At 36.7% G+C, this 72,089-nt stretch overlaps 4 protein-coding genes across 4 annotated transcripts; all 4 read right to left on the bottom strand.

The window, feature by feature from the left end:
* Window positions 1–5,253: 5,253 nt before the first annotated feature.
* On the bottom strand, window positions 5,254–6,201 carry LOC103662053 (olfactory receptor 5K1-like). The gene has a single exon (XM_008689703.2). The coding sequence runs from the start codon at window positions 6,199–6,201 to the stop codon at window positions 5,254–5,256; it is 948 nt and encodes a 315-aa protein (XP_008687925.2).
* Window positions 6,202–23,753: 17,552 nt separating this feature from the next.
* LOC103662052 (olfactory receptor 5K1-like) lies at window positions 23,754–32,983 on the bottom strand. The gene is made up of 2 exons (XM_040621705.1): window positions 32,063–32,983; window positions 23,754–23,768 (listed from the first exon to the last, which is right to left on the bottom strand). The coding sequence occupies exons 1-2, from the start codon at window positions 32,981–32,983 to the stop codon at window positions 23,754–23,756; spliced, it is 936 nt and encodes a 311-aa protein (XP_040477639.1).
* Window positions 32,984–42,143: 9,160 nt separating this feature from the next.
* On the bottom strand, window positions 42,144–42,755 carry LOC103662051 (olfactory receptor Olfr180-like; the record flags this gene model as incomplete). Its single annotated transcript, XM_008689701.1, is given in 1 exon segment — window positions 42,144–42,755. A coding segment is annotated over 1 exon segment (612 nt), but the record flags the coding sequence as incomplete, so codon positions are not given.
* A 3,483-nt stretch (window positions 42,756–46,238) lies between these two features.
* LOC103662050 (olfactory receptor 5K1-like) lies at window positions 46,239–47,186 on the bottom strand. Its single transcript, XM_008689700.2, has one exon. The coding sequence runs from the start codon at window positions 47,184–47,186 to the stop codon at window positions 46,239–46,241; it is 948 nt and encodes a 315-aa protein (XP_008687922.1).
* Between the last annotated feature and the right edge of the window lie 24,903 nt (window positions 47,187–72,089).

The following is a 72,089-nucleotide window of genomic DNA, read 5'->3' as shown; positions in this document are numbered from 1 at the left end:
TGCTCTATAAGTTCTCAGTAGTTTGGGGGTGGAGTCTGGGTTTTCCATATAGAGTATCATGTCACTGCGAAGAAAGATAGTTTGACTTCTTCTTTGTTGATATGGATACATTTTATCCCTTTTTTTGTCTGACTGCTGTTGCAAGGACTTCTAATACTATGTTGAATAATAATGGCGAGTGGCATCCTTGTCGTGTTCCTTGATCTTAAGGGAAAAGCGCCAGCTTTTCCCATTGAGAATATATTTGCTGTAGGCTTTTCATAGATGGTTTTTATGAAGTTGAGGAATGTACCCTCATCCCTGCACTCTGGAAGGTTTTAATCAGGAATGAATGCTGTATTTTGTCAAATGCTTTTCTGCATCAATTGAGAGGATCATATGGTTCTTGAGTCTTTTCTTGTTGATATGATCTATCACACTGATCGATTTGCGAATGTTGAACCACCCTTGCATCCAATTTGGAATGTTGAACACCCTTGACTCCCACTTGGTCATGATGGATAATCCTTTTTGATGTACTGTTGGATCCTATTAGCTAGGATCTTGTTGAGAATTTTGGCATCCATATTCATCAGGGATATTGTCTGTAAATTCTCCTTTTTGATGGGGTCTTGCTCTGTGGATAAAGGTAATACTGGCCTCATAGAAAGAGTTTGGTAGTTTTCCTTCTGTTTCTATTTTTGAAAGAGCTTCAGGAGAATAGGTATTATTTCTTCTTTGAATGTTTGGTAGAATTACCCGGGAGATCCATCAGCCTGGACTCTTGTTTTTGGGAGGTTTGATAACTGTTTCAATCTCTTCATAATTAATCGGTCTGTTTAAATAATCCATTTCTTCCTTTTCAGTCTTGGTAGTTTATGGTTTCCAGGAAGGCATCCATTTCTTCCAGGTTGTTAATGTATTGGCATAAAGCTGTTGATAAAAGTTTCTAATAATTCTTCCTTTCTATTGGTGTTCGATCCTCTCCCTTTTCATTCATAATTTTATTAATTTGGGTCCTTTCTCTATTCTTTTGAATAAGTCTTGCCAGTGGCTTATCAATCTTATTTATTCTCTCAAAGAACCAGCTTCTAGTTCTGTTTATCTGCTCTACTGTGCTCCAGGTTTCTATTCATTGATTCTGCTCTAATCTTGATCAACTGCTCGTGCGTGAGTTAGGCCTATTCCCTGTCTCAGCTCCAGCTTCTTGGATGAGAACATAAAAACTGCATTTTAGATTTTTCTATTCTTTTGCACTCAAAGATGGCTATGTATTTCCCTTAGGACTGCCTTTTGCAGTGTCCTTGGTTTTGACCATTGTGTTTTCATTCTCCCATAAATTGTTTAAATTGATTTTTAATCTCCTGGTTTACCCAATCATTCTTGAGCAGGATGGTTCTTAGTTTCCAAGTGTTTGATTTTCTTCCAAATTTTTCCTTGTGATTGAGTTCCAAGTTCAGAGCGCTGTGGTCTGAGAATATGCAGGGAATAATTTCAGTCTTTTGGTATCAGTTGAGACTCCGTTTTGTGCCCCAGTACGTGGTCTATTCTGGAGAGAGTTCCATGTGCATTCAAAAGAATGAGTATTCTGTTGTTCTGGGGTGTACTGTTCTATATATATCTATGAGGTCCATCTGGTCTAGTATGGCATTCAAAGCTCTTGTTTCTTTTGTTGATTTTCGCTTAGGTGATCTGTCTATTGCTGATAGTGGAGTGTTGAGGTCCCCTAGTATTACCGTATTTTTATCTATTATGCTCTCTTTATTTGGTTAGAGTTGGCTTGTGTATCTTGCTGCTCCCCTGTTGGGTGTGTAGATATTTATAATTGTCATATCCACTTGTTGATACATCCTCTTAAGAATAATATATTATCCTTCTGTATCTCCTAACTATATCTTTAAAATCCAATCTGTCTGATATGAGAATTGCTACCCCAGCTTTCTTTGTTAGGTCCATTGACGATGAAAATGGTTTTCCATCCCTTCACTTTCAGTCTGGATGTATCTTTTAGGTTCAAGTATGAGTCTCTTGTAGACAGGAAATGGATGGCGTCATGTCTTTTTATCAAATCTGCAACCCTGTGGCATTTATGGGAGCATTTAAGCCATTCACATTGAGAGTGATTATTGAGAGATATAATTTTAATGATGTCATGTTGCCTGTAAAGTGCTTGTTTCTATATATTGTAATTTTCTGTTCTGTATCACTCTTGGGGCCTTTTTACTTTTATAGAAACACCTTAAAATCTCCCGTAGCCTGGTTTTACGTGTTACGAGAAATTGGTCAGTGACTGGCGATCTTGGAATATCCTTATTCTCCAATTCTGAATGACAGTCTTGCTGGATAAAGGATCCTTTGGCCTGCATGTTTTTCTCAGATGAAGTTTTTTAAAATGCCCTGCCAACCCTTCTCTCTCATTCCATTCTGTGTATACAGGTCTGATTAAATTCTGATACCTTTGCCTTTGTACGTGAGAAATTTCTTTGCCCTGGCCGCTCAGTACTGTATCCTTGGATCTAATATTTGCGCAATGTACTATGGCGTGACGTGGTGTAGGTTTGTGCGTGGTTGAACTTGGGAGGGGTCCTCTGCCTCTTGGACATGAATGCTTCCTTTCCTAGATTAGGGAAGTTTCAGCTACAATTTGTTCAAATATTCTCTAGACCTCTCTTTCTCCACTCCTTCGGAATGCCAATAATTCTGACATTGGAATGTTTCATTGAGTCGTAATCTCCGTAACCTACATTCTTGAGATTGGATTTTGAGCCAAGTTCTGTTTTAACTTCTCTTCTACCATCCCATCCTCCAATTCACTAATTAGTTCTTTCTGCCTCATTTACCCTGGCCATCAGAGCATCTAGTTCTGCTGCATTTGATTCATAGCAGTAGGCTTCATTGTTGCTAAGGGTTGGAAGTGGGTGGTGCATAAATACATAAATGGAATTTGTGGTACCCCCGGAAAAGGGAAAGGGATCAGTGCATGTGAATCTGACAACTAAAAATATCCCCTAAAATAGAGAGTGGTACAAAGAACAGCATTCATCGAATCCGGTATTTGGATTCCTTTACACTCTTAAAAAAAGTGTTTAGGACCCTGTAGAGCTTTGTGTATGTGGGTGATACCTAACAGTATTTGCAATATTAGAAATTAAACCAAGAAATTAAAAATATTTGTTGACTTGTTTAAAAATAACAAACCTTTATTAATTAAGTTAAATAATTACATAAAATCGAATCTGGGAAACAAACTGAAGGTTTCAGAGGGGAGTGATGTGGGGGCTGTGCTAGGCCGGTGAAGGGTATTAAGGAGGGCACGTATTGCATGGAGCACTGGGTCTTATACGCAAACAATGAATCATGGAATAGTACGTCAAAAACTAATGATGTACTGTACGGTGACTAACATAACAAAATAGAAAATTAAAAGAAATAATTACATAAAATATATTAAAGGAAATGGCTAGTGAATGGTCAAATGTGTCAGATACATTTTTCAGTATTTATCAAGTACAAATTTTTAAGTATTAGTGATAGGAAATCAGTTATAACTAGGTTGTTATTCACAGGAAGATGATATGCCTTCATTTTATTGTCCAGTAGTTAAAGTTTACTATTTTTTCTTTAAAATATTGCTTATCTCTGTGCACTGCTCTCCTTTTATCCTCTAGTTTCAGCTCTCATCATCTAATATATGAATTCTTGTGTTGGCCTCATTGCTTCTAGCTTCATTCCAATCAGTTGCCAGGTTAGTTTTCTGAAAAATACAATCATATTACCTGGTTCTCGGAAGAATTCAGTTTTGATATAAATTCAGATTCCTTAGGGTGACATTTAAGATTCTCAGTAACCTGATCCCTTTCCACCCTTATTTCCCATATTTGGCAACAGTTCTTAACAACAGTTTTGTCAGCTTTCTGACAGTCCATGGTTCACCTCCTTCATCCCATTCCCAGTGTCTCACTTATTTCCATACACATCGACTGTGATCATACTCACTCCTTCTTTCCTCCAAACATCATTTTTTAAAAAATTATTTTTAAAGCACATCTTACTTCTGATGCTATGGGAGGACTACATACCCCTGGTGACGAGGATCTCCATTTCTAGCTCAATCTGAATCACCTCAATGAACTTGAGCAAGCTATTCAATGTTTCAAAGTATGAGGTTTGTACTGAGAAAAAAGCATGAAAATTCATGTCTAACTAGGTGGTAGGTAATATATATGAAAGATCTAGATTTGTGCCTGACAGATAACATGTTCTCAGTAAATTATTTTTTCTTTCATATTTGCATATGTAAGTGATCAATAAAGACTTTTCTTTAGGTATTTAGGATTTTCACTATTTTGTGCCTCATTTATTATGCTTTACAGTATCTCCAACTTTTTGTTAACACTGTAAATATATCAGTAATTTACATTGGAATCACTACAGGTGGGTGGTATTCCTAGTAACAAAGGAGATAAGTAGTATGAGAGAGAAAAACCCCTTCAATTAGTTTAATGTATTCAGGATTACACTGCATTTTTGATGGACACCCTAATCAAACTATATGAAAATACCCAAATCCATATGGATATCCAATCCACAAATACCATCTATTTCAACTACTGATTGATAAATCACCAGTATACAGATACCGTATTTCAGAGAACTTGAGAGTAAAATTAACTAACAGTAAAGATGAAAATGGTCTTTTTTATTATACATTATTAGTATTCTTTTTCTTGTTCTTAATATTTTTTAATTGTGGTAAAAGGTATATACCAAATTTTCCCCTTTTAAGGGTGAAAATATTCTTGATTTGAGAATATTCTGTGTGAATTAATATTCAAATACCTTCTCATGAATAAACTCAAAGTTAATTAAGAATCAAATATATTCAGTTTACTTCTGACAGATGGTGTTGTTTAAGAAGGGATTAATTTTTGAGAACCTGGAATGTGCCAGAGTTTGTAAGATTATGCTTTAGAATTCCAGAAATTTGTCAACAATATTAAATGGAGGTGATCTGTATATATACTGACTTCTATTCCTAGTATTTGTTATATTTGCTGAAAATTATAATTCATTATCTTTTGAAACAATTAGTTAATAGTTTAGCTAATTTCTTTGTGACCTCAAGAAAACTTATATAGCTCATTATTGCTGGGAGCTATTAGCTTAGATTTTGGAATACATTGTAGCAGAATCTCTGCTTGCTGAACTTATTTATTTGATTCCTATACGATCATGATCAGTAATTGAATATTTTATGTACAAAGTGGTCATTTTCTACTTTCTCAATTTTCTATACTTCTGAAGAACATTAATTTTTTTCATAGCATTTATTACTTTCTTATTTCTTAGACTATAAATAAAAGGGTTTAATAAAGGGATTACTAGAGAATAAAAAATAGCAACAGGTAAGTCTTTATCCTCTTCTTTATCTGAATGTGGTCGAACGTACACAAAGAGAAGAGAACCATAGAATATTGAAACAGAGAGAAAATGGGATGCACAAGTAGATAAGGCTTTGCCTCTTCCCTCTTTGGATTTCATTTTGAAAATAGTAAAGAGAATGTAGAAGTAAGATATTAAGACACTGCTTATGGTGAAGGCTTGAATTGAGCCTGAAATGATAAATAATAACAATTCATTGACATAAGGGTCAACACAGGAGAGTCTGTATAATGGAAGAATATCACAAAAAAAGTGATTAATTTGATTTGACCCGCAGAAAGTTAACCTAAAGAGAAACCCTATATGAATCATGGAATGTAGGTTTCCAGCTGTGAAGACCCCTGTGGTCATCTGAATGCAGAGTTTCTTTGACATCATGGTGTGGTACTGCAGTGGGCTGCATATGGCCAGATAGCGATCATAGGCCATTGCTGCCAAAAGAAAGCAGTCTGCAGTTTCAGCAAGGCAGAAAAAATAAAATTGTGCCATGCATTCATAAAGGGAAATGCTTCTGTCCTTAGAAAAGAAGTTCTCTAACATCTTTGGTGTAATGGCACAGGAACAACAGGAATCCATCAAAGCCAGGTTGCCCAGAAAGATGTACATTGGTGTGTGAAGATGACGCTCCATAAAAATCAGTGCCACCAGACCAAGATTCCCCACCATGGTGATCACATAGATAGTAAGAAACACCACAAACAGAAGGCTCTTCAACTCTGGGTGATCTGTAAATCCTATGAGGATAAATTCAGTTGTCAAGGAGTAGTTACCCACAGTCATATCCACTTTCTCTTTTGATATAGGAATTCTGGAGATATAAGAGTCTAATTTAGAGTGTGTATAATTTTTCCTTCCAAATTTTTGTTTTTACAACAAAGAGAAGAGCTTCTTCAAACTTCCCTTACTATCTCTGGATACAGGCACAGAAACCACTAGGTGATATTCATTCCCCTAAAATGTCACCTTTATAACCTCAGCTCTGAAAATCAGCATTCCCATGAATATTTTTACAATTCCAACAAGAATGCTTACAGTTGAAAATGTTTGTCTTTATGAATTCTGCAAAATAGTGTACAAATCTAGCATAGCCATATTTGGTTCATTTTTGACAAAAAATTGAAGTGTCAGTTTTTGTATTAAAGATCCTTAAAATAAATTTACAATCAATTTTCGTATATACACATTTTTTTAACTGAGTAAAATGTTTTCATATACTGTCCCAGTGGAGTGAATGCTTGAAAACAGCATAGAACAGATATATTAAATTTATATCATAGGAAATTGTTTGAAGATCGTGATGGATAAGAATAGGACTTTGATGTTTAAAGAAAATTAGTTTGGCTATCCAAGGAAATAAATATCTATATATAATCACCTCTCTCATTCCTTTTCCTGGTATTAGATCCATTTCCATAAAAACTGACTCTGTCCATGCCATCATTCCTGTTGATTTTTGCCCAGATTTCTAAATCCTCTCCTTCTTTATGTAAAGGAGAGTACATATAATGCTACTTAAGAAAGTTTTAACTAAATGCCCCAGACCACAGTGATTTTCACTTCCTTCATCCTCAAGTATATCCTATATACCCAACACACTCTAGAGTTGCTTCTGTATAATCTATATGGCTTTTTTTTCATATACGCATGTACAGTTTCTTGATTAGAATTGTAGACATTTGAGTTTAGCTATGACTTATACTTCTTATTAGATTTGTTTAATGCTACAGAGAAAAAAACCGTATTGATTCCAGTCCTAGGTTCAAAGACCTGAGATAGGTCATCTTGTTGTCAGTATACTACCACTGATCCATAGTGACCTCTTTGGTTTCTGCAAGCTGAGACTGCTAATTTTGAAGACCAGCCTACAAAGGAAATTCTTCAAAATTTATCATTAAAAAAATTACGTATCATTCTCTTATCTCAGGTGACCCATCTACTATTATCCTGTTTTCTAAGGAAATTATATAAGATTTTCTGAAGTATATCACAGTATTTTAAAAGCTAATAAAAGTAAGGTTGCCTGTATATTTTAGTTTGATAACACTTAGGAAAAAAAAGAGAGAAACCTTAAATCTTAGTATGATTTTTGAGATGGGGCACCAGCATGGCTCATATGGTTAAGCATTTCCCTTTGGCTGAGGTCATGATCTCCAGGTCCTGGGATTGAGCCCCATGTCTGGCTACCAGCTCAATGGGGAGTCTGCTGCTTCTCCCTCTGCCTCCTGGTGCTCTCTCTGTCTGTCTCTCTCTCTCTCAAATAAATAAATTTTAAAAAATCTTAAAAAAATATGATTTTCGAGAACGAATTTTGTTTTCCCTCAAAGGCTATCTTCTATCACTACTTAGTGATCCATTAGGAGGATATAGTGAGCAGTGTTCTAATTATGTAAATTCTATGGTCAAAATATCCATAATCAAGACATCAAGATAAAGGCACAGGCTGAACCTTTTATTTTCTTGTTTTAAAATATTAAATATAAGCCATTTGATTATTTGGCTATGTTACAAGTAACTTTCAGTGTACTTGCCTGAATTATTTAACAGAATTAAGCTGCATTCTTCACTGTATATTTTGAAAATTTACCTTATAATCAGAAAAGGTCAGCATGAAATGAGTTTAAATCTAATGCTGATTTGTCGTAGCCTTCAGTTGTGAGAAGAGCTAGAAAGGTGAGAAGTTGAAATCTGAGAACAATGCAAAATAATTCAGATAAATATTTATGGATGCTCATAATAAAAGTAAAAATAAATTTGAATACTTTACCTGAACATTCTTTGAGAAGAGGTTTATAACATCACATTGCTTTTTTATTATGGTGTTAAGACTCGTATAATTTCAGGGTATAAATTTAGGTCTCAAAAGCATTTGGGATTAAAAGAATGAAAATCTGGGAGACTACTAATAGGTCAGTGTCAGTGTTCCTTACAATGCAAAGTTACACTTTTCCATCAAATGCTTATGGGACTTCCCTACAATGTTGTCAGTGTATTTCTATGGGGAGAGTCAGTTCCCAAAACATATTAACTATGTGACATAATTAAAGGTGGCCTGTGAGACGATGAGGTTAAAGTAAATGACCTTCACTAAAGTCACTTGCTGATTCTTATGTAACTGACATCATGTTTACAATTCTGTTCATTATCCTGTGCATAAAGTGTAAAATGAGCAGAAGAGAGTCTCAGGTTGGTTTGGACAGTTACTGGAAAGATTAATATGGTTTATGAAAGATGATTAGCATTTAGAGAAGAGACCAAAAGGCGTGGTAGGTTTAGCTAGGCTCATCAACTCCTTCACTCTGAGTTGAATTTGTTCCCATGTATTGCAAAACCCTCATGGAAACTTTGTTGTTACCATTGAGCCCCACTTATGATTTACTGAGCTGTTCTCTGTTCTTTTCAGTTCACCCTAATTCCTTCATCTTTCTTACCCTGTTTTCCCCCTTCACTCCACTAATCATATGAATATACTGTATATTTAATAAAATTCAATTTAACAAAAATACTATACATAGAGTATTTATATAATCAGTCACTTGATGCCCACCGGTACCATTAGCTATAGACATAAGAGGGAAGGTATTTTTCAGTCAAGTTCATTCCTTCATTTCTAATGCCTTGAACAGTGGTACTTTGTAGTGTTTAACAGATATTGTTGAATGATTAAAAAAAAACATACTCCACTACCTAGGAATTTGTAATGGTCTCTTAGTTTTCAAACTAAATTCATTTTCCTTATTTTCATATTCCAGATGCTCCACAGTGAGCCTGTGTCTTATCTATCACTTTGCCCTCTTCCTCTTGCCTCAGGGCACTTGGCCAAGTGCATCCCTTCACTGCCTCTCTGTGCAGTTGCTTCAGCTAATTCGCTTATAATGTTTCCTTCACCTAAAATTCCTTCTCTCTTTCCTTCCATCTCCATACTACTCATCCTTGAGCTCAAATCACATCTCCTCCATGAGGACTTTCCTAGGTCCTTTAAATAGAATTGGTTTTTCCTTTTCCTGATTTACATGATACTTAACTGCTTTTATAATGCATTCACCACTGTATCAAGTGTGACTCATATGTGTCTTAATTGTGAAAGTTGACAAAATATTAAGTCACCAGTCATGTCATACATCTTTTGAGCACCTGACAACAAACTGAGCTAGATCCTCAATACGTGCTGCATTAATTGCTGAAATTTCCATTCTGTTTAACTTTTATCAAGTACTTTAAATATGAATGGCATTGGAAAAGGCAATGGAGAGTGTGTGCACAGGATGTGAAAATGGTGGGGATAAGTTCTTAGTTTTTATATATGGCTCCTGACAAGACGCTCATTGTCTTTGGGAGAAAGGAAGGCACTTACATTACTAACTACTATAAAAATTAGGGTTGTAATATAAAAAAGTATAAACATGTATATAAAAATGTAGTGAGGGAAGTGAATGGTGACCTGGAGGAGGAAAGAAAGGTTTCCCAGTGGAAGTATGATTTCCGATAACTTTACAGGATAAGCAGGATAATAACTGGTGAAGAACATGAGGAAGAGCAGTAGACTGAGGAAACCATGTGTAAAAGCCTGAACTCCTAAAAGAGCCAGACCTAATTTTAAAAAAAGGACAATAGACTACAGTGGCTGAAGCTCACTCATACATGATACAAGGAGACACACCAGGTAATATAAAAAGAATGGAACCATAGATTGGAAATTGTCCTATTTGATTCTTTCCTTTCCATTTTCTCTGCTCTGCCTATTCACTAAAACCCTGTGTCTCCAAGGCCACAACCAACTTTCAATACCTACCCCAAAGGATATTTAATTATTTTCCTAACCACCTGTAGTTTTTGATACTACTGAAGTCTTCTCTGGCTTCTTATGGTAACCCTCCCTGCTTCTGGCGTCTTGGTTGTTCCATCTCAATCTTAATGCTGGTTCGTGTTTCTCTCTTTGCTCTTAATGGTGCTTCTTTCTGATGGTGTCCTTGACATCCCTCTCCTTTCATTCTAGAGTTTTCCCCATATTATCTCATCTACTCTTGTGTTTTCAACTATCTCTCATCTGCTGATGGTTTCACTAGAGGATATATTTCAAACCATTTTGGTGTACATTCATATTAAAAAGATCATTTGTAGTATGTCATATATATACATGTATATGTATATAGTATATATATATACATATATATGTGTGTATATATATATATATATATATATATATATACACACACACACACATTGTATCCCATGTATATATATTTTTTTCTTCTCTACAAATTAGGTAGATATACTACTATACTAAAATATTATGTATTATAAAACAAGAAAAGAGAAATTAAAAAGAATTAGACTACAGAAATGGGATTAAAATTTTTAACTTTATGTACTAATACTATTTAAACATTTAGTCCTCACTAACACTATTATTAATTAAATAATAATCCTGTTCAAAAAATGTGATATATGGCTTATTATTTAAATTGTAGCTTAGCACTATGATACAGCAATTCAAGCACTTCCTTGAATTTATTTCCAAACATCTCTTTATACCCTACAAAGTTGAAAAAAACTACACACAGATAGACCAGCTCAAATGGGAGAAGAATGCATGTTTTGAGTGTGCCTCAGAACAAGAAAGGGTTCTTCAGCAGGTCCATGCTGACTCAGCAGGCCAATAGTATTAGAAATTACCGAGTTAGAGTTTATGGAAATAAATTGGCTATAGAATATCCAATATTAGAACTTATGGAAAACTCTGATAGGAGAATCATATCCTATAACTTTCTGTTTCAGAGCAAGACTTAATTCTCTGCAGGAGAGAATTATAAACTATTCAAAAAATAACTTCCTGCTCTGCTGTAAACCCTGTTAGAGGAAGAGCTCCTAACCTTGGGATATCACATGACCAAGAGGCCAGAATTGTCTTCATGAGCTAGAATTTGTCAGAGTAACAAGACTGAGCAGGCCCAGGAGTGATTCACTAGAAGATGAAAGGTGCACATGCAAGGATCTGGCTGAGCAGAGTCTGAGAGTACAATAGGACCGAGACCTCTGTGTCATCCTCCACCATTGCACTGACGTCTTGTCCCCATCTCACATGTCTGGCCTCAAAGGCCAGGTTGGTTCTCAGATAATCAGCTTGGTATGTTGAGGCAAGCCAAGATGTATTGCTGCTGAAGTCTAGCTCCACCCAGGGTGACCTTAAAAGGCAGCAATAAGAGGAAATCCTCCCTTAGAGTTGTGGACTGTTTACCTATATCCATTGTACAGAAAGAGAAGTCTAAGGTGAGAATATATAGATTCATGGTAGAAGTGAGCAGCTTGGATTTTGGTCAACAGTCTAGAGAGAGATTAAAAGGTCAGTGACTAGAAAATCTGAGGAAGAGGCATATGAATAGATCTACTGAAATGGATAGGAAGTGTGGAGTTCTTTGCTGCTATGAACCTCTTCCTTTCTGAAAGGGACAATAATTCAGGAGTTTTTTGAAGATCCAGGCTGGAGGTTAGTACTTGGCCGGTCATTGCAATACAGTCATGAAGAGTCTTTTCTGTCGGAAGAGGGAGAAGAGTAGCTGGGGTCAAGGATGGCACCTGGTGATGGTGACATTTGGAAGTAAAAGTAGGAGGATTTCATAGGAAATTAATCTGCTAGCAGACAGGTATTGAACATGGTGAGAGTTAGCAGAGGTTCTACAGAATGAGGAACATCTGTAGTCAACAGGGAGCACAAGACTAATTCTTCTACACTCTCCAGCAGGCTAGCCATTGCTGCTATGGCTCTTACATTGGGTGGCAGTCCTTTGGCCACAGAGTCTAACTGCTGACCATAACATCCTAAGGTCCTCTCTACCTTTGAGTTAAAACGTCTAAGGCATTGCCTTCATGTTCATAAAGAAAACGAAAGGTAATTTAACAATTTGGATGTCCCAGTGCTGGAGGGTCAAGTAAACTGTGTTTCTTCAAATCCCTTTTGGTTTAGTTTAGTCTCCTGAAGTGGCTCAGATTGATTAGCTTTCAGAAGGGTATATAAGGGTTGAGCAATAGGAGAGAAATTAGGGATGCCATTTCAGTAAAATCCGAGTAACTGTTGTTTTGTTTGGGGAATGGGGAAGGAACAAATTCTTTTTTTTGTTTTGTTTTGTTTTGTTTTCGGGATCTAGGAAAAGGTTTTGGTTACTAATGACATGTCCCAAATATTTGACTTGTGACATCTGAAATTGTAGTTTTTTCTTGGGTGACTTGTGTCTATTTGTAGCCAATTGCATTAGTAAATGAATACTGTTGGTTTCTCAAGCTTCTTCTGAGGGAAATAAAAAAGTAAGTCACCCGGATGTTGTAACAAAGTAGAGCCTTTGGGAACAATTATATAAGGTATGTCAGCTTTTAAAATCTGAGAAAAACAAATAGAGCTTCCAATGTAGCCCCGTGGCATGACTGTCCAAGTATATTATTTTTCCAAGTGAAAGCCAATGAAAATTGGCTTTCTTGGATCCATTGGTATATTGCAAAACGTACTACAGAGATCCCATATGGTTATTATTGAGAAGAATAGCAGAGCGTAAAGTCTGAGGATTTGGGACAACTGGATGCTAAGGTATAACCATTATTTATTGCTCTTCTGTCCTGCAGGAATCTCTGTCTTCTTCCTTGAGGTTTTTGTATGTGATGAATTTGGATGTTACAAGGGCTAGTGCATGGGTTAATTAAACCCTTATTTAATATTCCTGATTGTGAGTTTAATCCCTTTAATGGCTGTAGCATTCAATGGGTATTGCTTAATATTGGGAAGGGGCTTGGAAGAGTCAATCTGAATGGTTATCGAAGGAGCAGTGTGTGTGTATCCAATGTCAGTAGAACATTTAGACCAAAGGATTTCAGGGACAGTGTCAAGAAGTAGATGCTGTGTAATTTGAATTATGGGAAAGACAGGTATTGGTATTGACCCATTTGTTGTAGATTCTTTTATGCTTTGTTGATCTTTTATTTGTAGAGCTATTTCTTGATTTTGAGAGAAAGAAATTTGCTCCTGCCTGATAAGTCTCGAGAGGATCACATCCCAGTGAATGAACAGGAGCTGTGGGAATGAGTAGAATGAGTGAATGCCCATCAATGGTACCAATAAAAAGGGAATGAACTAGGATTTAAAAAGAATCAGAGGGTATTGGAAACTCCCACCACTTGAAATGTACTCTGAGGAAGGGGGAAAGAGAGGCTGGTGGGGATAAAAACTGATAGTGTTTCTCCTATGTCTATAAGAGCTCATGGTACCTCATTCCCAGTGGTAAGATCAATTTCTCCTAAGGTGCTGGCCACTAGTAGTGGGGAAATTTCCTTTATCTTTGAAGCCTCCCTATTCTGTCATGTGAGCAAAAGGTGGATTTTTTTTCTTGTTTTCTAATTTTCTGAAAGAGACAATTGTCTTAGTTGCTTTGGTCTTTATATGCTCTTTGAGTTTTAGGCAATCTTTGCTTCAAAGCCCAGGGTTTTGCATAATGATAAACTCCTTTAATAAGGATTGGACCTTGATTTCTTTGTTGCCTTCTAGGCAGTTAATTGGTGTAATTGAAAATTCATGATCTGTGCTGCCTGTACCTATAAATCCATGACTTGCAGGGTTTTCTGTTTTTCTGTCTGCTATATAGTGCGGGATAACTGAATGCAGGTAAGGAATCATTAATGCCATCTTAATGTTTTCTGGCTGTTTTGTAGTCCTTTTGTTCCATTTTTTCTCTCTTGCTGGGAATTGATGATTTTCTGTAGTAGTATGTTTTGATTCCCTTCTCTTTATAGTTAGTGTACCTATTATAGTTTTTTGCTTTGTGATTACCATGAGGCATTATGTACCATTTTAAATTCATTCCCTCTTGTTGGATATCTTGCTTAATTCTATTTCCACCTATCATGAACAGGCTACTAAGTAATACCTATTTAAATAAATCCTTGTTTTCTGATCCATTAAAAGTAAAATGTCTGGATCAAAGTGTGTGAATATTTCAGAGGTTTTAAATCTTTTTTGCTAATTTGCCATCCAGAAAGATAGTATCAATCTGGGAAATGTCCTGTTCCATGATACTCCCAACAATTTGGCCATCATCATCTCTTTTAATTTTTGCCAAACTGATAGCTCTTCTTTCCCCTCACCCTCAAGGGTAAAATAAATAAAACCTCAATGATGTTTTAATTTCCTTCATTTATTTTTTAATTTTTTAAAAGATTTTATTTTTAAGTAGTCTCTACACCCAGCTAGGGGCTTGAACTTATAACCCTGAGATCAAAAGTCCCATATTCTACCAATTGAGACATCCAGGTGCCCCTTAATTTCCTTAATTTAAATATTTATTTATTTATTTATTTATTTATTTATTTTGGAAATGGCAGATCACATTTGAATTTATTGAAACAATCTGATTAATAACACATCACATCCACATACCATAGCCACACTGACCATATTCACTATCAGTAAAACTAATGGGGATATTGTGTATAGAGAGGATAGTGATAAACCCAATGGAAAGGAGTAGAAATCACTGACAAGTTGGTTTCTTGTTGGGAAAATTCTGATTTTTACCTTCCTAAAGAAAGGAAGAACAGCAAGCATTAGATCATTAGTTCATAAACTAGATAACATTTGGTATAAAAAAAAAAACTCTCTTGAGAATAGGCATATATGATTGGTTGTGAATAAACCTAGAAATAAATCATAGTAAAGTCTGTACGTTTCTCCAGATCTTACCCAAACTTGGTATATAAGTTAGACTGGAAACTCCCCAGGATATTATTTCTTGGGGTGTTTCCAATATGTCCCATTTTTAGCCAAGATTAAAAAAAAAATCACAATGAAAGTATTCATGGCATTTTGTGTAAAACTGGTAAAATGTAGAAGTTGTTTTTTTCCCCAATGAATATTTTTTTAATATTTTTTATTATGTTAGTCACCATACAGTACATCCCTAGTTTTTGATGTAAAGTTCCATGATTCATTACTTGCGTATAACACCCAGTGCACCATGCAATACATGCCCTCCTTAATATCCATCACTGGCCTATCCCAGTCCTCCACCCCCCTCCCCTCTGAAGCCCTCAGTTTGTTTCCCAGAGTCCACAGTCTCTCATGGTTCATTCCCCCTTCTGTTTACCCCCCTTCTTCTTCCCTTTCTTCTCCTACCGATCTCCCTAATTCTTATGTTCCATAAATGAGTGAAATCATATGATAATTGTCTTTCTCTGCTTGACTTATTTCGCTTAGCATTACCTCCTCCAGTCCCATCCATGTTAATTTAAATTTAAATAAATTAAACATAGTTTCTTAAATTTATTGGCTATTTGTATTTCTTCTCTTTTTTTTGTATGTCCATTGGTGCTTCTTTCTATTTAGATGTTTGCTTTGTCATATCAATTGTAAGAGCTTCTTATATATTGAAGGTGTTAATCTTTTTCTTTCTCTTGTTAATGTTTTAAATATTTTTCTTGTATCATTATTTGGCTGTTAACTCTGTTTTTTTCTTAATTATATAGAAGTTTTAAAGTTTTACATAGTCATTGTAGGATGGTCCACCCAGGAGAACTATGTTCTTGCCAACTTGTTAGAAGAAAAAAAAAAAATTCATAAAGAGTTCCAAAGAGGTGCAAAAGCAACAAGTCAAACATGAAGTAATAAGGCAACTCAGGGATTACTAATAGTGGGAAGTTCCTATGCGGAGGAGTGGTATTAACAGAATCCATGATTCTGGTGACATGCAGAGTTTTCCTTTAGGATCTGGAACTGATAAGAAGGTGTAGCTTGTGCTGGAGACACTGCCTATAATGCAGAAAGAGGGAAGAAATATTGTGGTTTCTTTCTTCAGACTCTTGAATTTCTTATTAGTACCTCTCATTGTCCAAATCTAGCTTGAAGTTACTTGAAAAGGAATCTGGGAAACAGAGTTTGCGGAAGCCATTTGATTGTGAAACAAAACACAGGAGAAATTGGGAAATGGATTGAAGGCAAATAGGCAAATGATCAGAAGAATCTCATGCTTCAATTATTCTGTTTATGATTTCTAGATTTGGTGTTTTGGTAATAAAGTTCTATCTCAAGATTTCTTCTTGTACTACTTGTATTTAGTTTTGGTTCTTACTTATTTTGTTCATACATATTTTGATATAAGATGTGAATAGAAATCCAACCTTATTTCTAAATGACAGGCTTGTTTTCCTATCACCATCATTTCTCCATTGATTTAAAATTACACCTTGAACATGTTCTGAAATTTTTAAAGCAAATGGGTTTCTTTCTGTACTTTTATTTAGTGTCCTATATCTCCTTGTATATTTTGACAGTCTACCCTATTGCCTTGTGTTCTAAAAGTTGGTGGCAAGCATATATTCTTCCAGACGATTCTTAGGATAATTTTGTATAATTAGGAGAGAATATGAGAATTAGAAGAATTGGAAATGCTTCAGGTATACATATTAAGTACCTGACAGTTTTATTCCTGCTTATGCTTTTTGAATTGACCACAGAAAAGCATATGAAAGTTTAAAGACCTATATAGCAAAACCACCATGTTGCTACCCCTCATTTAGGTTTCATGGTCACCGATCACAGTCCTAGTGAACCACTAGTACAGACTGGGGAAGAGAGGCAGGGGTCCTGGGTGAAACATTCAGAAGGAAAACCTGGAATTGATAGTTTGAAATCTAGAAAATATTGCTTCTGAATTAGTGATAAAAAATATTCAAAGAAAGGAAACCAAGGGAATTATTAACCCTAAAGAAAGGACACTTTTGTGGAAGAAAGGAAACATCATCATAGTACCCCATGTGTTTTTCCTGTGAACCAAATTTATATAGTCATAATGTTAACACTGAATATTGATAAACTTATAATTCTAATATAGCTGTATTGAAAGAGTGAGGGGATGTGAAGCATTAAGCGTGGAAATTCTCATATTTCAATGTATGAATTTAATAATTTTTTAAACTAAAAAATCAACAAATAGTGAGGTGCCTGGGTGGCTCAGTTGGTTTGGTGTCTGCCTTCTGCTCAGGTCATGATCTCAAGGTCCTAGGATTGAGCCCCACATAGAGTCCTCTGCTCAGCAGAGAGTCTGTTTCTCCCTCTCCCTCTTCCCCTCACCCTTACTTATGTGTGCTCTCTCTCTGACAAATAAATAAATAAAATCTTTTAAAAAATCAACAAATAGCAACATAAGCATATGATTTAAAAATACAGACATGTATAACAAAAAGACAGATAAAGATTTGAAAGTGGTGTGGGAATTGATATTTCTTCATTAAAAACTTTGAAGTTTTAGGGAGATAAAGTGATCTTGAATAAGTACATGAAATACTTAATGAATACTTATAATTAAGAGCAAGGATTGGCTTGCCAAATATGCCACAGGTAATAAGTGACAGACATGGATTGAGACAAAGGGAAAGGTTGAGAGAATTAGAGCAGAGTAAAAACCAGTCAGTAACCTGGGCTAGAAGGGGAACTTCTTCATCTTAGGGAAGAACATTTCTGAAAAAGCTATAGCTAAGGTCCACTTCAGAATGGCAGCATGAGAAGTTCCATGGCCCAGTTCCCCAAAGAACAGCATAAATGGTGAACATTATATGTTAAAAAACATGATTTAAAAATCTCTGGGAAATGGGGGCAGCTGTGTTAGTGCTCTGGCAGGGTCAAGACACGGAGGTGGTGCTGCCACTCTACCACATGGCAGGGGCGACTGGGCCACAGGGTGGTGAGTAGGAAGGGCTCGGGGTCCCCCAGGGGCCAAGGGCTCCTCTGGATGAGCTGGTGGGCATGTACCCCAAGTCCAACAGGAAGGAGGAAGAGTGCAGCTACTACAGCTGCAAGTGCCTTGGCGTGCTCATGAACGTGTTTGCAGCTAGTGCAGAGGGCATGCTCACCTCTGGCTTTTTATGTGGGCCCCCTGCAAATGCAGCTGAGCCAGCACTGTGATAAGACCTACCTCGAGGTGAAGTATGACAGCATGGGGTTGCCTGACATGGACAGCGAGATGCTGATGGGGACCAATAAGGCGCCCATCACTGCTTTGCTCTACACACCTGCGCTCATCAGTGGCCATGAAAGGCTTGTGGTTTGGGCTCTGTGCCCATATTAAGCTGTGAAAACTGAGGTGTATGAGCACAGGGCTCACTTGAGACCACCAGCAGGTCCATGTCTGTGCTCTCTGTTAGGGTCCTGACTCCAAGGTCAGGGATTGCTGTCCACCTCACACCTCCTCATGAGCTGGGACCTAGAGTTGTGGCCACTCTGGTTTTCAGGCCATAGCAGTCTGGGTAGGTTCATGGTGCCAGCATCCCTCCCACTGCTCACAGGTGTTTTGGACCAAGTGGATGATGTTCCTGGCTGTGGGCATTTATGCCCTCTAAAAAAAAAAAAAAGAAAGAAAGAAAGAAAAAAGAAAAAAAAATATCTCTGGAAACTCTGCTAAGGGCATGTAGCAAATGAAGCATTCATTCAAGAAAGTATATAAAAAGTTGGTAATAACAGTGAGAATCTACATTTGAATCATAACCTACTCTCTGCCTGTGTCTTCCCAGCTCAGTGTGACTAAAGGTCCACTTTACTCAGGTGCAGCCAAGAACATAAAACTCCCTCCCCACATCCCCTCTACCTTCTAGTAGTTGACTGTGTTACCTCCCAGGAAGGCTAGAACTACAGCTTTTCTCACCTCCTTCCAGCTGTGTATTGTGGAAGTTAAATTCTGGGTGAGTGTGGTCAAGAATTTGGGGATCCTTTTTACCCAGGCCACACTCATAAGGTAGACTCTACCTTAGGCATAACACAACAAAAATACCAGGACCTGATCACTCTTGTGCCCAGCTCATTTGTAAGGCAGTTGTTCCAGACTGGGAGGAGTAAGCTGAGATCAGAGGCTTCTTGCTGTACCTACCCAGTAACCCTCTTGTATAGCAGGGTAATTCATGGAGAGAAGTGGGTCACTATCCCTCTTCTTCTGTCTGAGAATTGAATCTTAGAGATTTTACCCAAAAGGAAAGAAAGGCCTTAAGAACAGAGTCCAAAGGTATCCCTTAAAGAAAGTGACTTTACTGGCAAAAGATGATTAGGAGGAGATTGGTGGAATATCCAGCTGGTTTGCCTAGAAAAATGCAGGATGGGAGAAATTGAGGAGAACCTTGTCTTGCGTTAGAAAAAGCCTCAAACATTATCCTCAAAAACCATGCTTCAAAGGGGCCCAAATTTAATTGCTTATAAATGTGGAACAACTTATTCACTAAGGCTTTAAAAAGAGAGAGAGAGAGAGCTCATGCTATTGCTGGGAGTTCATGGGGCCTAACAGCTGGATATGATCAAAGAAAGAGATAAGAGGACCTCTGATAAAACCATGGTCATCCCAAGTGATTGTATACATGCTATATCCTCTGTACAGCAACATCAGAGGCTTTACACTGCAGTGGAAATGGACTTCACACACACACACACACACACACACACACACTATCCACCCAGTCACCAAAAAAAACAAGCAAGGATATAACAAGAACCAAGGATGAATGAGTATCCAGAGTTCTACAACATATTATCATAAATGCCCAGTTCTCAACAACAACAACAAAGTCATGAGATAGGCAAAAAGTGTAATTCATACACCATAAAATTAGCAGATGACACAAACTGCCTGTGAGAGCAATCATATGTTGGATTTAATAGAAAAAAATTAAAAATAATCATTATAAATATGTTCACAGAGCTAAAGGAAACCAGGATTAAATAAGTAAAGGAAGGTCTGAATACAATGTTATGTGACATAGAGACTATCAATAAAGCGAATGTATAAACAATTAAATGGAAATTCTGTAATTAAAAAGTACAACTGAAAAAAAAATGACTGCAGAAGCTCAACTGTAGATTTAAACTTACAGAAGGAAGAATCAGTGAATTTGACATTATATCAACAGAGAGTATGCAATCCAAAGGATGAAGGGAAAAAAGGAATGAGGAGAAATGCACAGATCCTCAGAGAAATAAAGACAGCACTAAGTGCATCAGCATGTGCATATGGGAGTACCAGGAAAACATCTTTTGGACAAAAGACTTGTATAAAAAGATCCAAGTTGTTTGTTGATTTAAAAAATGAACAAAAAGCACAGAAATAATCAAATAAAAATGGGCAAAATGTCTGAACAACCATTTTACCAAAGAAGAAATACAGATGGTAAATAGGCATATGAAAAGCTGCTCTACATTATTTGCCACAGGGAATTGCAAATTAAAACAATAATGGCATACATAGAAGAATGGCTACAATTTAAAAAAAAATACCAGTTGCTGGCAAGAATATGGAAAGACAGGAACACACACACACACACACACACACACACACACACACACCCTCACTCTATCAGCTGTCAGGGCCTAGAAGCAATAACATTGCAGAAACAATCAGCATACCTATGGCCCAGATCTTGGTTCTTTTTTTTGTTGTTGTTAATTTTTTTATTATGTTAGTCACCATACAGTACATCCCTGGTTTCCAATGTAAAGCTCGATGGTTCAATAGTTGCGTATAACACACAGTGCACCATGCAACACATATGCCCTTCTCACTACCCATCACCAGTCCATCCCATTCCCCCACCCCCCTCCCCTCTGAGGCCCTCAGTTTGTTTCTCATAGTCCATAGTCTCTCATGCTTCATTCCCCCTTCTGATTACCCCCCTTTCTTTATCCCTTTCTTCCCCTACCGATCTTCCTAGTTCTTATGTTCCATAGATGAGAGAAATCATATGATATTTGTCTTTCTCTGCTTGACTTATTTCACTTAGCATTATCTCCTCCAGTGCCGTCCATGTTGCAGCAAATGTTGAGAACTCGTTCTTTCTGATAGCTGAGTAATATTCCATTGTATATATGGACCACATCTTCTTAATCCAGTCATCTGTTGAAGGGCATCTCGGCTCCTTCCACGATTTGGCTATTGTGAACAATGCTGCTATGAACATTGGGGTGCATATGGCCCTTCTCTTCACTATGTCTGTATCTTTGGGGTAAATACCCAGTAGCGCAATGGCTGGGTCATATGGTAGCTCAATTTTTAACTTTTTAAGGGACCTCCACACTGTTTTCCAGAGTGGCTGTACCAACTTGCATTCCCACCAACAATGTAAGAGGAACCCCCTTTCTCCACATCCTCTCCAGCAATTGTTGCTTCTTGCCTTGTCAATTTTTGCCATTCTAACTGTTGTACAGTGGTATCTTAGTGTGGTTTTGATTTGAATTTCCCTGATGGCTAATGATTTTGAACATTTTTTCATGTGCCTGTTAGCCATTTGTATGTCATCATTGGAAAAGTGTCTGTTCATATCTTCTGCCCATTTTTTGATTTGTTTACTTGTTTCTCGTGTATTGAGTTTGAGAAGTTCTTTGTAGATCTTGGATACCAATCTTTTATCTGTAGCATCATTTGCAAATATATTCTCCCATTCCGTGGGCTGCCTCTTAGTTTTTTTTGACTGTTTCCTTGGCTGTGCAGAAGCTTTTTATCTTGATGTAGTCCCACAAGCTCATTTTATCTTTTGTTTCTCTTGCCTTTGGAGATGTGTCATGAAAAAGGTTGCTTTGACCGATGTCGTAGAGATTGCTGCCTATGTTCTCCTCTAGGATTTTGATGGATTCCTGTCTCACATCGAGGTCTTTCATCCATTTGGAGTTTATCTTTGTGTATGGTGTGAGAGAGTGGTCAAGTTTCATTCTTTTGCATGTAGCTGTCCAATTTTCCCAGCACCATTTATTGAAGAGACTGTCTTTTTTCCACCGGATGTTTTTTCCTGCTTTATCAAAGATTAGTTGCCCAAAGAGCCGAGGGTCCATTTCTGGGTTCTCTATTCTGTTCCATTGGCCTATGTGTCTGTTTTTGTGCCAGTACCATGCTGTCTTTGTGATCACAGCTTTGTAGTACAGCTCGAAATCCGGCATTGTGATGCCCCCAGCTTTGTTTTTCCTTTTCAACAGTTCCTTGGTGATTTGGGGCCTTTTCTGTTTCCATACAAATTTAAGGACTATTTGTTCCAGCTCTTTGAAAAATGTCATCGGTATTTTGATCGGGATAGCATTGAAAGTGTAGATTGCTCTGGGTAGCATGGACATTTTAACTATGTTAATTGTTCCGATCCATGAGCATGGGATATTTTTCCATCTTTTTGTGTCTTCTTCAATGTCTTTCAAGAGTGATTTGTAGTTTCTAGAATATAGGTCCTTTACATCTCTGGTTAAGTTAATTCCAAGGTAACGTATGGTTTTTGGTGCTATTGTAAATGGGATGGATTCCCTAATTTCTCTTTCTTCAATCTCATTATTCGTGTATAGAAATGCAACTGATTTCTGAGCATTGATTTTGTATCCCGCCACATTACTGAATTGCTCTATAACTTCTAATAGTTTGGGAGTGAATTCTTTTGGGTTTTCCATATAGAGTATCATGTCATCTGTGAAGAGAGACATTTTGACTTCTTCCTTGCCGATTTGGATACCTTTTATCCCTTTTTGTAGTCTAATTGCTGTTGCAAGGACTTCTAGTACTATGTTGAATAATAGTGGCGAGAGTGGGCATCCTTGTCATGTTCCTGATCTTAAGGGAAAGGCTTCCAGCTTTTCCCCATTGAGAATAATATTTGCAGTAGGCTTTTCATAGATGGCTTTTATGAGATTGAGAAAAGTACCCTCTATCCCTATACTCTGAAGGGTTTTAATCAGGAAAGGATGCTGTATTTTGTCAAATGCTTTTTCTGCATCAATTGAGAGGATCATATGGTTCCTGAGTCTTTTCTTGTTTATATGATATATCACGCTGATCGATTTGCGAATGTTGAACCACGCTTGCATCCCAGGGATGAATCCCACTTGGTCATGATGGATAATCCTTTTAATGTGCTGTTGGATTCTATTAGCAAGTATCTTGTTGAGGATTTTGGCGTCCATATTCATTAGGGAAATCGGTCTGTAATTCTCCTTTTTGATGGGGTCTTTGCCTGGTTTGGGGATCAAGGTAATATTGGCCTCATAGAATGAGTTTGGTAGCTTTCCTTCTGTTTCTATTTTTTGAAATAGCTTTAGGAGAATAGGTATTATTTCTGCTTTGAATGTTTGGTAGAATTCCCGAGGAAAACCATCCGGGCCTGGAGTTTCGTTTTTTGGAAGGTTGTTTATCACTGACTCAATTTCTTTATAATTAATTGGCCTGTTTAAAAAATCAATTTCTTCCTGTTTCAGTCTTGGTAGTTTATGGGTTTCCAGGATGGCCTCCATCTCGTCCAGATTGCTTAATTTATTGTCATATAGCTGTCGATAAAAGTTTCTAATAATCCTTCCAATTTCAATGGTGTTCTTCGTGACCTCTCCTTTTTCATTCATAATTTTAATAATTTGGGTCCTTTCTCTATTCTTTTGGATAAGTCTTGCCAGCGGTCTGTCAATTTTATTGATTCTCTCAAAGAACCAGCTTCTAGTCCTATTGATCTGCTCTACTGTACTCCTGGTTTCTAATTCATTGATTTCTGCTCGAATCTTGGTCAGCTGCTTCCTCGTGCATGGATTAGGCCTGTTCCTCTGTTGCTGTTCCAGCTTCTTGAGGTGAGAATATAAAAACTGCATTTTAGATTTTTCTGTTCTTTTGAGTGAGGCTTGGATGGCTATGTATTTCCCCCTTAGGACTGCCTTTGCAGTATCCCATAGGTTTTGGACCATTGTGTTTTCATTCTCGTTGGTCTCCATAAATTGTTTAAATTGATTTTTGATTTCCTGGTTTATCGAATCATTCCTGTGCAGGATGGTTCTTAGTCTCCAAGTGTTTGAGTTTCTTCCAAATTTTTCCTTGTGATTGAGTTCCAATTTCAGAGCGTTGTGGTCTGAGAATATGCAGGGAATAATTTCAGTCTTTTGGTATCGGTTGAGACCTGTTTTGTGACCCAGAACATGGTCTATTCTTGAGAATGTTCCATGGGCATTAGAATAGAATGAGTATTCTTTGGTTCTGGGGTGTAGTGTTCTATATATATCTATGAGGTCCAACTCGTCGAGTATGGCGTTCAAATCTTGGTTCTTAATACCATTTTCCAGTCAAAGGAATTAGATCTACTTCGAGAAATAGCTGATTCGGTGACTAGGGCAGGAAATAAATATGAGAGATGAGCCCGGAGCATCTTACAATGTCAGAAAGGAAAAAAAAAAAAACTGAACAACAAACAACACAAACCCACCTGCATACATAATGGTGGATATATGTCAAAGGGACACAGGAGCCAAGGAAACAACTCCCAGTGGCCAAAGCTAGAATGATTTGAGCAGCAAAATTAATAAAGTAGTGTTTTTTTCCCCACTTTTTTGTATGTGTTTATTTTAAAATCATTTACTTTATTCATTTCTGCAAAAATGAATAAATATATTGTTTCAATCGGGACTTTTCACATAGTTTTTCTGATGATGGTGATGTAACTAAATAAAATGCACTTGTATTTAAAATTTAAAGTATATAAAATTCAAAATATTTCTTGATAAATGCAAATAATAGAAAATATAAAAATAAAAGATCACTTCCATAGGTTTTCTGACAGTATTTTTCTAATGTATTTTAAATTATTTAGTTAAAAAAAAATCTTTCTTGATCTGCCTTCCCTTCCCTAAACTTACCCTGCTGTCTCAAAGAACTTCCAGAGTATTGCCTATACTCACTATATCCTATTCATTCCTCTCCACCCATTCTATTTTAACACTTATCCATTATGGTTTTCAAATCCACTGCTAAGCTGAGAGTGCACTTGTCAAAGCCACCAGGGAGCAACATGTAGTTCAATATGAAGACCATTCCATTGTTCTTATTATCTGCCATGTTAATAACATTTGAAATGCTGACCACACCCTGTTCATTGACACACTTTTTTTCTTGGCTTCCAGGACACCTTATCGTCTTGTTTTGCTCTGAGATTTTTACTGGTTCCTGTTTATGGAAAACAAATTTTAAGTTATGTAACTAGCTCTAGGTGTGGAGATATTGTATATCTAAGTAGAATTCATTGCTTAATTACACTTTAGTTCTAGCATATCAACAACTGGTTCATCACAAGTTTTCTACACAGAAGTCTTCATTAAAAATGTTTAATGGATCAAAGGAAGAGGATCATTAAATAATGAAGAATAAATGTTTAATCATCCATCCTATTACATAGAAAAAGAAGCTGAATTATTAAGATGTTTCTGTTATGCATACTCACATTTATTTATGGAGGTTTTATGCCTTAATTGAAATTGTACAAAATGGATTTACATCACCGGCATTTAAAGTGGCTTAAATACTAATTAGATTTTTAGTTTTTCACGGTTCTAGAAAAGGCATCATTAGTTATTTACCATAAATGACATCAGATAATATTTCCCCATAGTTTTCTAATCAGTTGATTAGAATTAATATACAAAACAGCTTATGTTGCTTTAAAATTTACCATTTTAAAGGGAAAGTATAATTAAACTTGTTTTTCTAAGACTACCCTATGAGAGAAATACCTACGAACAGAAGAAAAGGCATAAATTCTGATATAAGATAATCCTGGATTTAATGTGAATTTTACCACTTATTAACTATAAGCTCTGGACAAGTTTCTCAAAAATTTAAATCTTTTTCCATCATCTGCAGAAAGAGGCTAATAAAGCCAACTATACAATATTATTATGACCATTACATGTAACAGAATGAAAAGAACATAGTGCATGACATATAGTAAGTATTCAACATCAGGAAAAGCATGGAAGAAGTCACACAATGCACAATTTAGTCTCCTATTTTGATATGCATGGATATGACTAAAGGATCTAGAAAATATAATAGATGATATAATTTACCTGTTATTTTACTTAAACCTTATCTAGAATAGAATGAGTGAGGGAATGAGAGAGAAAATTGCCTTGTCTCTATCCATGATCTACGAAAAGCCCTATTTTTTTTCTAAGAAATAAAGGAAAGTTTTGCCAATTTTAGTTTATGCATATTGTTTCTAAGTATCTGAAAGTACCTTTCTACACAGTTCCACATAAAAATTAAATGCAAATGTAGCAATTGTATGTCTTATATGTATGTGAGGAAGAGGAAGAGAGAAAGACAAATATAAATAAATGTATACCTTCGGAAATTCAGGAGGAATAAGAGTTTTGCTCAGGTATATTCTAAAATATGATTTAGTCAATAGATTTCTTTTAATAGTTTGGTTTTTTTTTAATAAAAATTCACATTCCCTAGAATTTTCGTGTCTGTTTTAACAAAGTTATTTCCTTCTACTTTTTATTAATTGATAATACTTTTTGTAATTATTAATATGGGATTATATGAATATAATACCTACAGACTTTTAACCCTAGAGCTTGCTGAGTAAAATTAACTTATGGCTTTCTTTGCTTTCTCCTTATATGTCCTTGAGCTTCTTTATAAGATAGTTACTGTGGCAAATATTTTAGTTCTTCCCATTTCTAAAAATAGATTCAGTAAGATGCTATAAGTCAGAAGCTGAGGTGGGTTCAGCTTTTGGTCACACAAGGGCAAAATCTGTGTGTCAGCTGGCCTGGGCTGATCTGTAGTGACTCTGGGAGAGAGCCAGCTTTCAAACTCATTCAGGTTCTTGGCAGAATTCAATTCTTTTTGATGTAGGACTGAGGCCCCCATTTAAAGTAGTGTTTAATTATATCAAAGTATACAATAAATATCCATGATTCTATACTGATGTAAATAGAGGATTGAATATATAAAAAGTGAGGTGAATGGACAAATCTTCCATGCAGAAGAATTCCAATTTGTATAGATACTTGGTCCCAGGGAGATGGTCCATTTCTTTTCTCTCCGTAAGTGTGGGCTGTGGGTAGTGACTTCCTTTTGAAGAACACAGTAAGAGAAGGTGGAGAAAGAGCAACTTCACAACGGAGAAACCTGGCAAATACTATGTCAGCCACGTGGTCAATGTCAAAACCAAGAGTTATAAGTTATGAGGACAGTATTTGCCACTGATAGGATGTAATGAAAATGGGGATTTACCTTGGTGGCCTTTCTCCTAAAAAGCTATCCCTCCAGTCTAATCATGAGAAAATCATCAGAAGAATTCCAGTTGAGGGACATTCTACAAAAATGCCAGATTAGCACTCCTCAAAACTTACCAAGGACTTGATCAAAAACGAGGACTGTCTGAAAAACTATCACAGACAGCTGATGACTGAAGGGACGTAATAACTAAATATAAAGTGCTATGCTGAGTGGGATTCTGGATGGAAGGACACTAGGTTAAACTATGGAAATCTGAGTCAAGTATGAATATCACTTCATCATCATGTATCAATTTTGGCTCACTAATTATAACAAAGGTACCATAGTAATGTAGGCTATTAATGACATGGGAAAATGGGTGTGTCATATATGGGAATTCTCTATACTATCTTTATTATAGTCTATAAATCTGAAACTGTTCGAAAAATTTTTAAAAATTTACAGAAAGTTTTTGAGGTAAAGTTCTTGTTTCTCAGAATGAAGCCAGAGAATACGTGGGGAAAAACAATCACCAGTTTTCTACTTCCAATGATACTAATTGATTCAAATAATTATTGTCATTGGATACTAAAACTGGACATTAGGGAACAAGAAATTCACATGGTGTCAATGCACCACCCTATAGATTAGATTTTAATAGCAAGGAAATAAGTTATCTTTATCAAAGAAAGAGCTGATGGTACCACCTTAATGGAGTGATCAGCGAACAGCATCAGTTAACAAGACAAACTAATGTGATAGACCTCATGATGGGAGAAGAAAAAACAGCACACCTGTGATTGCTGAAGTATTTAATTTCAATCTAATCATGAGCAAACCACAAAATTAGAGGTGGTGGGATATTTTACATGATGTCTGACACAAATAGTTAAAAATTTTAAATGTCATGAAAGGAAAAAAAGCAAGAAATTTCTTCTAGATTACAGGAGATTAAAGAATGATAATAAAGCAAATAGTGGTCTTTAATTGAATTCTTGATGAAAAAATAAATTGCTAGGAAGGACTATTTGGGGGAAATTGGGAAAAATTTTAATGTGAACATCATATTAGGTGATGTGAAATTTCTTGGGGATAATAGTGATATGACAGGAGCGCCTGGGTGGCTCAGTCATTACGTGTCTACCTTCAGCTCAGGTCATGATCCTGGGGTCCTGATATTAAGTCCCATGCACCTAGGGCTTCCTGCTCAGTAGGGAGCCTGCTTCTCCCTCCCTTCTGTTCTCCCCCTAACCCACTCCCGCTAGTGCTCACACTCTCTCTCATTATCTCTCTCTCTCAAATAAATAAATAAGATCTTTAAAAATGATATGACAATGTAGGAAATGTCTTTGTTCTCTGAGATACACGTTGACGAATTTATGGGTAAATTTTCATAATCTCATATATGTATGTACACATGTACATACATGTATTAAATATGTATATATACACATTTGCAGATGGATTATTGGGCATGTGTAGTGGAATGTTAGCAATAATCTTGATTTAAAAAAATTCATTGACATTTTCTCAACTTCTCTGTAGGTTTGAAATTTTTCAAAATAATCTGGAGGAAAATGTCATTGAATCACATTTTTCTTGACCCTCTGCCCTATTTCTCGGCCCACTTTACAGCTTAGTTTCTTGAGAGTTTTCCTCTCTTGCTACTTTCACTTCTCTAAGTTGTTTATAATATCACTTAGTGATTAAGAACATGGATTTTGGATTTGATCCTTAGATTTGATCCCTGAGCTCCACCTTAATATTTCTGTGGACAAATTATGAAACCTCTTTGTCCTGCATTTTTCCAGTGGGGTATTGGAAATTAAAATATAGAAATAAAAATAAAAAATGTAATGTGCTGAATAGTTAAATGGATACTGATGAAAAGTTATTTGTAAGCTTAAAGAGAATTAATTTAAAATAAAGCAGAAAATGAGAGTTGAGGCAAGAGACATAAATATATCAGTTAATATTTATTCAGTTGCAATAAAAGCATTTTTTCCAAACAAGTTTAACAGTAAGAAGATCTATTGGATTTAAAACGAGGAGGGATGATTAATTCCGGGGCACTGGGTCTGTTTCTCTGTGATTCCCTCAGCTATGCCCTCCCTTGTGTGTGGACTTCATCTCCAGGCTGGTTTCTCTTTTAATGGCAAACTGCTTGTAGACTGTGCCGGACTTCATATCCACAGAGCATGACGTTCAGAGGAAGAAAGACTACCTTTTTTTGTGGCTCTCTTTTAAAATAAAGGAAACATATATCCCAGACATGTCCACAAATTTACCTCTTTTGTCTCTTTGGCCCCAAATAAGTCACAGACTCTTCCCTTAAGACCTGTAGGCTTCAGTGTTGCTAAGGGTTGGAAGTGGGTGGTGCAGAAATACATAAACGGAATTTGTGTGTCCCCCGGAAAAGGGAAAGGGATCAATGCATGTGAATCTGACAACTAAAAATATCCCCTAAAATAGAGAGTGGTACAAAGGAACAGCATTCATCTAATCTGGTATCTGGACTCCTTTACACTCTTAAAAAAGTGTTTAAGACCCTGTAGAGCTTTGTGTATGTGGGTGATATCTAACAGTATTTGCAATATTAGAAATTAAAACCAAGAAATTAAAAATATTTGTTGACTTGTTTAAAAATAAAAATAACAAACCTATTATATATTAATTTAAATAATTATATTAAAATATATTAAAGGAAATGGTTAGTGAATGGCCAAATATGTCAGGTACCTTTTTAAGTATTAGTGATAGGAAATTAGATACAACTAGGTTGTTACTCACGGGAAGAAGATAGGCCTTCATTTTATTATCCAGTAGTTACAGTTTATTATTTTTCCTTTAAAATGTTGCTTATATCTGTGCACTCCTCTCCTTTTATCCTCCAGTTTCAGCTCTCATCATCTAATATATGAATTCTTGAGGTTAGCCTCATTGCTTCTAGCTTCATTCCAATTGCCAGATTAGTTTTCTGAAAAATACAATCATATTACCTGGTTCTAGGAAGAATTTGGTGTCTGATGCCTCTGATATAAATTCAGATTCCTTAGGGTGACATTTAAAATTCTTAGTAGCTTGAACCTTTTTCACCCTATTTTCCATATTTGCCAACAGCTCTTAACAACAGTTTTGTCAGCTTTCTGACTCTGTCCATGGTTCATCTCCTTTACCTCAGTTCCAAGTGTCACACTAATTTCCATACACATTGACTGTGGTCATACTCATTCCTTTTTTCCTCCAAACAACATTTTTAAAAAACATTTTAAGACACATCTTACTTCTGATGCTGCATAATGATTAAATACCCCAGGCTACAAGGATCTTCATTTCCTGAACTCCCAAGCGTCATTGATTCAAATTCTAGCTCAATCGGATGAACGTGAGCAAGATACTCAATGTTTCGAATATGAGATTTTTACTGTGAAAGTGCATGAAAAATCATGCCTAACCAGGTGGTAGGTAATATATATGAAATGTCTGGTTTGTGCCTTGCAGATAACATGTTCTCAGTAAATTATTTTTTTTCATATTTACATATTTAAGTGATCAATAAATATTTTCAGTTAGGTATTTTTCAATTTTAACTATTTTGTGCCTCATTTATGCTTTAGAGTATCTCCAACTTTTTGTTAATGCTGTGAATGTATCAGTAATTTACACTGGAGTCAGTACAGGTTGGTGCAATTCCTAGTAAAAAACAAGATAAGTAATATCCCAGAGAAAAACCCCTTCATTTAGTTTTATGTATTCAAGATTGCACTTCATTTTTGATGGACACCTAATAAAACTATATGAAAATACTCAAATCCATATTGATGTCAGTATAAATAACATCTGTTTCAACTACTGATTGATTAATCACCAGTATACAGATGCTGTATTTCAGAGAACTTGAGAGTAAAATTGACTAACACTAATGATGAAGATAGTCTTTTTTTATTATACATTTTTATTAGTACTTTTTCCTTGTTTTTAATATTTTTTAATTGTGGTAAAAGGTATATACCAAAATTTCCCCTTTTAAAGATGAAAATATTCTTCATTTGAGGATTGATATTCTGTGTGAATTAATATTCAAATACCTTCTCTTGCATAAACTCAAAGAAAATTAAGAATCAAGTATATTCAGTTTACTTCTGACAGATGGTGTTGTTTAAGAAGCGATTAATTCTTGAGAACCTGGAATGAGCCAGAGTTTGTAAGATTGTGCTTTGGAATTGCAGAAATTTTCAACAATATTAGATGGAGGTGATCTTTATATATACTAACTTCTATTCCTAGTATTTGTTGTATTTGTTGAAAGTTGTAACTTATTACACTTTGAAACAATTAGTTAATAGTTTAGCTAATCTCTTTGTGACAGTTTGTGACCTTAAGAATAATTATTTACTTTATTCTTGCTGGGAGCTAGCGGTTTAGATTTTGGAATACATTATAGCAAAATCTCTCCTTGCTGAATTTACTTGACTCCTATACTATCATGTTTTAGTAATGGAATGTTTTATGTACAAAGTGGTCATTTTCTACTTCCTCAGTATTCCATTATTTTGAAAAACATTTTATCATATTTAAGTTAATCTTCCACAGGGGATGATATTTCTTTTATAATGTTATAAAATTTTCTTTATAATTTTCTTCATGGAATTTATTACTTCCTTATTTCTTAGACTGTAAATAAAAGGGTTTAATAAAGGGATTACTAGAGAATAAAAAATAGCAACAGGTATATCTTTATCCTCTTCTTTAACTGAATTTGGTCGAATGTACACAAAGAGAAGAGAACCATAGAATATTGAGACAGAGAGAAAGTGGGACGCACAAGTAGATAAGGCTTTGCCTCTTCCCTCTTTGGATTTCATTTTGAAAATCATGAAAAGGATGCAGAGATAAGAGATTAGGACTATGATAATAGAGAAGACTTGAACTGAACCTGAGAAGATAAATATCATCAATTCATTGATATAAGGGTCAACACAGGAGAGTCTGTATAATGGAAGAACATCACAAAAGAAGTGATTAATTTGATTTGACCCACAGAAAGTTAACCTAAAGAGAAACCCTATATGAATCATGGAATGCAAGTTTCCAGCTATGTAGGCCCCTGTGGTCATCTGAATGCAGAGTTTCTTTGACATCATGGTGTGGTACTGCAGTGGGCTGCATATGGCCACATAGCGATCATAGGCCATTGCTGCCAAAAGAAAGCAGTCTGCAGTTTCAGCAAGGCAGAGAAAATAAAATTGTGCCATGCATTCATAAAGGGAAATCCTTCTGTCCTTAGAAAAGAAGTTCTCTAACACCTTAGGCGTAATAGCACAAGAACAACAGGAATCCATTAGAGCCAGGTTGCCCAGAAAGATGTACATTGGTGTGTGAAGACGATGCTCCATAAAAATCAGTGCCACCAGGCCAAGATTCCCCACCATGGTGATCACATAGATAGTAAGAAACACCACAAACAGAAGGCTCTTCAACTCTGGGTGATCTGTAAATCCCATGAGGATAAATTCAGTTGTCAAGGAGTAGTTACCCTCAGTCATATCCACCTTCTGTTTTGAGATAGGAATTCTGGAGAGACAAGATTCTAATTTAGAGTGTGTATAATTTTCCTTTCAAATTTCTCTTTTTACCACAAAGAGAGGAGCTTTTTCAAACTTCCCTTACTATCTCTGGATACAGGCACACAAACTACTAGGGTATATTCATTCCCCTAAAGTGTCAACTTTATAACCTCAATTGTGAAAATCAGCAGTCCCATGAATATTTTTACAATTCCAAGAAGAATGCTTACAGTGAGAAATATTTGTCTTTATGAATTCATGCATAAATAGTGTACAAATCTAGCATAGCCATATTTGGTTCATTGTTGACAAAAAATTGCAGTGTCAGTTTTGTATTAAAGATTCTTAAAATAAATTTATAATCAATTTTCATACATACATGCTTTTCTAACTGAGCAAAATGTTTTCATATACTGTCCCTGTGGAGTGAATGCTTGAAAATTACATACAAGAGATATGCTAAATTTATATTTTAGGAATTGTATGAAGATCATGAAGGATTAAGAATAATACTTTCATCTTTAAAGAAAATTAGTTTGGTTATCCGAGGAAATAAATATCTATATATTATCACCTTTCTCATCCCTTTTCCTGGTATTAGATTTATTTCCGTAAAAACTGATTTTGTCCATGCCATCATTCCTGTTGATTTTTGCCCAGAATTCTAAATCCTTTCCTTCTTTATGTAAAGCATAGTTTACATATAATGCTACTTAGGAAAGTTTTGATTAAATGCCCAGACCACACTGATTTTCACTTCCTGCATCCTTAAGCATAACTTGTATACCCAGCATAATCTAGAGTTGCTTCTGTATAATCTACATGGCTTTTTTTTTCATATATGCATGTACAGTTTCTTGATTAGAATTGTAGACATTTGAGTTTACCTATGAATTATACTTCTTATAAGAGTTGTTTAATGCTATAGAGAAAAAAATATATTGATTCCAGTCCTAGCTTCAAAGACGTGAGATAGGTGAACTTGCTGTCAGTATACTACCCCTGATCCTTAGTGACTTCTTTGGTTTCTGCAGATTGAGACTGCTAATTTTGAAGACCAGCCTACAAAGGAAATTCTTCAGAATTTATCATTAAAAAATTATGTATCATTTTCTTATCTGAATTGACCTATCTGCTATTTTCCTGTTTCATAAGAAACTTATACAAGATTTTCTAAAGTATATCACAGTACTTTAAAAGCTAATAAAAATAAGCTTGCCTGTATGTGTTAGTTTTATAACACTTAGAAAAAGAGAAAAATCTTAAATCTTAATATGATTTTTGAGATTGGGCTCCTGAGTGGCTCAGATGACTTAGTGTCTGCCTTTGGCTCAGATCATGATCTCCAGGTCCTGGGATTGAGCCCTGTGTTTGGCTCCCAGGTCAGCGGTGAGTCTGTTGCTTCTCCCTCTCACTGTACTTCTCCCCCTGCTGTGCTCTCTCTGTCTCTCTTGCTCTCAAATGAATAAATTAAGAAAAATTAAAAAAATATATGATTTTCGAGAACAAATTTTGTTTTCCCTCAATGGCTATCTTTTGTCGTTAGTTAGTGATCCATTAGGATATATTGACCAATGTGTCTAATTATGTAAATTCTATGGTCAAAATAGGTTTATTTTTCCATAATCAAGACATCAAAATAAAGGCACAGGCTGAACCTTTTATTTTCTTGTTTTAAAATATTAAATATAAGCCATTTAATTATTTAGCTATGTTACAAGTAACTTTCAGTGTACTTGCCTGAGTTATTTAACAGAATTAAACTGTATTCTTAACTGTATATTTTGAAAATTTACCTTATAATCAAAAAAGGTTAGCATGAACTGAGTTTAAATCTCATGCTGATTTGCCATAGCCTTCAGTTGTGAGACGAGCTAGATAGGTGAGAAGTTGAAATCTGAGAACAATGAAAAAGCGCTAAATAATTCAGATAAATAGATATTTTATGGATGCTCATAATAAAAGTAAAAATAAATTTGAATACTTCCTTTACCTGAACGCTCTTTGAGAAGAGTTTTATAACATCACATTGCTTCTTTTGTGGTGGTAAGTTTCATAGAACTTCAGGGTATAAATTTAGGTCTCAAAAACATTTGGGATTAAAAGAATGAAAATCTGGGAGACTACTAATAGGTCAGTGTCAGTAATTATGTTCCTTACAACGCAAAGTTAAACTTTTCCATCAAATGCTTCTGGGACTTCCCTACAATGACATCAGTGTATTTCATGGGGAGAGTCAGTTCCCAAAACGTATTAACTATGTGACATAAATTAAAGATGACTTGGGGGACAACAAGGTTAAAATAAATGACCTTCATTAAGTCACTAAGGTCATTTGATGATCATCTTGCTGATTCTTATGTAACTGACATCATTTTTACAATTCTGTTCCTTATACTGTGCATAAAATGTAAAATGAGCAGAAGAGAGTCTCAGGATGGTTTGGACAGTAACTGGAGAGATTAATATGGTTCACGAAAGACAATTAGCACTTAGAGAAGAGACCAAAAGGTGTGGTAGGGTTAGCTAGGCTCATCAACTCTTTCACTCTGAGTTGAATTTGTACCCATGTATTGCAAAACTCTCATGGAAAATTTGTTGTTACCATTGAGCCCCACATATGATTTACTGAGTTGTTTTCTGTTCTTTTCAGTTCATTCCAATTCCTTTATCTTTCTTACCCTGTTTTCCCCCTTCACTCTACTAATCATATAAATATACTGTATATTTAATAAAATTTAATTTAATAAAATACTATACATAGAGTATGTCTCTAATCAGTCACTTGATGCCCACTGCTACCATTAGCTATAGACATAAGAGGGAAGGGTTTTCTCTGTGATGTTCATTTCTTCATTTCTAACATCTTGAACAGTGGTGCTTTGTAGTGCTTAACAAATATTTGTTGAATGATTTAAAAAATGATATTCCCACTGCTCAGGAATTTGCAATAGTCTCTTAGTTTTCAAACTAAATTCATTTTCCTTATTTTGGAATTCCAGATGCTCCACAGTAAGCCTGTGTCTTATCTATCACTTTGCTTTCTTCCACTACCTCAGGGCACTTGGCCTTGTGCATCTCTTTACTGCTGCTCTGTGCAGTTGTGTCAACTAATTCACTTATAACGTTTCCCTCATCTAAAGCTCCTTCTCTCTTTCCTTCCGTCTTAATACTACTCATCCTTGAGCTCAAATCACATCTCCTCCATGAGGATTTTCTTAGGTCCTTAAGTAGATTTGTTCTTTTCTTTTCCTGATTTACATGATGCTTAACTACTTTTTTTTCTTTCTTTACTTTCTTCTTTTTTTTAATGATTTTTTATTATATTATGTTAGTCACCATACAGTACATCCCCGGTTTCCGATGTAAGGCTCGATGATTCATTACTTGCATAAAACACCCAGTGACCATGCAATATGTGCCCTCCTTAGAATGCAAGTTTTGAGAGGGTCTCAGAACAAGAAAGGGCTCTTCCGCAGGTCCATGCTGCTCAGCAGACCAATCGGATTAGAAATATCTGACTTAGAGTTCATGGAAATAAATAGGATATAGAATATCCAATATTAGTGTTTATGGAAAACTCTGGTAGGGGAATCATAACATATACACTTCCGGTTTCACAGCAAGACTTTATTCTCTGCAGGAGAGAATTATAAACCATTCAAAAAATAACTTCCTGTTGTGCTATAAACTACTAGAGGAAGAGCTCCTAACCTTGGGACATCACATGACCAAGAGTCCAGAATTGCCTTCTTGAGCTGGAATTTGTCAGACTAACAAGATTGAGCGGGCGCAGGAGTAATTCACTAGGCAGTGAAAGTGGCACATCACAGGATCTAGCTGAGCAGAGTCTGAGAATGCAATAGGACCAAGACCTCTGTGTCATCCTCCACCATTGCACTGACCTCTTGTCCTCATCTCACATGTCTGACCTCAAAGGCCAGGTTGGTTTTTAGATAGTCAGCTTAGTATGTTGAGGCAAGCCAAGATGTATTGCTGCTAAAGTCTAGCTTCACCCAGGGTGACCGTAAAAGGCAGCAATAAGGGGAAATCCTCCCTTAGAGCAGTGGACTGATTACTTATATCCATTGTACAGAAAGAGAAGTGGTCCAAGGTGAGAACATATAGATTCATAGTAGAGGTGAACAGCTTGGATGCTGGTCAGCAGTCTAGAGGGAGACAGATTAAAAGGTCAGTGACTAGAAAATCTGAGGAAGAGGAATATGAATAGTTCCACTGGAATGGGTATAAAGTGTGGTGTTCTTCATATTACATGTAAAGGAATATCAGAGAGCTTCTACCATTGAAAAAATACTAAACAACGAACTACACAGAATGACAGTCAGTTGAGTCATCCAGTTTTGTTCATCTGCTACCCCAGTACTGGCACCATGGGCACATGAATGAAGCGCTATAGTGGCTGGGATGGAGGCATCCATGTGCCTAATCGCATAGGCTCCAACTTTTCAAGGCTAATCCAGCTACTGTTCTTGCCAGGTTCTAACTTGCCCAAAACAGAGATCATTTTGGAGCCCTCAGAAAGACTACATCCACTTGGTGGCACATTTGCTGCTATGAACCTCTTCCTTTCTGAAAGGGACAGTAATTCATCGTGATTGGAATTGACATAATACAGGTATGAGTTATCTTTCCAATCTGTAAGGGCTCAAGAAGAATTACTCTGTGAGGCTGGTACAATGGTGCATAATATTGCACTGGACCAAGAAATCTAGTTTGCAGTAAAGGAAGTCTGGTCCTAGGCAGTGATTGGCACACTGGTTCTATTTCACACCACCTGGAATCTGCTGGCTTAATGACTTAATAAAATGGCCTTTGAAAGATATAATTAAGCTGTCAGGACTCTGTGCTCCAGGGTGCACTTTACATTGGAAATTGGTGACCATTAGATGGTGCCGTGTCTTCAGAAGGTTGAATACCTCAATCCGGGACTTGTCAAGTGATCTGCTTGGGGAATTTTCAGTCTTGTTCCCACATTCCTGAGCTGTATGGGTCTACATGTCCTGGTACTCAGAGGGGATATGTTTTTGCCAGAGAATACAACAAGAATTCTATTATATAGAAAGATCCAGCTGCCAGCCAGTCACTTTAGATTTCTTTTTCCAAGAGACCAATAGGCAAGGAAAGGAGTCCACAAGGATTACAGGGGAAATTGACTGTTATCATGAAAAGATAGGGCTGGTATTATGCAATGGGGGCAGGAAAAATTATGTTTGGCATTCATTTGGTCCCTAGGCATGTGTTTGTACTCCCTTGCTCAACAGTAAATAGACAAATACATCCACTGGGGCTGTAAGGGCATTGTGGTGAAAGGCTCAGATTCCCTGGGGATCTGATTCTGGATCACCCCACTATGTTACTAACCTGGACTGGTAGAGGTATTAGGGAAAGTTGAAGGGAATCAAAAGGAAGGAGAAAATGGGTATTAGTGTAATCATTAGCTTAGCTATAACAGTGGGAACTGCAGGTGTCCCATTAACCTTTATCTTGTAAGATTCTCCAGATCAAGAGAAAAACCCAAATCGTGGTGTGGCTTTCCCAAGAAATCAATATAAGAAATAGGGGCGCCTGGGTGGCACAGCGGTTAAGCGTCTGCCTTCGGCTCAGGGCGTGATCCCGGTGCTGTGGGATCGAGCCCCACATCAGGCTCCTCTGCTATGAGCCTGCTTCTTCCTCTCCCACTCCCCCTGCTTGTGTTCCCTCTCTCTCTGGCTGTCTCTATCTCTGTCGAATAAATAAATAAAATCTTAAAAAAAAAATAAGTAGCTATGAACAGTATAAAAGGTGATCAGTAATGGATCTATGGTTCACAGCCAAGATCTCTAGCAGTAAGAGTGCCAGTAGCTGATAGTTCTCAACGGAATCCCTTATCAGGAAGTATGATTATCTGGAGATAATTATGAAGGTCATATTCCTTACTTGGAGGCAGCCTACATTTAATGACTGTTCCATGGAAAGTATAAATTCCAGGTCCCTGCCTTAGGCATGGGAACTTCGAAGGGACATCCCAAATCCCTACTTCTCCACCAGATTGGCTAAGGTCTTTGTCATGACTATAGTGAACTCATCCTTCTGCCCAATCTTACGTCCTTCACTCCTTCAATAATTATTGAGCCTGGCAGCATTCTCCAACAAACTTCTGACATGCACATCTCCATCTTATAGTAGTTTTTGTTTGTTTATTTGTTTTTAATATCTCAACCAAGTTGAAACAAAAGAAAATCACAAGGTCATGGTGGGCAGAAGACTATAGTCTTTGGAATGTATTTTTTGGTACTAATTTTTAAATTGGTTCATGAATGAAAATTAAAATGAAATCAAAGGACCAACAGCAGTGAGACCAGTCTGAAGCCACTGATATTATTTATGAGAGATGATAGAAGCATAGTGTGTGAAAGTTAGTAAAAATGGAAATATTTGGGCACATGTCAGGTATATTTCAGAGATAGAACTGATAGATGTGAGAATCAGATGTGAAAGCAGAGAGAGATGGAAGATTACAGCTAATTTCTTCTTTTCCCAACTGGTTGGAGGATGCTCTGTCAAGATGCAGAAGACCAGGGATATCCATATTTATAGGAAAATTAGAGAGGCTTTTTGATCATGTTAAATTTGGGATGTCTTTGAAACATTCAGATAACTATGTCCTGCTTGTCAATTGGATACCTACGTCTGGAGATTAAGAAGGATGTCAGAGCTGGGAAAATGCATTCTGGGTCATCTTCATATTAATGATATTAAAAGCCATAAAAATAGGGGCACCTAGGTGGCTCAGTGAATTAAGCATCTGCCTTCAGCTCAGGTCATGATATTAGGGTCCTAAGATCTAGCCCCTCATTGGGCTCTCTGCTAAGTGGGGAACCTGCTTCTCCCTCTCCCTCTACTGCTCACCATGCTCGTGCTCTCTCTCTGTGTGTCAAATAAATAAATAAATAAATAAATAAATCCTTTCTAAAAAGCCATAAAAGTAGATCAAGTCACATAAAAAGAAAGAATAGGAATACTAGAATAAAGAATCTCATGGCTAAACCTTATCGAATCCTATTATTTCAACTGTGGGTAGAGGCAGAAGAGTCCCAATCCTGGTACTTATTACCATTTAGTTTAATTACTCTTAAAAAAATGTCTGTCTTCCCTACCAGAATATAAATATTGGGACTGTAGCTGTCCTGTTTTTGTTGTGCAAACTACATAGACTAGAAATAGACATCAATGCATGCATGACCATGTGAGTGTACAAACAAAAAAGGAAGTATAAAAAAATCAGTGATTAAGGAAGAGTTAGTTAAATGCTTTTAGAAGTACTGGTTAGCCATAAAAAAATCAAACTTTACTTCTCACTTTACAACGTTATGAAGTGAATGCCAGTTGAGTAAAAGTGCTATGTAATACAAATTTAAGATACAAAAAAAGAAAAAATACAAATTATGTTTGCAAAATTTCTCTGAATGAGATAGAGCTTACACATTTAACACAATGGAAGAGATAAATGGTTTATCAATTGACCTAGGACTATTCATTAAATAATTTTCTTTACTGATTGATTTATGATGGTCTTATTTTATATGGGAGTTTATTTTTAGATAATCTTTTTCCATTGATCTATCTACTCATTCTTACTGAGGGCTTCAGAGGGGAGGGAGGTGGGGGATAGGGATAGGCCGGTGATGGGTATTAAGGAGGGCACATATTGCATGGTGCACTGGGTGTTATATGCAAGTAATGAATCATGGAACATTGCATCAAGAACTGGGGATGTACTGTATGGTGACTAATATAACAAAATAAATATTATTAAAAAAAAGAAGGGCTAAAAGAAATGCCTAAATAAAAATTTAATAAATTCATGAATAAAAAAAAATAAAAATAAATAAAAAAATAAAAGGGCTTTATGTGCACTACAAAAAAAAAATAAAACCAAATTGTTTTAACTATTGGAATTTCATCATATATTTTAATATATAATACATCAAGTCTGTGTTTATTGATTATTAGCTTTCTAGGAGAATTTTAGAATTATTTTGCCAGGTTTCTAAAGAAGTACTCCTTGGATATTTATTTGAGTAACTTATTCTGTGGATTATTTTTTGGAAGAATAAGTAATTAACACAAACATATTAAAATACTGTTAACACAGACAGAAATTATTAGCCACAAATAGTTACAACATTTTAATACCTTTTGTCTGTAATGAGTGGTGCAAATAAATGAGGAAAAACAAGTATGACTTAAAAGAAAAATGATCAGATAATTTGTAGAAGTAGAAATGACCAATAAACACATAAGATATTAATACATTTTAGTGTTACTCAAAAAATATTTAAAAAAGCAACAGTGCCTTCATTAAAATGTTTTTAAATGCTTATTATTTTCTATGTATGTTGCAGTTCTATATTCCGGAATACATATATGATTATCCTTAATTAAAAAAAAATAAAGAACCTAAATCATACTATGGGTTAAAGTAGATCTTAATTTACTATAGCCAACTTGTTATAATTCACTCTTAATTCTACAAAATGTGTGTGTGACTAGGGATGTGCTCTTTCTCATTCCCTTTTTTCCCATTCTTAGAGTCTTATCTAGATCAGACTTCATTATTTTAAATATAGATTATTGCACTTAGTTAATTTGAGTCTAGCCTCTCTACCCCCACACTATCATACATGTGTCTCCCAGATCAGTTTTCTGAATGAAAATGATAATTTTATTTTCCAGCCAGGAAATCTTAAATGTTTCAAACATTCTAATAGGATCAGATATGTCTTCCATTAACTAGACAAGATAAATCAAGGTGACTCTTCTACACATTTAGACATTTAAATTTGATGCTATGTTGATTTATTAAGGTTTGGAACAACAGCCTAACACAATTCAGTGAGAGTAATAAGAGTTGGTAATGAAGGTTACCATTGGGTTTTCTCCTGATTTGCACTGGTAATTGTGGAATTTGCTGTAAGATTTACCTGACAATTTTGAAATTCCATCCATAATTTTAGCAGACACACTCTAATGATTTAGAGATTAGTTTTTTTAATATAAAAACAGTTTACTTTTTCTTTGTCCCTTATGTATAAAACATATTTATAAATGAAAATCAGTTTTCCATAGAAGATGAAGTTTATTTAAAAATATTATAATTCTTCATACATTTATGAAGAACACTTATCACCTCCTTATTTCTTAGAGTATAAATAAAAGGGTTTAATAAAGGAATTACTATTGTATAGAAAATTGCTACTGGTATATCTTTATCCCCTTCTTCAAACGGTCGAATATACATGAGAAGACAAATGTAAAATATTGAGACTGATCAAAAGTGGGATGCACAGGTAGAAAAAGCTTTACCTTTCCCTTCTTTGGATTTCATGTTGAAAATTGTGAAAAGGATGCAGGTATAAGAGACTAAGACAATGGCAATGGTGAACATTTGAATCGGAATTGTAAGAATATAGGTCATTATTTCATTGATATAAGGGTCAGTACAAGAGATTCTGTAGAGTGGAAGAGTATCACAAAAGAAGTGGTCGATTTGATTAGACTTGCAGAAAGTTAACCTTAATAGAAGCCCTACGTGGATCATGGAATGCAGGTTACTACCTATGAAGGCCCCTATTGCCATCTGAATGCAGAGTTTCTTTGACATCATGGTGTGGTACTGCAGTGGGCTGCATATGACCACATAGCGATCATAGGCTATTGCTGCCAAAAGGAAGCAGTCTGCAGTTTCAGGTCATGATCCCAGGGTCCTGGGATCGAGACCTGCATTGGGCTCCTTGCTCAATGGGGAGCCTACTTCTCCCCCTGCCACTTCCTCTGCTTGTTCTCTCTCTCTCTCTGTCAATTAAATAAATAAAATCTTAAAAATAAATTAATGAACACTACTGTCTTCATCCATCATGCCAACATATTACTTACTGGTATTCTGATATAGTAAATATTATTCAAATTCAATGTGAAACACTCTTGAGAAAGATGCAGTTGACTTCATATAGTTGATGAATGTGTTCTTGGAGAACTACTTGAAAGAAATGTAAAGTGCATGAAAAATAGGACCTGGTAAACTTAGGACAGTTAAGAAGGGAATAATGAGAAAAATAAAAACAAATTCAATAGGTAAGAATTTGTACAATAAGAATTAGGAGGGACCCTTGGGAAAATTGGTGGAGACTTTGGACATCGTACAAAATTGCTCCATTATTAGTATTCATTATTATTATTCCTTGAATTCAAAAGTTAAGTAAAGGTTGTATCTAGTTATCATACTTTATTCTTCTGGAAAATGAGGCCAAGAAAAACACTTGACCCTTGATTGATTGATTGTAAAATTAGTACACGTTTGTGATTATAACTAAATTTTGGTTAAGTGTAAGATAACATGTTTATTTCCATAAGTTTTAGTTTTGTTTTTCAAAGTAAAGTCCTAAACAAATCTCTTTTCTCCACTTACTGTGGAATATTGGTTAAGATTTTTAAAGGGTTGATTTTATGAGAGTTTTCTTCCTGTATGCAACAGTACTTAGGGGAAAACACTGTGTGTTTCTGTTCTGCCCAGTGATCATTTCTGACATTTCAGACAGTAGCTTGTACAGTTCAGATTTATTGTTTAGAGAAAGATCAGAGCACAACAATGTCAGTCTCACTTGCTTTATTCCTAAGCGTAACTTCGAAAATCCAGACAGGAAGAATAGGTTGAGAAAGGCTCACTTTTAAGGACTGTTTCAAAGTCTAAATTTATTTCATAAAATTAGATTTGGGAAGTATTTATGATAAGGTAAGAGCTAGGTGTATCACCCAAGAAATAAAGATGTAGTGAGTTGGGAGATAAAAGGAAAATCAGAGGGAAATGATTGGTGTTTGCTGAGATGGTGTTCTGTGACTTACACTCCTGGGGGGGGGGAGCTGTTCTGGGAATGAGATGGGGGGACAATCAAATGCCCATTGAAGTTTGTAGAAATCTGGAAAAAGGAAACTTCCAGAGAGACCCATGAAAAATTTCAAAATCTTACATTGAACCCATACTGCATGTCATCAAAAGTGTAAAAATGGTGTCCTTCAGCCTTCTTGTGGACTTTACTTCAGCTAGGTGCTGAAAATACCAGTTTTTCCGTCTTCTTAAATTAAATCCTAGAGGGGGAGGTCAAGAGAATTTACTCAGAAATTAGCAGAGGGAGATAGCAAGAGAGATGGAGCCAGCAGACTTGACAGAAGTCTCGTGAAATTAAAACGTAGATGTTTTAGGTGAAATCATGCTTCTCTGTCTATCCTGGAGACTAGATGTGAATGCAGAAATCAAACTGACAGTGGTACCAAGAGATAACCAAAAAGTCAGAGAGGATCAAACATCTCAAAGGGATATAGCAGGGACAGAAGTCAATCTATAATATGACACCTGTCTTCAGTGCCATGACATCAGACAAGTTACCTATACATTTAGATGCACTCAGGGAAGGATGGAGGTAGGGTTGGGCATATCTTAAATTGATGGGATTTAAATTAGAAACTACAAGGGGCACCTGGTGGCTTAGTCAGTTGAGCCTCCGACTTTTGGTTTGGGCTCAGGTTTTGATCTCAGGGTCATGAGACAGAGCCCAGGTTGGGCTCCACACTCAGTGCAGAGTCTGTTCGAGATTCTTTCCCCCTCCTCTCCTGCTCCCCCCCTCCGCTTGTGTGCTCTGTGGCCAAAAGAAACAAACAAACAAATAAATAAAATCTTTAAAAAATTAAAATAAATTAGAAACAACCAAGAAGATCTTGAAATGTCTGAATTTCAAATCTTGAAATGTCTAATTCTATGGAATTAGCTAGATTAGATTTTTTGGAGGTTACAAATGGAAATGAAGTGATTATAAATTTGTATTCATGAGTTAGGGGATTGGAAATACATCATCTGTGTTCCTGCAACTTTTTCTAAATAGACTTAACCTGTTGATTTTCCATGTGAGGTCAGCGTCAGTGGCTGGCTAGCCTGGACCAGAGTTGTAACCTGACAATTGCCTTTTGGGAATGTAGATGTGACTTCAGAGCATCAAGAGAAGAGGTAGAAGGGGGAATTTTTCTTTTTGATATGGGTCCTCCTTGATCCAGATTAGTCATGAAAAATCATGACAATGTTCTATTATTTAAGAAGATGGAAAAGCTGGCATTTCGGTAACTGATATATCCCATCACCTCGAGTAGTTCTTCCACATAGGAAGGTCTCAATAAATCTATGTTGAATAAATAAATGAAAAGTAATTCTTTCATTTTGTCCCATTAAAATCATTTAATTCTACAAAATAAATAAATCATTTAATTCTACTTACATTCCAGGCTCCAGGTGAAAAGAAAACAAAATATGGAATTATTGTAGATAAGCCTTACCGACAGTTCAATAATCATACCTTATGTCTCTATATAATATAATATTGCCCTCATAGTTAAACCCTTTCCTCACGTCTCAAGAAGGAGGATAGAGAAGTTGAATGTAGCTCACTGACAGTAGAGGCTCTTCAAATCTTACATGAAGTTTGCCTGGAACTTTGTTATGGCATCTTTATGAGTGAACATATGAGAGTAACTCTTTCTGAAGATAACTACTCTTGAAATTGACATTCTGTGTTTAATTATTCAACTCCATTGGAACTTTAACTTGGAGATATAAACTCACTTTTATTTGACACCTTCATTTTCTTATTACCTCTGTCCTAAGTATAGTGTCCCCCACAATGCTATTAAAACTGCTTCTTCAAAATTTACTTCCTTCAACTTTGTCTCTCATGTTTGTGAGAAATTTCATTGGTTCAAGGTTCCCATGCCACTAAAGTCTTTTAGTCTAACTGGAGTGCTAATGCTCCAAACTATTAAAGAAAGTGGACTGTCTGTGAATGTTAAATAGAATTTTCCATTATGTGTGCAACTGACACTTTTGTTCTTTTCCTTTTGGGGACTGATAATCCCAGTCTCTGATGCTGACATAATCCATGAGCTTGGCAATATGCTAAGCTGTTTCTTGAATGAATTTTAAGTTTGGTTTTGATTTTTGTTATTTTGAATTAAGATTTAGTAGCTTTCCCTTTCCTGTATATTTTCTCCCATAAGTATTTCTTCCAAAATTGATTTTATTTTAATATATTTTAATATTTTACACATAATTTGTTCATTTTCTCTGTATAATTTCACTTGGAAGTATTTTCCACTTTTAAATCACTAAATTATGTCATTAAGTAGATGTCATTTATTTCCAACTTTCATGAGATCTTTTTTTCTTCAGAACTTTTCTCAAGACAGTTATTATTTCCTTATTTCTCAGGCTATAAATAAAAGGATTTAGTAAGGGAACTACTATTGTAAACAAAATAGCAACTGGTATATCTTTATTGCCTCCTTCAAGCAAATTTGGTCTAATGTACATGAAAAAAAGAGATCCATAGAATAATGAAACAGACAAAAAGTAGAATGCACAGGTAGAAAAGGCTTTGACCCTTCCTTCTTTGGATTTCATTTTGAAAATAGTAAAGAGAATGTAGAAGTAAGATATTAAGACATTGCCTATGGTGAAGACTTGAATTGAGCCTGAAAAGATAAATAGTGCCAGTTCATTGACATATGGGTCAACACAGGAGAGTCTGTATAAAGGGAGAATGTCACAATAAAAGTGGTTAATGTGATTGGATCCACAGAAGGCTAACCTAAACAGAAGCCCCACGTGAATCATGGAATGCAGGTTTCCAGCTATGAAGGCTCCTGTGGTCATCTGAATGCAGAGTTTCTTTGACATCATGGTGTGGTACTGCAGTGGGCTGCATATGGCCACATAACGATCATAGGCCATTGCTGCCAGAAGAAAGCAGTCTGCAGTTTCAACAGTGCAAAGAAAATAAAATTGTGCCATGCATTCATAGAGGGAAACCATTCTGTTCTCAGAAATGAAGTTCCCTAACATCTTAGGAGTAATGGCACAGGCGCAGCAAGAATCCACAATAGCCAAGTTGCCCAGAAAGATGTACATTGGCGTGTGAAGATGATGCTCTTTTGAAATCACTATCACCAGGCCAAGATTCCCCACCATGGTGATCAGGTAGATGGCAAAGAACACCACAAACAGAAGGGTCTTCAATTCTGGGTGATCTGTAAATCCTGTGAGGATAAACTCACTTTTCATGGTATGATTTTCTTCAGCCATTCATGCCTTCTCTGTTGAGAAAAAAATTGTGGAGTAGTGAGGTACTAATTTATAATATGCCCAATTTGACTGCTAAGCTAACTGATTCAGAAGGACAAGGAGCACATTCTACAAGGCTTTCATAGGTTATGCGGATTTGGCACATGCCCAATTCTGGGGTAGTATCAGTGTCCCGAAGCTATTACATATGCAGCTACTCTTAACATTCTTCCGGCATATTTTCAAGAAAAATATCAGATTACATGCACAGGGATGGCTTCTGAGGTCTTGAGAGGAATATTCAGTGCAAAAAACTTCTCTGTATGGTTCAGGTAAAGCTGATTCATAATTTAAGTGTCAGCATTAGCATCAGTGTTCCCAGACAATTTCAGTGATTGTATATGTACTGATTAACAATGATGTTGAGAAAACTATTTCATACACTCATGTTCAAAGCAGCATTATTTACAATAGTGAAAGCTGGAAACAACCCAAATGTCCATTGATGAATGGATGAACAAAATGTGGTATATATGTACAACGAAATGTTATTCAACCTTAGAAAGGAATGGAATTCTGACACATGTTAAAATATGGGTGAACCTTGAAGATGTCACACTAAGTGAAATAAAGTAGACACAAAAGGACAAATATTGTATGATTCCAATGACATGACTTAAAATCATCAAATTCATAGAGATAGGAAGTAGAATGATAGTTGTCAGCAAGAGGGAGGAAATGGGTGGTTATTGTTTAATATGTACGGACTTTCATTTTGGCAAGCTACTAAAGTTTTGGAAATAGTGATGATGGTTGCAAAACAATATAAATGTATTTAATGCCACTAAATTGTATACTTAAATATGGTTAAAATTTTGTTATGTATATTTTATCACCATAAAATTTTTTTAAAAGACTATTTTCATATGCAAATTCTTAGCAACTTACTATAATCAATGATAATAAAATATACACTTAAAAATAAAATGCTTTCTGGAAAAAGTAGTGCTATTTATGAGGCATTTAAAACCCTTGGGGTTGGGAAGGAAAAGTGATGTGGATGGAAGGAGGCAGGAGAGAGAGGAAGGGGGAATAGAAAAAAAAAGCTTTATGTAAAATCTTCCAGGTCATTTATAATACTATTAATGCATGAAATGTAAAGTTTTTCATGTATATATATATAAGAAAATATATATGCTGTCAGAAGAAATTGGAGAAATCTTAAGGGTTAACAATTGATAAATTCAATTATATAACTATATGTAAAAACATCATGAGTGAAATTGGGGTACCTGGGTGACTCAGTTAGTTAAGCATCTATCTTCACCTCAAGTCATGTTCCCAGGGTCCTGGAATCAAGCCCCACATCAAGTTTTCTGCTCAGTGAGGAGCCTGCTTCTCCTTCTTCCTCTGCCTGCTGCTCACCCTGCGCGCTCTCTCTCTCTCTCTCTGTCAAATAAATAAATTAAACCTTTGAAAAACAAAACAAAACCCATCATGAGTAAAATCAAATGTCAAATGCAAATTGGCAAATTGTTGCAATAAATTTGATGTTTCTATAGTTTTATTTTAGAAATAGCTTATAGAAATCAGTAGGAATAATCACTAGAAAAAAGATAAAAGAGAGGAACAGAAAAGCGTCAAAAGAAATACACTTTTAAAAAAATAAGACATGTTTTATTTCATTACTAGTCAGAGAGACATCATTTTCAGTTATGAAGGCAAATTTATTTTGCTTATCAAGATAGAATTTTTTAAAAAAGAAATGACAATTTATAGTGTGGTCTAAAATACAGTGAGATGGAACCCAAAGCCATGCCTAGTAGAAGTATAAATGGGTGCAATCATTGGAAAATAATTTGGTGGGAAGTTAATGAAGCTCTTAACTGTTCATACCCTGTGACCAGTAACTACAAATCTTGCAGAAAGAAATAGCTGGAACTTCAGATAAGGACTTATATATAATGATGTCCATTGTAAAGTTATTTGTTTTTTTTCTAAATAATTATTTTTTGTTATATTAGTCACCATACAGTACATCCCCAGTTCTTGATGCAATGCTCCATGATTCATTACTTGCATATATGTAAAGTTATTTGTAATAGTGAAAAATTCAAAGCACCTAAATGGTAAACATTTGCTAATTATGATTAAGTGTGAATCACCCATATGATGGTATATTGTGCAATCATTATTTAATATAATGATAAAATAGACATAAAATATGTAAAAAAATATAATGTTCATATACAGAATAATCTTAATTTTCCAAATAAATGCTTACTATGAATATAAAGGAAAGGCAGCACAGAAATACATCAAAATGTTAATACTGGTTTTCTCTGTGCAATGGGAATTATGTCACTTTTTTCTTTATATTTTCCTCTATTTCAAATTTTCTGCAATGAATATTGCTTTTATAATCAGAATACAAAATTTTTATTAAACTCAATGACATGCTCTAGGTTTATAACTATAAGTTTTATAACTTACTGCCCCACAATGATCATTAGGAATCTAATGTTTTCTGCACTTTACAATTGTATTGTGGATAACATCACAATGGAAGTGTTGAGGAAGTATCTGCTCCATCTCTGCGATCATGACATGCACGGCTATAAATAATAATAGTTAGTTGACAGTCTTGGGTGTATCTTGAGTCATTCAGGAATATAGTCACATCTTGTGGTAATGTATTCTTAAGGAAACTTGTATCTACGTAAAGCAATGACTCTTTGGTGTCAAGTTTTACTCTCTTTAGTGTCAAGTGTTTCCATGATATTTTAAGCTTCCATAATTTATTACACTTTGAGTATATTTTTAAAACTTCAGTGACCTATCCCTTACATTTTTCCTTATTAACAAAGTTCTAATTTATTAAAGAATGCTGTATTTCAATCTACCTTTGCTTATTTTAGTTAATTCAAGAATCATTCATTCATTGACCTGGTATTTACTAAATGCCTGCTCTGTGCTACATATTTTCTGAGAAGATCAATTGACCTCTGGACATTTCCACATTGATAGTTTTCTGGATATTCATTGACCATAATCACACTTTGTATTTCAGGAACCGAGGAAGGGCATTTTGGAGAGATGTAAGAAGATCTCTTCCCTTTTGCCTTCCTGAAAATATTATTAACTTTTAAGACTATTTTGGGTTGATTCCTTTAGGAGCAATATTTAAAAAATGAACATTTGAAGTCTCTATATTTTGAATTAGGTTTTCATTAAATGACTTACTCTTGGCAACCTGAAGTCTAAAAATGAATATTTTAAACCTATATAATTTCAATAATTTTTTTCCATTAAATGCCTTACACTTGCCAGCTTGGAGTTACATAAAATAGTAAGATTTCCTTGAGTTTTCCTAGTTGATTATAATTAGACGGAAGTAAGTTTTACACTGATATTTTATTTCTCTAAGAATCAAAAGAGAAACTAGAAAGTTCCCTCAAATTACATCAAGGTTTTAAAAGAATGGCTTAAAATTACAGCTGATCCTTGAGCAACACAGACTTGAATTGTGCAGGTCCACTTAAACATGGATTTTTTTTTCCCATACTGTAAGTGTGTTTTCTCTACCTAATGATTTTCCTAGCAGCATTTTCTTTTCTCTAGCTGACTTTACTGTAAGAATACAGTATAACGTACAAAATATGTGCTAATCTACTGTTTATGTTGTCAAAAAGGGTGCTATGAATAGTTCTGGTTAACTTCTATTAGTAGTTAAGATTTGGGAGTCAAAAGTTATATGTAGATTTTCAGCTATATATGGGGTCGGCATCCTTAGCACCCACACTGTTCAAGGGTTAATAGTACATTCCTTTCTCATACGATTTGTTTTATATATAGGGAATGTCCAAAACAAACAGTTTAAATACCATTTCATTATATAGACTAATAATCTATTTCATCTGGTAAGTTGTAAGTTATATTGCAAGCCATATTACTTAAAGAAGTTTCAAGAATACTGTAAATGTTTTCGTTATTACTATAAAAGTACACCTTTACTTATTTATTTTTAGTAAATTTAGGCTTCTCTTAAATTCAGAAGTGATACAAATGAATTATAGCCATTTGTATATTTCTTGCACAATAAACTTTACATTAAAGGAAAGACTTAAAAGAACTTAAAAGATTGAAAGATAAGAATTGCAACCAAAAAACCTTAAAGAATTTAAAGAAATGTTTCTGGCGGTTAATATTTCCAACAACAACAACAAGAGTGTTAAATCCTCACTCACCTGGATTTCCCTGTTAAGAGTTTAATAAAAGCTAGCGGTTGTCTGGTGTTGATGTTTAGAGTAGATCCACAAATAAAACTCTATCCTTCTGAATGTTTAGGGAAATATTTCTACTGACAGGTCAGTGATAATATTTGTGTCATTTTTTTTTTTTTTTTTTTAATGTTTTTTTATTATATTATGTTAGTCACCATACAGTACATCCCCGGATTCCGATGTAAAGTTCGATGCTTCATTAGTTGTGTATAACACCCAGTGCACCATGCAATACGTGCCCTCCTTACTACCCATCACCGGTCTATCCCATTCCCCCACCCTCCTCCCCTCTGAAGTCCTCAGTTTGTTTTTCAAAGTCCATAGTCTCTCATGCTTCATTCCCCCTTCTGATTACCCCCCTTTCTTTATCCCTTTCTTCCCCTACCGATCATCCTAGTTCTTATGTTCCATAGATGAGAGAAACCATATGATAATTGTCTTTCTCTGCTTGACTTATTTCACTTAGAATTATCTCCTCCAGTGCCATCCATGTTGCAGCAAATGTTGAGAAATCGTTCTTTTTGATAGCTGAATAATATTCCATTGTATATATGGACCACATCTTCTTAATCCAGTCATCTGTTGAAGGGCATCTCGGGTCCTTCCACAATTTAGCTATTGTGGACAATGCTGCCATGAACATTGGGGTGCATATGGCTCTTCTCTTCACTACGTCTGTCTCTTGGGGTAAATACCCAGTAGTGCAATGGCTGGATCATAGGGTATCTCAAAACCACACTAAGATACCACCTTACGCCAGTTAGAATGGCAAAAATTGACAAGGCAAGAAACAACAATTGTTGGAGAGGATGTGGAGAAAGGGGATCCCTCCTACATTGTTGGTGGGAATGCAAGTTGGTACAGCCACTCTGGAAAACAGTGTGGAGGTCCCTTAAAAAGTTAAAAATTGAGCTACCCTATGATCTAGCAAATGCCCCTTTCCAATCAAATTCTGAGGGCTATGTTTTGATTTTAATTTATTTGTATTTGTAGCATTTATCCTTATCATCAATCTGAATATAGACTCCTAAGTGGAAAGAAAAAATTCTCACTGGATTGGTCAGTACAGGCTTATAAAAGGAGTGGAAACTAAGCTAGGGTTTGTTGCCACAGAGAGAAGAAGGTGTGGGATGAGCAGGTGTCTTAAAGTGACACTTTTCCTACCTTTTTGAAAAATCAAGATACAACTTCTGGAATTATCCTTGAAAATACGTTCATAATGTGTTTAATCTAATGTCTTAGTTACTATAATAAACTTTAATTTTTTCTTGCAAATCTAGAAGCTTCTCAAAAAGCTCCTTTCCTCAAACTACTCCCTTATTTAGGACTCCCACATCATTTATAGTGTAATGAATCCCCATTGTCCATCAACCTCAATCTTAATTTGTTTGGTTAATTACTTAGCTTGATTGTCCTAAGTCTTCTTCATTTGAGCTTGTTTTCTCTCTATATATTCTGCTCTCCCCATGTTCCATCCCTATGCCAAGACCTTCTCTTTATGGTTCTCTGAATAAGTCCTTTTCATTTTTCATTTTGTGCCTTTTGCCTCATCTGTATTACATCCATCATTTTCTTTCATCTATGAAAATGCTATCCCCTTTTAATTTTCAGACCATGTCCACATAGCTTTCCTAGGAAAAACTCATCTGTTTTCTTCCCAACCTCTTAAGGTCATGTTAGCCGTATATCTCCCAGGTCTCAGTATTTGCCTTGTACCATCCCCTGGCATTTCATAGGTTAACCCTGGCTTCTCTCCACTTGATTACAACCTCACTAACATCAGGGTCATGCATATTTCTGAGATATATCCTAAGAACACAACAAAGAACAAAGCAGAAAAAAATCCTTCCCCTCCGAATTTAAATTCTAGAGCAATGTGATTGTTTGAGGTGAGGACCACATTTCTCCGACAATGTAGGACTAAGTGTGTGCGAGTATGGCAGCATGGGGAAACTTCCTCCTATAATGAGAGCTTGTTAAGAAATGATGGGGGAAGAGAATGATGAATGTTGCTTCTAGCTTACTACTCTACTCTTAACCCATGAAATAATGTGGGGTCAGTGAAAGATTCATGGAGTCAGTGAAAAGAATTGTGCAGCTCATTAATTGTTATTCTATTTTTTTCTTACAAATTTGTGAAAATTTTTATGCTTACGTAAAACTTTTGGAAAGTCTTCATGTTTAGTACCACAAATGTTAGGGGCCATTTATTGCTCCATTTACTCATACATTCATGTGATAAATACTTTATAGTGCCTACTATGAGCCATCAGAATTATAGATTCTGTGGGGGTGCCTGGGTGGCACAGCAGTTAAGCGTCTGCCTTCTGCTCAGGGCATGATCCCGGCGTTATGGGATTGAGCCCCACATCAGGCTCCTCCGCTGTGAGCCTGCTTCTTCCTCTCCCACTCCCCCTGCTTGTGTTCCCTCTCTCACTGGCTGTCTCTATCTCTGTCGAATAAATAAATAAAATCTTTTAAAAAAAAAAGAATTATAGATTCTGTTCTTATGGAGCTTAAATTAGAAGAGTGGGGAAGCAGACCTACATAAATAAGAAAAATAGCAAAAATTAGTGCTATGCTGAGGGTAAAATCACATAATGTGAAAAAGACTGGCTGGGAGTTACTTTAGTTCAGATGGTTTGAAAATCTTTGTAGGTAAAAGTTAGCAGTCAAACTGAGACATGAGTAGTGAGAAGCCAGCCATAGCAGTCTGGGAAAGAGCATGACAGGTACAGAGGAGGTAGTGAAAATTCCTTAAGGCAGAAATAAGATTCGCATGTTTGAAGAACCCATAAAAGCCAGGTTAAAGTGGTTGGTGATGGGATTGAAAAGTTGATCTTGTAGGGTTTGTAACACAGAGTATAGAGTTTGCATTTCATTTTCAGGGCAATGAGAAGCCTTGGGAGGGTGTATTAGCTTTTGATTGCTGCTGTAACAAACAAGTTGCCGTGCACTCAGTAATTAAAATAACACAAATTTATTCTTTTACAGTTCTGGAAGTTAGAAGTCCTAATTGAGTCTCACTGGTCTAATATTAGAGTGTCAATATCCCTTATGGAGGCTGCAGGGGAGAATCTGTTTCTTTGCTTTTTCTAGCTTCTGGAGTCTGCATGCATTTCTTGGATCATGGCTCCCTTCCAGTTCAAAACCTGAAATGGACCGTGAAATCTTTTTCACATTGCAGTACTCTGTGTCTGACTCTTTTGCTTTGTTTCAATATTTAAAAAATTACTCTGGGCCCACCTGGATAATTCAGGATTATTTAATTCCCCCTTGATGTAGTGTAACATATTCACAATTTCCTAAGATTAGGATAGAAGACATCTTTGGTGCGTCATCAAACCATAGTTTTTCAGTCAGGGAAATGGCATTACCTTATTTACATTTTAATGACAAACACTCTATCAGTCTTTCAGAAAATGGATCATGAAGGGTAACAGTGGAAGTGGGGAGACCAGGTAGGAGGATATGGCAGTAGTTCAGAATTAGGATGGTAGTCATGGAGGAATGTAGATGGATTTGGATTGTGTTTTGGGGATGAGTCAGTAGGATTTGCTGATGACTTGGATTTGAGAGGGAGATGTGAGGGGTTAAAAACCTAGCAAGGAAAATGCCTAGATTTTTTTTGCCTTGAGCATCTAAGGGAAAGATGATAGCATTTATTGAATTGAAGGTTATGAGCAGAAATACATTCTTGGTGGTGGGGGGGTGAAGGTAAAAATATGAGCTTTACTTTCTCAGTTTTATATTTGAGATGCATATCAGTTATCCAAGCAGAGAATGTCAAACAGGCAACTGAGTATGAAAGTCATTGGCATGTTCATATTTAAAGCCTTGGAACTAGGAAGAGTGGGAAGGCAGAAGAGAGACTGGTGATCAGGAGAGAGCCCTTTGGGACTTTCTGCTTTACATTAGACCAGATTATCTAACATACAAAATGCCTGGTGGGTGTAGAATGCAATGATACGGAAGTTACAGGAAGTATCCAAAAAATTATGGGGTAAGAATGCCAATCAAGGAACTTAAAGGGAAATCAAGGACCTGACTATCAAATCTGAGTTTCAGAAAAACAGTTCTCTGTGTGACTTATTGCTTTATTCTGTACGCTATTTTGAATATTGATATGGCAAGAATGATAAATTAATCAACAAATGTTGGGGTGGCCCTTACATACCATGTAAGATTACAGCTGTGGAATAAAGATGACTTTAAGATTATTTATATGTAAAAAAGTAGATACAGTAAAAAGACCCAAATTAATGTGATGAATATTGTTTTGCTTTTCTAGTCATATTTCACTCATCATCAAAAGTTGGTAGTGTCTGTTACAATGCCAAGCATAGAGCTAATAAGCAATAGTAATTCACAGCAGTATAAGACCTAATTCCTCTTTGCTGTGACTTACCGTACTGGGGAGGCAGTCATGTAAACAAATGATTAGAATGCAAAATGATAGAATCTATGGTATAATTATATATTCGGAACAGATATGAGTGACTTAATTTTCCTGGGCATGTTAAAAAGGTTTTCTGTAGGAAAACTGTCTTTTTCCAAATAAAATAATACTTTAGAGATCAACTGTCTATGTGGGAGGAGCAAATCTCCACAGCCTCCAAAGTTTTCTCCACATTTTCATTTTCTCCCTGGGGGAAGTAGTCACCACTGCTGCCAAACCCTTGGGAGCCACAAGAAGAATGTCTTCCCATTCACTGTGGCCCAAATGATTCCCTGCTGCACAGAAATTAAGAGGGATCAGTTGTACCTGTCTTGACTGGACTTGGAGATAACCAATGGGAAACAGAATGTATTAAAATACAACTGGAAGAGCAGCACTCAACCCTGTCTCCCCACTGAGAGAGCAAGTTGGGAGATGATGTTGACACTCGTCTGGGCTTCCTCCAGTAATGAGCAATTGCCAGCTGGCTAGCTATGATTCCTCTTTGTTTTCTCACATTGAAGATAGTATATTGTAACACAAAGGAGTGAGAAAGGTATTACTGAGGTAATCTGGAATTCACTCTAGTTATATTTTAAAAATATAAATCTTATTAAACTATGATACTTTATTATTGGAAACTCATTCATTGTGATGCATCTTATAACTGTTTGTGATGCATCTCATAACTGATTGTGACAGATCAGGGATCTTGATGGTCTGAAGCCTGCTGATCTTGATAATCTGGTTTATATGAGCGAGTTGCTCATCTCGTATTTATGATTTCCTATGGCAAGGCCTCCTTACCTATCTTCAAATCTAAAAGGCGGGTGCTGTCTTTTCTCAGTCACCTGGAAGTTCAGACATGCTCATCTCCAAGAGATCTATTTCTAAAAATGTGAGAAACAAAAGAGTGACCAGGTACGCCACTCCTAGTTTCTAAATCCTAGGGCTTACCTTTTCCCCTGTGATTGACATTGTATGTCCAACCCTTCAGGGGGAGCTTCCAACCTTAACCACAAGAATATAGACATATCCTCAAACTGAGCAATCACATTAAAATATCCTTCAGTTAGGCCCAGCATCTCTGTAGGGAACACACATAGACAACAAAAAATGATAGGGGGTGTTTTATTATAGATTACCCCGGAGAGGTCATTTGATCCTAGCCTTGAAAGATATGTAGACATTTTCTCGGCAGGAAAGGTTGGAAAGGGAAAGTAAGCAAAGTATCGGAGGCATGAAATTTCATGAAGTATTGGAAGAATAGAAAGTAGCTCCCAGTCTGGCTACAGTATGGGTGTAATTAGAGAACTTGGTACTCATAATTGTGTTATAGGAGGTTACTTAATGGTTGATCCGGTTTTGACATCGTCTGCCTGAAATAAATATTGAATGAGTCAGATATTTACAATAAACTAACTACTCAGAAGTTCTTAAGTCATTCAGTACATACCAGACAGGATCTCTGAATTTGTTGTTGTCAAAGTCAGACTTCCTTAGACAGATGTAGGAACTGAGAGATAGAAAGTAGTGGATGAAGCTGTGCTCAGTAGAGAAATCCATAACTGGGGATATGGAGGAACTTGCCCTTTCTTTCTTTCTTTCTTTCTTTCATATATTGACACATTTATTTTGTATAATTGAATTCTAATATATTGTGTGTCTATGCCAGTTCTTTCCAGAGTCCAGTTACCTTTCCAGAACCTTTGTTCTCTTTGACCTCTCAAAAGTATTTGAAAATTTAACCATTCTATCATTCTTAACACTGTTTCCATCTCAACAGAGGCATTTTTTTGAGGTTCCATCTCTGACCCTTTCTTCTGTCTTAGAAATTGGTAACTCACAGCTGGACACCACTGGCTTCCAAATCTTCACCTACAACCATGATCACTCCACATAAGTGATGCCTGTGGGATATTTCTATAATATCTAATCCTGCCTCAATCTCATCACATTGAAGGGGAAATAACTGGTACCAAGAAAGCTTTCCCTATTAAGTCCCTCAGGTTGTCACAGAATGTAGGAGATGGGAGAGAAAAAGTATCCCTGAGGAAACAACACATAAGCTGAGGCCAGTCTCTTGGGATGAGCAGTGAGCAAGTCTACCGTGGTCACTGCCCTCATGGAACTTATCATCCCATGGTGGAGAGAGAGACTCATTACAACTGTACTAAGTGCTATGATGAAAATTATACCTGATAGAGGTCTTACTCTAGTCTGGGGTAGAAGTTGGGAAAATTTCCCAGAGAAAACAGCATTTTAGCTGAAGCCTTGGCAATGTGTGAATTAACCAGATAATAGGGGAAGAAGTGAGACAAATGGCATTTATGCCATAGATAGCATTTGTAGGCTCTGAGTTCGGAGCTAGCCTGGTGTATGCTGGGAACTGAGAAACCAGTGGTATAGCACAGTAAATTAGGGGGGTAGCAGTGGCAAATGAAGCTAGAATGGGAGTCAGGGGTCAGATATCACGGGACCTCATAGTCCAGGGTCAAGATTCTCAAGTGTATCCTATGAGCAAAAGGGAGATGTTCAGCATCCCCAGGTTCAAACCCTCAGGATCATCTATGACACTACCATTGTCTGCACTCCCCATATCCAATTTGTCATCAAGTTGCCATCAAATTCCAGGGATTCTTAAAAGGTCTTTTATGTCACTCAGTATGTGTCCCATGATTCTCAGTTCATATGCTTCAGACCCTGCACAGGGGGTCACAACCTGGAGATCAATGAGCTCAATTTTAATCAAATTCTTTTTTCCTATTTCAATTAATCTGTAAAAGTAACTTTTTGTACACCTGATCATACCTTACGAGATGGTACTATGCATCAGATATTAATTGACTGGGTCATGTGGCATCATAAAGCAGTGTGTTGCCTACAGCAAATAGGTGGTCAGAAATGAAAGATTACACTGAGCTGGTACTATAGAGAAATGTTAGAATTTTATCTCATGAGTATGTAAGAGAGCTTGGCCACTCCAGTGAAGAGTTCTGTCAAGATAGAAACACTGTATGAAGGACAGGCAGGAAAAGTTTTCGTTATTATGGATACTTCTGTAGACACTATGAAACCTTATTATACTGGTATACTAATTTTGTTGTAATTATTGTTGTCTTGTTTATTGCTTTTGTGTCTTTTCATTTTTTAGAGCATGCTGCTAAAATCATTAATGTCTTTATATGAATTGGTTCATTTTAATTTTAACTGATTAACTGAGGAGAGTTGCATGAATTAATAATACCCAGTGAAACGTTTAGTAATCCTGAATGTCCTCACTAGAGACTTTATTAAAAGTTTGGCCCTTAGAGACTGGGAATTGGATAAGTTCCATAACTGCAAGTGGGTTTTGCTTTGTTTTCAAACGATGCATCGTGGACATTATTAGGAAATAGATAGGGAGCTCCAGGAAGGTACATTAGTGTGACGGAGTGAGAAGAGGGTTTGTGTTGAGACAGCCCTTTAGGCCAGAGATATCATTAGCGAGAAGGGCTGAGTTCATTTTTCAAAGATCACACTTTCATTGTATGAAGCAAAAAACCCTAGAAAATATCTCCTGAAGGGTGATAATCAATCTTTTTATTAAAGAAAAAATGGCCACAATCCAGTGTCAGGAAAACCACACTAGTGGCCTGACCCCAGTCTATATCAAAGGTTTCTCGTAAAGGACCTCTACCCTTTTCAGCTTTAAACTGATAATGGCTTCTCCAGTAAAGGCCCTTGAGGTGTTATTGGCCTGAATTTCTGCTGGCACCATCAAACCACAATACTTTAGTGAACAAATATTTCTTGCCCTCCTTTTGTAAAATGTTGTGAGAGTTTCCAACTACAAAAGTACTTAGTAAGAGTAATAACAGTTCTGGGAGGTGTGGCTGGCTCAGTCAGTAGAGCACACAACTGCTGATCTCAGGGTTATAAGTCTGAGCTCCCCATTGGGCGTAGAGATTACCTAAAAATAAAATTAAAAAAAAATAACAGTTATTTTCTCTCCTTTGTTCTCCCACCTAGTCTCTCTTCCACTTGTGTAAGTGTATGTGGATGTTCCTAGGCTCATTAAAGCTGGTCGCTCAACCTCCTCTCTCACTAAGGAGGTTCCTGCTGGAGCTCTGAATGGGCCCAGAATCAAAGCACTTCCAGGGAATGTGAAGTGGGATGATTATGACTGGCCACTTCAAGCCCTCAGTGTTTGGGAGAAAGAGGCTGGTTCCTCTTCTGGTGAATGAGCACTACACTCACTCCATCGCTTTGACTCCGGCTGGTTTTCGAGCCAGGGATCAGGTGCTGAATCAAGCCAACCTGACTTGTCCAGATATGTCCATCTGACACTGCCATGAAAACATGAAGTGAAGGTAGATTCATGGACAGAAAATAACATCAATATTCTCTAGTTCTTTATGAGTTTACACTTATCAGAATGCAAAATTTTTTATTATAAAATTACTACTTTTATACATTCTCAGAAAAAAATGAAAAAAGACATAAAAATCAGAAATGTATAAAAGGAAATTTAAAAAATACACACACGGTGGTTACCTAAATCACTTGTATGTATCTTTTCAGAATTATTTTTCGTATTTGTTTAGGAAGGTGGAATCATAATAGAGTATTTTAGCTTAACAGTACTTTTTTAAAAAAGATTTTATTTATTTGAGAGAGAGAGAGAATTCGGAAAGGGAGAGAGAATCTGAAGCAGTCTCCACACTTAGCAAAAGGCCCAAGATGGGGCTTGATCCCACCACCTCGAGACCAAGACCTGAGCAAAACCAAGAGTTGGATGCCTAACTGACTGAACCACCCAGGCGCCCCTAACTTGATGGTATTAAAAAGAACCCTGCTTCTAGCAATAAGTAACAATCTACATCATAATTCAATTCTTGGGATAAGAAACACCTGAGTGCTCTGGTACTAGAAGCCCCTTCTTTCTGATATGTTAAGCAGTCTGGCTCATGCCGCCTATCAGTCAAATCCCAATCCTTGTTGAAGCCACATTCAAAGGTCCAGTCAGAGGCACAGTGAGAAAGCCCCTCAACCTAGGGGCCCTGCCAGGTGTGGGGGAACCAGGCTCTGGCCCAAAGGCTTTGCAGGGGCGGGATTCCCCGGGAGGAGCATGCGGGAGTGCACTACGCATGAGCGGGACCGCAAGTCTCTGTATTTCCTTCCAGGAGGCCAAAGTCTATGGGTCGGCTATGTGTGCTTCTGGCCTGTTGTGAGGAGTCCCCACTCTGAGGTCTGCCAAGTTTCAGGGTCACAGCAACCTCAATGATTCATTCCACGACATATCCTTGGGGCCAGTTTCTCCTGGTAGCAGCAAGCTAAGACTTCATCTCAGGAGACCATGGTGCTTGTTCTGGAGCCTTTCCCCTGAAGAAGGGCCTCAGGTACATACATGATGGATTGGTACCATTACTTGTTTCCAGTTTTATTGAGATATGGTTACATATAACCGTGTGTAAGTTGAAGCTGTACAATATGATGATTTGATACATGTATATATTGTGAGCCAGTTATGACAATAGGTTAGTTAACACTTCTACCACCTCACGTAATTACCATTTTTGTGTGTGTGGTGAGAACTTTTAAAATTTACTGATAGCAACTTTCAGGTACATTTTCAACTGAGAAAAGAGGCAGAACTGAAACTGGGCTCAGTAAGCTATTAGTGTGATAGGACAAATCTAAACTCTTATATCAATTGTTGGCAATTTTGCCAGTCCAGTCCAGTTTCTCATATTTTGACAAGATCATGTCCAAAGTACAAAAACATAGAAGTTGCTGACAACTGTTTTCACATTTTTCCCCTTGTGCTCATACTTTCCTGGAGAAAAAAATCAATAGAGTAATATTAGTCCCTTGAGGCCAGAGTGGCTTAATTTCACTCCACAACTTTTCCGGTCCTTAAAATCCATCCTGATAAAAAGCTTCTAATATGGTCATCTGAGCAAACATAAGGTGTATTGTTGAGTGAGTTACATACAGCAGAGTTTACAGTTTTTAGCAAGCATTTGGTTAACATAATAATGCATGTTATTAAGAATAATAGTAATAAACCAGTTGTGTTATCTTTCTTAACCATGATACTATTCCTGATGGTAACCAACTAAAGAGATTAATAAAATCTCCAAGTGCTGGCATGTGTTCTATCAGCTAATAGGTTGATATTATCCTTCACAGATTTTAATTCTTGTGTAATTCTGCCAGATCATCTCACATGAAAACAGCATTCTTCTGTAGGGCATATTTCCCTCCCTTGGGCTGTTTAGATCGTAAGTACCCTTCTATTCTGTAGGAGAGTTTCTACCAGGCTACCAGCTTGAGTTTGTTGTTACTCAAATGCTTGAACCGAAGCGCTGAAGGTAGTGGTCGCCATGCTATGGATAGATTATGTATTGCCTCTTTCAAGTCTGTTACTCTAATCCAAGGGAAGAATGCTCATGCAAAAGCATGACCAAGGCCCTTTCTGTCTCTAACTGCTTTGCGTCAGTCCAAAATTATAACTGTCCCAGCTTCACAGAGGTCTTTTTAATTGATATGAGAAGGATCTCAGATTTGGTGTATGAGCAGTGGAAGGAAGAATTTTTCTAATGGTGGTATCAGGAGCAAGAGCAACAATCGCACAACACCTTTTCCATTTAACAGGAAGGATAGAGTAAATATTGTTGCCACATAAATTAAAAATAAAATCTAAAACCTTCTAGGGATGAGGTGTAAGTGTGTCCCTTTGCCCTGACTCTTTTATTAGTTTCGAGGGAAGAAATCTCATGATCAAAATGTAATCATTTTCACAGGTACATGGTAATCTGATTTACTGGAATTCTGTCAGTGATCTTAAGAGCATCTTATATTTCTATATATTGAGGCAATAAATGAGCTTAATTATTGCAAATCAGATTCAGGTTAAGATATGGAAATCCTCTGGGATGAAGATAGGAGGAATTAAGTTTCTACCATGCTCCAGATTTTTTTATCAATATTCCACATTGCCCCGTTAAGGGGGATATTGCTTCCCAATATCCAGCTCCATTATAGATTTCATTTCCCCATCACAAGGATACTTTACAAGGAAGCATTTTGTAGTTGTATAGACTCCAAAGCCGAGCAAGTTCATGATCATCTGAATCATATAGAAGTGCATAGTTACAAATATTCAGTAAAAGATAACCTGATGTTTTACCTGTACCATTTATATTTTCAAAACCTAAGAAAAGATGATTGGTCAATGCCCAAATCTGAGTTAGAGGTATTCCTCTATGAGCAGGGGCAATCCAAAAGAAGGTATTTATATTCAGGGCATGTTTTCCAGATGGAGTTGGTGAATATTTTCCAAGACACAAAAAGAGAATCCTACGTTTTTTACCAGTGAAGTTTTTCCATTCCTCTGAGGATAGAAGCCAAGCTATTAATTCAGGCACATTAAGAGTATGGTTTGCTCTGACATAAATCCAACAGTCAGGTTTGTAGAATCAGGACTTTTTGCAGAATAAGAGCAAAAGGATGTGATAAGGCTTGACCATCAGCAATGAGGTTCACAAGAAAAAATAAAATGTTAACCCAGGGGCTAGAATTATTCCTAATAACAGAGGCCGTTGTAAGGAGAACTTAGACGAAGATATCTTGGCTAGTATATGAGTTCAAGGCAGGCTAGAGCAGTTAAGAGGCAAGAGGTTCAGTCTGTAGGGCAGTAATCATTGTGAGAATAATGGGTTTTTCCCTCCAATACTATAAGGTTTTTACCACCACCACCACCAACAAAAAAAAATCCGACTGTTACATAGCAAAAAGCATTAGAATACTTGTTGGGACAAATACCTCAAATGTTTCAGTAGTCCTTCCTAACTAATTTCCCAAAGAATCTAAGGGGTGCTCTCCAAGTTTAAATGCCAAGTATAAACCCATTCTTGGAATTCTTCACTTTGTGTGAACAGCTCCATAAGAAGGAGTACAGGATACACGTTACAAATGGTGTCATAGTCCTTCACAGAAAAGTAGATAAAGGAGCTTCCCCAATAAGATGATTATGAAAAGGGTAGTAAAGAAAATACAAGTTATTGGTATAAGGAACAAAAAAAAAAAAAAGGATTTGGAAGTAAACAGACCTTGTTGTAGTGTCTTGGGACAGCTGTGTACACAGATGTCCTCTGGTTCAACTCTGAGTCACTATGAGTTTTAGGTCTGCAGTTGGTTCTGATGTCCACTGAAGGGCTGGAGCTTTCTTTACATGAGAAACATGAATCCAAAAGTCAGTGCCTTTGAGTTTAGCTGTGCAAGGGTTGGTTAACAGTATCCAGTAGGGTCCTTTCCATCAGGATTGTATGGTGTCTTTGTGGAGATGTCTTTTTCAGTAGACAAAATCTCTAGGCTATAGATCATGGTGGAGGAGGTCTTCATGGGAGCATGGTGGGAGAAGGTTTTTCTACCAGGAATGCATTTTCCTTTGAAGCCTTTATTTGTCCTTTACAGTATTCAAGCATTTCTCTTTTGGGCTCATAGGTCCCAGAGCCTAGTCTCATAGGTCTTCCACCTGTGATGAAGAGAGAGAGTATATGTTTCCCAAAGGGTATGGAATTTATATTTGATAACATAAGTGGCAGAGCCATAGACCAGGGTAAATTAAAAGCTTCTAAAATTTAAGCTAAGTGTGTTTTAATTATGCCATTGGTTCTTTCTGCTGACCCCGATGTTTGAGGATGGTAGGTGCAGTGAAAATGCTGTAGAATAGATTAAATTTCACACAATGCCTTGATTATTTGTTTTGTGAAAGGAGTTCCTCCATCACTATGTAATTCAGATGAATGCCCTAGTTAGGTATGATTTTCTCTAATAATGGTACCCGGGCTACTGCAGATGCAGTGACAGGCTTCCCCGCACTGAGAGTGCATGCTTACTATTACCAGTACATATTTGTATCCTGCGAGGGGGGGGGGGCATATGGATAAAATCCAATTGCCAAACTTCAAAAGGTCCTAAAGGTAATGGGAAATACCTCACGGAACTATGGCTAGACTTCCCAGAATTATGTGTGTGGCAAGTAAAACAACAATGGGAATTTTCTGCTGCAGTTTTATGAGAGGGGTTCCAAAAATAGTGTTTTCGCCAATCTGTCATTTTATCCGTGTTACAAGGGGTCGTTTCCTGGATGAAGTTTAAAATCATTTTCTGTAGGCAGTCATGGAGGACAGGCTGCCTATTTGGGCTGTACCAAAGCTGGGTGTTGGGATCAAATTTACAGTTTGATTCTGTCTACTTCTTTATTTCATTAGTAGTGACATTCTGTTGATTATCCTTAATTAATTGTTTCAGGTCACCCAAAAGGAATTTATTTAAGGCCTCAAAGGGAGTTAAGGTAGACGTTATGTTTAATGTGAAGTGATTTTCTAAAGTTGCAATATTTTGCTGCAGCATGCCATATGATTGCCCTAATTTTCCTCTACTTTTGCTGTGTGATGACCAGAAACTTTAATTATTGGTTGCTGTTTGGGTTGCTGAGTTGATCAAGTAATTTCAAGACATGTAGAACTATTTTTAATTTGGTCCCCAGTAGAAGTTAGAAATCCTGCTTCTGAAGCATTCTGAAATACTGTGCACCCCCCAAAGCATATCACCTATCTTCTGTACATGTTGGCTATTTTGTCCTTTGCCAAGAGGCAGGCCTGTGTGAAAGGAAAAAGTTCAGTCTCTTGGGCCGGAGAAGCCTCTGGTATGGGGCTTGCTTCAGTAACCTCAGTAGTTGAAGTTAGAACATGGCCTGGGTGATATTCCCTCATTTCCTCTTTCAAATATGAACCATCTTATAAATGGATAGTAAAAGGATACTCTTGTTTTCTCAAGCTTCTTCTGAACGGAAACAAAGAAGTAAGTTACCCTCATATTGCAACAATGTTGCAATAGTAGAGTCTTTGGGAACCAAAAGAACTCAGTATTGCCAATAGGAGTTTTTTGAAGATCCAGGCTGGAGGTTAGTACTTGGCCGGTCATTGCAATACAGTCATGAAGAGTCTTATCTGTCGGAAGAGGGAGAAGAGTAGCTGGGGTCAAGGATGGCACCTGGTGATGGTGACATTTGGAAGTAAAAGCAGGAGGATTTCATAGGAAATTAATCTGCTAGCAGACAGGTATTGAGCATGGTGAGAGTTAGCAGAGGTTCTACAGAACGAGGAACATCTGTAGTCAACAGGGAGCACGAGACTAATTCTTCTACACTCTCCAGCAGGCTAGCCGTTGCCGCCATGGCTCTTACATTGGGTGGCAGTCCTTTGGCCACAGAGTTTAACTGCTGACCATAATATCCTAAGGGCCTCTCTACTTTTGAGTTAAAACCTCACCCTCATCTTGCAACATAGTAGAGTCTTTGGGAAAATTTGCATCAGGTGTGTCAGCTTTTAAAATCTGAGAAAAACCAAATAGAGCTTTCAGTGTAGCCCTGTGGCATGACTGTCCAAGTATATTGCTTTTCCCAAGTTAAAGCAAATAAAAATTGGCTTTCTGGGATCCATTGGTATACTGCAAAAGGTACTACATAGATCCCTTACTGTTATTATTGAGGGAAATAGACTTAAAGTCTGAGGATTTGGGACAACTGGGTGCCAAGGTATAAGCATTATTTATTCCTCTTCTGCCCTGCACGAATCTCTATCCTTTCCTTGAGGTTTTTGTATAGGATGAATTGTGAAGTTACAAGGGCTAGTGCATGGATTAATTAAACCCTTATTTAATATTCCTCAATTGTGAGTTTAATCATTTTAACGGCTTAACATTCAATGGGTATTGCTTAAAATTGGGAAGGGGCTTAGAAGAGTCAATCTGAATGGTTATCGAAGAAGCAGAGAGTGTGTGTGTGCAATGTCAGTAGAACATTTAGACCAAAGGATTTCAGGGACAGTGTCAAGAAGTAGTTGCTGTGTAATTTGAATTACGGGAAAGCTAGGTATTGACCCATTTGTTGTAGATTCTTTTATGCTTTGTTGATCTTTCTAGAAATATTTCTCGCTTTTGAGAGAAAGAAATATGGTCCTGCCTGATAAGTCTTGAGAGAAGCACATCCAGGGAATGAACAGGAGCTGTGGGAATGAGTAGAATGAGTGAGTGCCCAGCAATGATCCCTTGTCTTTATCTTTAGAGTACCTATTGTAGTTTTTGCTTTGTAATTACCATGAGGCTTTATGTACCATTTTAAATTCATTCCCTCTTGATAGATATCTTGCTTAATTCTATTTTCACCTATCATGAACAGGCTACTAAGTAATACCTATTTAAATATATCTTTGTTCTCTGATCTTTTAAAAGTAAAATGTCTGGATCAAAGTGCATGAATATTTCAGAGGTTTTAAATCTTTTTTGCTAATTTGCAATCCAGAAAGTTTGTATCAATCTGGGAAAAGTCCTGTTCCATGATACTCCCAACAATTTGGCCATCATCATCCCTTTTAATTTTTGCCAGTCTGATAGCTCTTCTTTCCCCTCACCCCCAAGGGTAAAAGTTCTTTCTCAAGATTCTTTCTTGTACTACTTGTATTCAGTTTTGGTTCTTACTTATTTTTTTCATACATATTTTGATATAAGGTGTGAATAGGAATCCAACCTTATTTCTAAATGACAGGCTTGTTTTCCCATCACCATCATTTCTCCATTGATTTAAAATTACACCTTGAACATATTCTGAAATTTTAAAGCCATTTGGGTTTCTTTCTGTACTTTTATTTAGTTCGATATATCTCCTTGTATATTTTGACAGTCTACCCTATTGCCTTGTGTTCTAAAAGTTGGTAGCAAGCATATATTCTTCCAGACGATTCTTAGGATAATTTTGTATAATTAGGAGAGAATGTGAGAATTAGAAGAATTGGAAATGCTTCAGGTATACATATTAAGTACCTGACAGTCTTCTTCCTACTTATGCTGTTTGAATCGACCACAGAAAAGCATATGAAAGTTTAAAGACCTATATAGCAAAACCACCATGTTGCTACCTCTCACTTAGGTTTCATGGTCACTGATCACAGTCCTAGTGAACCACTAGTACAGACTGGGGAAGAGAGGCAGGGGTCCTAGGTGAAACATTCAGAAGGAAAACCTGGATTGATAGTTTATTTGACATCTAGAAAATTTTGCTTCTGAATTAGTGATAAAAAATATTCAAAGAAAAGAAACCAAGGGAATTATTAACCCTAAAGAAAGGACACTTTTGTGGAAGAAAGGAAATATCTTCATAGTACCCTATGTGTTTTTCCTATGCACAAAATTTATGCAGTTTATACTGAATATTGATAAACTTATAATTCTAATATAGCTATATTGAAAGGGTGAGGGGATGTGAACAATTAAGTGTGGAAGTTCTCATTTTTCAATGTATGAATTTAATAATTTTTAAAACAAAAAATCAAAAAATAGTGGGGTGCCTGGGTGGCTAAGTCGGTGGCTGTCTGCCTTCAGCTCATGTCAAGATCTCAAGGTCTTGGACTGAGCCTGGCATGGGGCTCCCTGCTCAGCACAGAGTATGCTTCTCCTTCTTCCTCTGCCCCTACCCCCTACTTGTGTGTTCTCTCTTTCTCAAATAAATAAACAAAATCTTCAGAAAAATCAACAAATAGCAACATAAACATATTCAAAAATTCAGACATTTATTACAAAAGGAGAGATAAAAGATTTGAAAATGGTGTGGGAATTGATATTTCTTCATTAAAAGCTTTGAAGTTTTAGGGGACAAAGTGATCTTGAGTAAGTACATGAAATATTTAATGAATACTTATAATTAAGAGTAAGGATTAGCTTGCCCAATATGCAACAGTTAATAAGTGACAGAACCTGGATTGAGACCCAGGGAAAGGTTGCGAGAACTAGGGCAGAGTAAAAACCAGTCAGTAACCTAGGGCTAGAAGGGGAACTTCAACTTGATGAAGACCCTGCTCTGGCAGGGTCAGGACACGGAGGTGGTACTGCCAGTCTATTGCCTGGCTGGGGCCACTGGGCCACAGGGTGGTGAGTAGGAAGGGCTCGGGGTTCCCAATGGGCCAGGGCTCCTCTGGATGAGCTGGTGGGCACGAACCCCAAGTACAACGAGGAGTAAGAGCGTGGCTACTACAACTGCAAGTGCCTTGGCGTGTTCAAGAATGTACTTGCAGCCAGCTTGGGGTCATGTTCACCTCTGGCTTTCTACATGGGCCCCCTGCAGATGCAACTGAGCCAGCACTGTGACGAGACCTACCGCAAGGTGAAATATGGGCTGCCTGACATCGACAGCAAGATGCTGATGGGCATCAACATGGCCATTGCTGCTTTGCTCTACACACCTGTACTCATCAGTGGCCATGAAAAACTTGTGGTTTGGGCTCTCTGCCCACATTAAGCTGTGAAAACTGGTTGTGAGCACAGGGCTCACTTGAGACCACCAGCAAGTCCATATCTCTGCTACTCTGTCTTAGAGTCCCTGACTCCAAGGTCAGGAATTGCTACCCACGTCACATCTCCTCATAAGCTAGGACCTGGATCTGTGGCCACTCTGGTTTCAGGCCATAGTAGTCTGTGTAGGCTCACGGTGCTGACATCCCTCCCACTGCCCACAAGTTTTTTGGCACCAAGTGGATGATGTTCCTGGCTGTGGGCATTTATGCCCTCTAAAAAAAAGAAAAGAAAAAATCTGACAATTGTGCTAAGGCCATGCAGCAAATGAAATATTCATTCAAAAAATATATTAAAATTTGGTAAGAATAGAATCTACAGCATTTGAATCATAACCTACTCTCTGCCTGTGCCTTCCTAGCTCAGTGTGACTAAAGGTCCACTCTACTCAGGTGCAGCCAAGAACACAAAAGTCCCTCCCCACCCCCCCCCCCCACCTCCTGGTAGTTGACTGTGTTACCTCCTAGGAGGGCCTCACATACAGCTTTTCTCAACTCCTCCCAGCTATGTATTGTGGAAGTTAAATTCTGGGTGAGTGTGGTCAAGAGTCTGGGATCCCTTCTACCCAGTCCATACTCATAAGGTAGAGACTCTACCTTAGGCATGGCACAACAAAAATACCAGAACCTGATCACTCTTGTGCCCAGCTCATTTGTAAGGCAGTTGTTCCAGACTGGAAGGGACAAGCTGAGATCAGAGGCTGCTTGCTGTACCTATCCAGTGATACCCAGAGGTATCACATGGAGAGACGTGGGTCACTATCACTACTCCCATGTCTAAGAGTTGAGTCTTAGAGATTTTACCTAAAAGGGAAGAAAGGCCTTAAGAACAGAGACCTAAAAGTGTCCCTTGAAGAAAGTGACTTTATTGGCAAAAGATGATTAAGAGGAGATTGGTGGAACCATTGGTGAAACATCCAGCTGGTTTGCCTAGAAAAATGCAGGTTGGGAGAAAATAGGGAGGAGTTTGCCTCGAGATAGAAAGAGCCTCAAATGTTATCCTCAAAAACCATGATTCAGAAGGGCCCAAATGCTTATAAATGTGGAACAATAAGGCATTCAAAGAAAAAGAGAGAGAGTTCATGCTATTGCTGGTAGGTAATGGGGCCTAACAGCTAGATATGATCAAAGGAAGATAAAGAGGACCTCTGATAAAAGTATGGTCATCCCAAGTGACTGTGTGCATGCTGCATCCTCTGGAGAGCAACGTCAGAAGCTTTACACTGCACTGGACTTCACACACACACACACAAACACACACACATTATCCACCCAGTCCCTAAACAAATAAACAAGGCTATAACAAGAACCAAGGATCAATGAGTATCCAGAGTTCTACAATATATTATCATAAATGCCCAGTTCTCAACAACAACAACAAAGTCATGAGCTAGGCAAAAAGTGTTACCCATACACCAGAAAATTAGCAGACAACACACACTGCCTGTGAGAACAGTCATGTATTGGATTCAACAGAAAAAAATTTAAAATAATCATGATAAATATGTTCACAGAACTAAAGGAAACCAGGATTAAGTAAATAAAGGAAGATCTGAATGCAATGTGATGTGAAATAGAGGCCATTGATAAGGTGAAATTATAAAGAAATAATTAAATGGAAATTCTGTAATTGAAAAGTACAACTGAAATTAAAAAATGACTGCAGAAGCTCAACCGTGGATTTAAACTTACAGAAGGAAGAATCAGTGAATTTGACATTATATCGACAGAGAGTATGCAATCCAAAGGGTGAAGGAAAAAAAGAATGAGAAATGCACAGAACCTCAGGGAATCTAAGACAGCACTAAGTGCATCAGCATGTGCATATGGGAGTACCAGGAAAACATCTTTTGGACAAAAGACTTGTATAAAAAGATCCAAGTTGTTTGTTGATAAAAAAAAAAATGAACAAAAAGCACAGAAACAATCCAATAAAAATGGGCAAAATGTCTGAACAACCATTTTACCAAAGAAGAAATACAGATGGTAAATAGGCATATGAAAAGCTACTCTACATTATTTGCCACAGGGAATTGCAAATTAAAACAATAATGGCATATGTAAAAGAATGGCTAAAATTTAAAAAAATTAAATAAATACCAGTTGCTGGCAAGAATATGGAATGACAGCAACACAGGCACGTACCCTCACTCTATCAGCTGTCAGGGCCTAGAAGCAATGACATTGCAGAAAAAATTAGCATACCTATAGCCCAGATCTTGGCTCTTAATACCATTTTCCAGTCAAAGGAATTAGAAATACTTAGAGAAATAGCTGATTTGGTGACTAGGGCAGGAAATAAATATGTAAGATGAGCCTGGAGCATCTTGTAATGCCAGAAAGTAAAAAAATAAAAAATAAAATAATAGCTAAACAACAAAGAAACACAATCCCACCCTGCATACACAATGATGGACTATGTCAAAGGGACACAGGAGCCAATGGAAACAGCTTCTAGTGGCCAGAGCTAGAATGATTTGAGTAGCAAAACTAATAAAGCACTATTTAATTATATAAATTATAGAATACATATCCATGATTCTATACTGATGTAAATAGAGGATTGAATATATAAAAAGTGAGGTGAATGGACAAATCTTCATGCAGAAGAATTCCAATTTGTATAGATACTTTGCCTCAGGGAGGTGGTCCATTTCTTTTCTCTCCGTAAGTGTGGGCTGTGGATAGTGACTTCCTTACGAAGAACACAGTAAGAGAAGGTGGAGAAAGAGCAACTTCACAACAGAGAAACCTGGCAAATACTATGTCAGCCACGTGGTCAAGGTCAAAACCAAGAGTTATAAGTTAT

The sequence above is a fragment of the Ursus maritimus genome, unplaced genomic scaffold (genome assembly GCF_017311325.1).
Source record: "Ursus maritimus isolate PB19 unplaced genomic scaffold, ASM1731132v1 scaffold_4, whole genome shotgun sequence".
Classification (NCBI taxonomy): Eukaryota; Metazoa; Chordata; class Mammalia; order Carnivora; family Ursidae; genus Ursus; species Ursus maritimus.
This window is presented reverse-complemented; position numbering and strand designations above follow the sequence as displayed.

What these genes read in the sequence shown, in the direction of transcription:
- LOC103662053 (XM_008689703.2), bottom strand. Translation starts at nt 6,201, where the DNA reads ATGACTGTGGGTAACTACTCCTTGACAACTGAATTTATCCTCATAGGA.
- LOC103662052 (XM_040621705.1), bottom strand. Translation starts at nt 32,983, where the DNA reads ATGACTGAGGGTAACTACTCCTTGACAACTGAATTTATCCTCATGGGA.
- LOC103662050 (XM_008689700.2), bottom strand. Translation starts at nt 47,186, where the DNA reads ATGGCTGAAGAAAATCATACCATGAAAAGTGAGTTTATCCTCACAGGA.